This window comes from Schistosoma haematobium, chromosome 3 (assembly GCF_000699445.3).
Source record: "Schistosoma haematobium chromosome 3, whole genome shotgun sequence".
Lineage (NCBI taxonomy): Eukaryota > Metazoa > Platyhelminthes > Trematoda > Strigeidida > Schistosomatidae > Schistosoma > Schistosoma haematobium.
The window spans coordinates 46,137,627-46,209,715 of NC_067198.1; the positions used below are offsets into that span (position 1 = coordinate 46,137,627).

A 72,089-nucleotide genomic window follows, 5' to 3' on the forward strand; every position below is an offset into this window, starting at 1 on the left:
AGTTATATGGATAATGAAGAGAAGAAGGTGTCTGTCGGGAGCTCTCAGTCTACAGTGCTGACGGATAAAGATAGTACTGATGTGCATATGACTTGTGTTTCTGAAATGGAAGGAGGATATTCTGTTACATCGTCTACCACCACTTCTTCTTCTACTAATACTGCTGCTAGTACTACCACTCATACTCCTACTCCTACTACTACTACTACTACTACCACTACTGACAATGATAACAGCAACAAAATGGAAGTGGATGGGAAACCAGAGATGTGTGGAACTGCTGTGTCAGTTGTGACATTGAATATGGATGGATCGAATGATGTGAATGTCGTGTCATCAGTCTCCGAAGTAGGAGTGACGACGGTGGTAACAACAACAGTAGGTGTAGCAGGAATAGCAACATCAACTCCATCATCATCGTCATTAGCGGAACAGATAGGTGGATGCTATAGTGAAGCAGATTGTGATATGAGTTATTTATTTTGTCCCTCTGCTCCTGGAGATGAAGATCGTAAAGATGTTGAGTTGTTGAAATTTCAAAATCCATATGACAAAGCTGCTGAACTGAACAAGAATGTAAGTGGTTTCAGTCAGTTAGTATTATTGATAATGAATGTTGACTAGTTGGTTGGTTGTTGAATGGGGATACATTGAAGTATTATTGTATTATTATTAGTAGTATTTGTAATAGTCTAATGTTTGCTGGGGAAGTGTTAACAGAAATATTGTAATGATTGCTTTGTTTTGAGTGAAATATATTTGGATAAATTTAACTCCTTATGTATGACTTAGCTGTACTAATGAGATTTGTAAATTCTTTGCATGGCTTGTTTTGATGCAATCAACTACACTACTACAACAGTTGCGTGAACTTGTCAATAATCTGGTGAAGGTCCATCCGAAAGCACCTTGTGGTTATCAAGATTACCTGTTGGTTACTCGTAATTACCTATTGGCTAATCAACTCTCATTTGCTACATATGTGAAACGTGTAAGTTTTTTAGTTATTTTCTGCATTGTTTTTTAGTAATGAGTGAATGTTGTGTAGTGATAGTGGCAGTATTGGTTGTATTTAAACGATAATTATTGGCTTTGTAGTAGTTGTAAATACTATTTTGTTTGATGAAGGTGATTTATAATGTTAATTCGTTGAATATGGTGTGATATTTGGCGACTTGAGTTTCTCATTGTCATTCGTAAGTGTTTATTGTCCTATCTAATTTGTTTTTCTACCTGAAGTGTGTATGTTTGTGTTTTTTAAAACTGGTTCATAATAAAGACGGACTACCTGAATTCACCACATCCATGTGTATTTACCAGTTCAACTACTTCTGTGAAACCAGTTATGTAGGGTGTACAATTCGGCAAGTCCGTTATCGTATTGCAGAGGACGGTACGTGTTGGTTGAGCAAAGGACAGATAAGAATAGTTAAGTGTTCTGTTCCCGCTGACTTTGTGGACACAGGTCGTCAAGTTAACTTGAATAAAACTTTTAAGGTTATCTACTATATTCCATCAAATTTACCACATGGTTTACGAGTTCGTCTGTTGCATATCACTGAAGCCATCGGAATCCATGTTTATAAACTAAACCTTTACATCCGAATGAGATTTGTACAACCATTCTCACCACTTTGTCTATCGGTATAGGAGTGAATTTGTAGCTGAACTTTTTTGTAACCCTTTCCTTCAAAAATATTTGAACTATTTTCCAATTTCTTCCACTTTTGTATTTTTACATATTCTCAACAATCGTCTCTAGATTCTTACATAACTACAATGATACTGACCTTTCATCAAAATATTCTGTTAGTCCCCTCTTTTTGTATATTGTGCATTGCAGTAACTGTTCAAATTTTCGATTGGTTACTTTGATTACTATGATCTCCTTCCTTTCAATTACTCAATATTATTTTATAATTAATGTGTCATTATACAATTATTATGTAACATAACTACTCAACGAGTACTATTTCATTATTGTAAGTGATATATATTAGTGTAGAGCCATGATGAGAATCTAATTAAAAAGAAATTTCTTCGTTCGATCAATTGATTTTTTTTGATCCGATGTTTTGAATCACGCCAGTTGCTGTGTATTGTGATGTGTGTGAGGTGTTTGATGACAGCTTTGATCGATAGAGGTTTGTGAGGTTTGTGGTCCCAACTACGTTGATGATATGTGACTAATTGATCATTCCAGTGAGCTGTATGACCTGTTGTGTGATTGCACTCACTCATGGATGAGTGTCTACACTATTAACTATTAGGGTGACCTTGATTGTCAAGTTATGTACTAGAATGAGTAAGTGAAGACTGAAACATTGTGATGTTTTACGATTTAGTGGTTATTCCAGCCATGAATGAGATGTGTAAACATTGAGGCAGTTTATTCTATGAGTCATTTAGGACGTTGTTTGTTTTTTTGTGAGTTGTTTATTAATCGATTTGTTTGTCTTATTTGTTTATCATGTAGTCAGCACCGAGTCATTTGGAAGCGACGTTTGTGGAATTATTCAATGAACAAGAAGAAGAACGCTATGCTCAGGCATTGAAACACCAATCAGAACGAGTAAGTGTTGGTATTTACTGTGTTGGATGCGTATTTTGTGTGTGGGCATGATTAGAAATAGAGTGATTGAAAGTGAATTATTTTGTCAATACTTAGTAGTAGTGATCTAAGCATTGTGTTGTGTGTGTGGATTTGAATGACGACAGAGTTGTTAAAGTAAAATATATGACATATAGTAAGTGTGACTTGGAGATCGTTGACGAGAGCAGTAAGGAATAAACTGTCCACGAAACACGCGTCCTAGATTCCACTGCTAGCCACTGTCCATCATTGCTTACAAAAAGCTTGTGAATTAAAGCAATATCGAGGCATACGCACGGTATGCGCATATGCCAATAACAGGCTGATCAGTTGCAGTCTCAAACCTCAATAGGAAGATATAAGCCAAACAATACCAAGTGAATTTAAACTGTTCACTGTTGTAAAAATGGTTTTGATGAATGTGAAATGTTTTATTTTGTTGTATGGACAAGAGAATAGACTGTATTTGTATGTCAATGATGGGTAAATTGGTACGGAATTAACGTAATGTTGATATTTGTGGATTATTTTGCCAACGTTTTTTCATTTGAATTGTAATTTTCATAATCGTTAGTTGATTTCAGATCTGTATGCTTATGGTAATGACAAATGTTTGTATGAAATACACTGAATGTTTATTTCAGCTGACTTTTTCTAGCCTTTTATTATTGATTGAAGGAACACTTACAACTGGGCGCAGAACAAGCTGTTTTACGTGCTCAAACACGTGGTGCTTTAGCAGTGGCCAATCAATCGAAACCATATTCGTTTTGTTCAATATTATCCTATAATGATTTGACGTATATTCCACCAGTTGGGAAATTAGAGAATCGAGTGAGTAATAGTAGTATATTTGTTTTCTCTTTTTTTTATTTGTTTATGTTTATGTAATTCGAGTTTATGAAACGAATCAGTGATGTGTTGTCATATTAGTCGGAAATGTGAATATGAATATTGGAAGGTGATGAGATGTTGTCAATCCTTTATATTTATCATCTGTTCGTGATATGGTTTATGTTAGTTTTGTATGTATGCAGTGTGTGTGTGTGTGTTGTGAAGCCAAGATTTATGTGTTGGTGCTGGGAGTTTGTAAAGAATGTTTTCAAAGTGATCGACTTGTGTTGAGTAGGTTTGTTTAGTTTTCCGTGTATTGTTTTGTAAAGCTGAGTTCGTATGTCACTTGGTTTTTGGAGTTTTCTGTATGTTTCTTAACTTCGTTGTTATCGTTACTACTGTTGACATAATGTATTGTGAGATTGTGGTCTTTTAATGAGATAAAGATCCTTATTCCACTGCAAAACGGAGAACGATTTTGTTGAAATGCTGCTCTCCACTGTTTAAAATATGTGTAGGCGCATATGTTGTGTTTGTCGACTCATATGTACATTTGTGGTGTATGTTACTTATGTCGACAGACGTAATTAGTGTGTTGTAACAACAGTCAGATATGAAATGTCTGATAGCAGAAGGTAGGGAAGATTGAACTGAAGAAAAGAGAAAGAGAAATATGAAGGAATTGGGAAGTGGAACAATCATGAAGGATGTAGAGGCTGATTGATGAGGTATTCGCAAATGAACTATTTGATATGGTGGAGAAATGTATGGTTTTCACATTTCACGAAAGAACTCTGTAATTTTACATTAGACAATAAATTAGTCTTCCCCAATGCGTAGATGGCTCTCGGTGAACTCAAGGAAGCCGAAGACATTCCATCTAATCATCTTTTGGAAGAACATTCTAGGATGTCGACGTGTGGCTTCCCGACTGAACAAATGCTAAAAACCACTGCATGCGGATTGGATGATTTTAGTGATTATTTTCTTTTTTACTAAGAACTATGAATACCCGAGTGTTTCGTACCATATTTGATTGGTTGTAAGAAACTGTTCATGTGGAAGATATTGCATCATATATTTTTCTAACTATTATATTGTAATAATGATTATTAGCACCACAGAAGGAATAGCTAAGCACAATAGTGCGCCATAAATTGGGCTACATAAAGCGTATTAAACATTTTTATGAAGCATTCGAGGAGGAAAAATTTGATACCATGATGATGCTGATCGATAATTGAAAACCATCATGGTGTATTTTTTGAGCAGTACATTCGGATTCGTTTATCCGGTTGAATTTTCTGTTTACTAATCTTGTTTCTTGTGAAATTGTGTAATTGTTAATGAGTAGTAGTCGTATTAATAGTTACAAAGTATGCTTCAATGTGAACAACCGCGAATAGTGTTGTCTTTGTGACTTCTACTTGTTGCTGTGAGTGGTTGTTTTGTTTTGAATTTTATCGTCAACTGTGTGTTGTGTTGTTGTGTATGACTGTTGTTGATGTTCTTTGGCTATGTAGTTAGTTGAATTGAGTAATTTTCACAACTGGATTTTGTTGTGTATTATGGTTTTCTAAACGTAATTTTGTTTTGCTGCTGTCCGAGCAAGTTAATTGTTCACTGTATTCGATTGTACATGTTGTGAATGAGAAGAAGAATACTGATGGTTTGTTGAACGTTGTTTTGTTGAGATTAAATCTTTTGGATTGTTGAGATGGGGATCAGCTCACTCAGTGTAGTAGTTCAGTATGAGACATCTGATGGTAGAGAGTATTACCTACCTACTGTACGAGCTAATTCTCCTACGTATTATGAACAACGGTTTGGCTGAAGACAGCGTGCATGAGTGTGCATACTTAGTTGGTGATTTACAGTGTTATTGTAGTTGTATGTTTGTAGTGGTGGTGGTGTGGATGTTGCATAAAAGCAACATTGTTTATTTGTTTGAAATTTTCTTGTCGATTGTTTGAACTGTGGGCTTTATCAGTTGTGTGCAATTGAAGCAGATGAAATAGTATTTATGATTGTAAGTTGCTATTCATCATAGGTACCTTTTTACATTGTTGTATTATCTGTTTATATATGTACATATTCTCTAATTTTGTGTGTATGTTTTGGTGTGTTTACAGGAAGAAGAGAATATACGCGATCGTTTCACCCCTCGTACATTTATCGGTTGGCTTCAAGACATTATCGATACATTTCAGAATGAAAAGGTGAGCTGAAGCATCATTTGATAGTCATTTATTTGGGGGTTGTGAAGTTACCTGATAATTCTGAACGTTTTGAAGTCAAACTGATGGTTGATTGATTAATATGATTGAAGTTGTTTTGCGGTGAAATAAGAACATGAAGGAATTTGTCAGGTGCGATGGATGAATAGAAATATTGGTACAGACGACAAAGTCAAGCATCTTGACAATGAAATGAGACTATGTAAATGAGCATTTACCATATAAACAGTGTTAACCTATAAGTAAATAAGGTGTTTTCTTGTAATGATGGACAGTGTCGGAAATCTGATTTTGATACACGACGTGGTACATACTAACTCTCGACCTGCCTACTTAAGCGAAAAAACATGATTGAACGGGAAAGTATTTTGCCCTTACTTACTTACTAACGCCTGTTACTCCTCGTGAAGGGGCATAGGCCGCTCACCAGCATTCTCCATCCAACCCTGTCCTGTGCAATCCTTTCCAGCTCCTTCCAGTTGTTATTCATCCTTTCCATATCTGCTTTTATTTCCCGACGTAATGCGTTCTTTGGCCTTCCTCTTTTCCGCCTCCCTTCAGGATTCCAAGTTAGGGCTTACTTAAGCGAAAATACATGATTGGACGGGAAAGTACTTTGTCCTACCGAATGATATGCACAAATACTCACTTTTATATATCCCGTAGAAAATCAATCCATTTCTTAACGAGTGATATATACTAGTCCTCCATATTAGTTCTGAATATGATTGAATGAGCTTTTGGGTTGGCCACTTCTGATTGGCTCACTATGTCACTTGGCAGATGAAAGGTTAATTCAGTCAGTAAGAATACCCTGTGGATGAAATCTCTACACTCTGTTAACTGAGTCTAGGGGTAGAATTTTACGACTCTGTGACTGGGGTGTTACAGATGTCGGATGAAGCTTGGTTGTGTATGTGAAGACGTTGCGGATCGATCGGTGCGTGTGTACTGTAGAGAGTGTAACAACAACACTAAGTGCGTTATTTTATATCTGTTCATGGTGTCCTCCGCTCATTCTCATCTGTGTTTTTGTTTGTACATTTTTGTATTTAGAAGAAATTACTCTGTCGACAACTTCATGAGGCTGAGTCACTAATGATGGTGCAGAAACTTGATTGGGAAATGAAAACGCGTGAAACATTGGCGTCGAATATCGATTGTATTGGTGTTGTGGATGTATTCAAAGACATTCCAGCTAATTATGTTCCACTAATCCCAGTGCCTAATGATTTTCCACTATTCGCTCATGATCCGGTACATCGAACGACAACGACTACTACAACAACAGCTGCACCGGTGGCGGCGGCGACGACAATGTCAACCACACCGAGTACTTCGATCCCCATCACCCCTACTACCAACACCAACACACACACCGCTGTCAATAATAGCCCAACGGTATCAGCAACGACAACTACGCTGACTAACAACTCATGATTGATATGATGAAGGGGACTTGTTGTTTTCATTTTCTTAGTGATGACATTTATGCATTTTGTCATACTTCTCCTTTCTTAGCTTTGATTTGATTTTGCCTTCTCATCTCAACAAAAACAGCCGGCAAACTACTGACATTCTACTTCTTCATCCTCCTCATCACATTGACTTTGTGTTTGTGTGTGACTGTTTGTTTGTGTACATACTTTGTGTGTTGATGGATTGACTAATTTTTTAATGATTTTCTGTTGTCATTATCTTTGTCCTCGTCAGTATTTGTGGGATATTAATATGTATACTGAATGTGTATCTGGTAGATTGATGATGATGAACAATTCGTGTATATGTGTGTATGTTGGAGTTTTATTTCTGTGTTGTGGTGAAACTGTCTTTATGATGTAATTTGCCAGTGTCAGTATGACTGGTAACAATAATCTTTGTTAATTTTACTATGATTTGTATAGCTTCTTTATTTATGTATTCAGCCACTTATTTGCGTAATTAATTAAATGCATATGTTTATGTACCTGAATTATGTAAGTAAATATATTTATTTTTTCTTTGGAATAGTGGGGTTTTCCCCTCATCTAAATGATACAGTATGGTGTCCAAGTTTGAAAATGTAGCGGATTTGAAATCCTACGATTTTCTCTCAAATTGTTTTAATATCGCTGTTTATTTGGGTGTTTGTCATCGTTAGACAAAACTGTTGGTACTAAGCCGTGGGAAATGTTTGAGGGTATGCTTGTACGTGACTGTAGTGTCCAGTATCGGTATACACATTTGATTAAGACGTTTGTGCAAGCGTCTGGGATTTTCTAGATGTCCACAAACCAAACTTCTAGACAATAATATTTGGTGTGTTGTTGTGTTTCAGATTGGTGTTTCTCCTTGTTGATGTTGTTGTTAAGATGGAATTTATTTTAGGGGGAATGATTTTTCAGTTGACGAGTATAGGAAGAGTGACTTAGAAACGTGCATGTTTTAATAACTAATCATTAAAAATAATATTAAAGACTTTAGAAGGATGTAATAAAATGAAATAGCCGTTCGTTACAATAAAGTGTTAGCTGCATGAAAGAATGATGGATTTCGTGTTTCTCCTTTGCCCACAGATTTCACTTTCGAGAAGATGGATTGCTTGTGCTTCTGCAGTGTTTATGTTAATAATTAACGCTGATATCGAGCCAAATCTTTTGGCAGTTCAGATAATTTGAAAGAACATACCAAGTAAGGCGATGTGACTGAAGTTCACAGATTGTTTTAATATTGAAGTGTTGATTGTTTTACGTTAACCTTCCGTAAGCTACTCAGGATTATGTTTGGAGATAGGTGTGGGGAGCGCTTGCTTTGTGTGGCCGATGTAACCTGTTTCATAAGAGCAGGTGAATTTCTAAACGGATTGACGTGACCCAATATGAGGATTTATCCTTGACACATCGACGGATGATGGGACGGTTGGAAAAGACAATTCGAAGCTTGGTGGTATGGAAAGCTTTCCCGGAGATTTCTGTAGGTGATTCATCAAAATTTCCACAGTAATGTTTCCCTTGAACTTGATTTTCATGGAGAGAGTTTTCCCAGGAACGGTGTGTGACCTTGTAGATTGTAATCTAGGTCTGATGTACCGGTCAACAAAGCTGAATGGATAGCCGTTCTTAAGAAATATTTGTCGAGTTTGGCTAGTTTATCGTCTATCATATTATCCGAGCATTTTCACTTAACCGTTGATGATAAAGATTGAATTAGTTTTCTCTTTCTATTTAAAGGGATCCAGCCGTAACTATTGGTATATAATCCATTCCAAGTTGGTTTTCGTTATATCGACCTTCCGTAATGTACCATCTTGTCTTCTATTTAATGAAACATCGAGGAAATGAAATTTTGATTCGAATGTAAATTTGATGTATTTAGGGCAACTACTGAATGTTATTTTATTTATTTATTTTAACACATAGATATTGTACAATGACGCACCAAATACATATGCGCCACACAAATCTCATTCGATATGTGTGAGGGCTGTGACACTGCCCGGGTGCCCAAACGGAACCAGGTGGTTTTCTTAGGGGGCCGCTCCCCGAGCCTTCGACCTAAAAGTCTGATCCACAAGACAGTGGAGCATCGTAAGGAGATGCAGTCTTATGATAGCCGGTGACCAACGGTTGGTTCATACACCATTTGTTCCGTCGGGATACTGGAGCCCATGTGCACCGTTGGTTTGGGAGCCGGTTAAAGCGCCGGACATTCTCTCTTCTTCCTCTCATTTTCGTAAACTACACCCCCGCTACGAGAAGGCAGTGAGTAGGACTTCCCTGGCAGAGGTTGTGTGCGTGTGTTCATGTGAGAGCATGTCGAGATGGAGGGATCACCCCACTCTTGGCCATACCAGGTCATTTGGGGGCCTTATCTAGGGATTCTCATCAGCCCTACTGGTCTGGTGTGTGACGAAATCTCAGCATGGATACAGAAGGCTCAACTATTGAATGAGAGAGAAAGAGAGTCCTGTTTGCATTACATATAATTGTCATGTTGTACGTGATATTGTCTAGTCATATGTGTCCGTATTTATTTGCACTGTGAAGTTGCTTTTTTCATAGATCATAATTTCTTGTTAGAAATTGGGTGTATGATTATTAAAGTAATAGATATGTAGCTAATCTAGTTCTACATGTTTTAATGTATTAAAAGTTTTCATAATGTATCTGTATTACCGTACTGCAAGCATCTATAAAAGCTGTCTGTGTTTGTGTGTAAACTAAGTAATGATGTCGGTAATATGTTTATTGGAGTGAGTGTCCGAATTATAGTCTTCATAACAGATTGACCACCGGATATTTATAGATCATCGAATTGTTGTAGCGCTTTAGTTTTCACACTAATTTGCAGTCAACCAGAACATTCAAACCATGCAATAAGCAGTATGTGTCTACTCAAGTAATCGGAAATCCGTAATTCAATTTTTAAAACTACAAACAATCTATTTACAATACGTCTTTACTGAAAACCAATGGTTTGAACTTACTTTGCAATTCACTCTTACTCAATTAGCTATAAAGAATGCAAAAACAAATAGTCATGCGTTTATACAAGGAACACTAGAATAATTCAAACAAAAGCGCATAGTTGTTAACCTGGACCAGGTGAATAATTTACTCATTTCAAGTCCATGTACGTCTTATCATTGATTCTCAAGATCAAATATGATTTGTCTAGTCCTACAACAACATATTATTTGTCTGGTACTATCCTTTCTATGAATATAGTTGTTATTTCTTAACGGGTACCAGTCTTAATATTCAATGAAAATGAATCAAATTATCATTTGTTAAAGATAAAATATAAATACATTAAAACAAAAGTCAATTTACAGAAAGATCTCTTCAATTTCACCTAATCTAATAGCTAAATTGAATGGTTTAACTTAAGAAAGTTTGAGAACTGTTTTAGTATGACTTCTCCTCATGAAAGAGCATAGGCTGCTCACTGGCATTCTCCATCCAACCCTGTCCTGGGCAATCCTTTCTAGCTTTTTCCAGTTGTTATTCATCCTTTTCATATCTGCTTCTATTTCCCAACATAATGTGTTCTTTGGCCTTCCTCTTTTCCCTTTCTTTTCAGGACTCCAGGTCAGGGCTTGCCTCGTGATGCAGTTTGATGATTTGCGTAATGTATGTCCTGTAATAATAATTACCTTGATATTATATGATTATTGGCATTCTTATAGAAAAAACCCAAACTTCCGGCTACATAACTGTGATTTATACTTGTTTTTAACAAGCTTATAACTATCTAAAGTCTTTAGAAAGTACAATAATATTTGAAGTAGCGGATACTAGGTTCAATACTAGGTGTACATATCAATCATACAGAATACAGATAGATCCAGAAGATGAATCTTAAATTAAATTAACTGCACATTCTAAATTTCATTACAATCCACAACTTAACTATAACATAATAGATTTAGCTTAAGTTCGAAATTGTTTACTGTATCCTCCATGATAACTCCACCTGGAACCCCTCTGCTGGTCCAAAGCCCAGATAAAGGAGGAGGATTGGGCATGAGGTTACCGATCCCATTCTCATTTGTAATCCTCATGGCCTAAAGAGAAGAGGAAGACCAAAGAACACATTATGCTGAGAAATGGATACAGATATGAAAAGAATGAACAATAATTGGACAGAACTAGAAAAGAAGGCCCAGGACAGAGTGGGTTGGAGAATGTTGGTCGGTGGCCTATGCTCCATTGGGAATAACAGTCGTAATTAAGTAAGTAAGCAAGTAATCTTCCATGATAAATAAATATACAATAACAAATCCTTCTATAGGAATGATATTTATACAAGAAATGTAAAAGTATCAATGAATTAGATTCTTTTCACTTTTTCATATTTATCTGATATGAAACAAAGGTTGTAGAAGTGTAAAAAATAAATAGTGATATCATGAGCAATTATGAATAAGTTAATAGTTGAATTTATGAGTCAATTAAAGGTAGACCACCATGAAAACTTGGGAACACTGAACGGTTGTTTCGTCGTAGTATGGGGCTTCTCAACAGTGCTCATCCACGATCCCGGGTCTGTTGTGAGATAGTAACTCACTGAAGACAATGGTGGCTCAATTTTGTGTTTTGGTTGAAGTTAGACGTCAGCAGCGTTGGATGCCGGCTCAATGGTCTGGAGCTTCAGCGTTCGCACACGAGTCCGGCAGGTCGTGGGTTCGAGTCCCGTGGGCGGGATCGTGGATGCTCATTGTTTAGGAGTCCCATACTAGGGTGAAATGGTTGTCCAGTGCTTCCAGGTCCCTCAGGAGGTCTAGCTTGGATCAACTCATGAATTCAACTATTAAATTACTATAATATCCACAAAACCCTTTTCTAATTATGAATAAAATAATGAGAATATTAGACATAGGTAATTGGAGAAATGCAATAATAATAATAATAATTAGAGTCTAGGTAACTGTAACGATCTTGGTTATTCCCTGTATTCATTCCCTCACAATTTAGCGAGCAAATGGACAATTGGATGTACACGAACGCGAATTTACAGAATATCCCACTAAAATCTGAAAACCATACAGCAAATACTTCATTTGCAAAATAACAATCTATTGTCTCATACTTGATTGTTCCTTTAACAAATCTTAGTCCATTGTTTCAAATTTCACTGTTCGTGCATTTTAATACCAATTGCTTTCCGTTCCCCTTGTTTTCTTCTCGATCTTCTACTGAAATACATTCTATTTTTGACTATCGTTATATACTACTTGTGTGGATATAAGTAGCTCTCACCACAACAGAACTAGTACATTAACAATATATATATATATATTAAATTATCCCATCTCTATTACAAAGATCAATAATGCGGTAAAAGCATTTCCAACTTATGAGTTCTAAACAATATGATAAATGATTCCTAAACTTCACAGTTAATATTCCGTTTTACTGTAAATTGCATACACAGAATTATTTTTTTATTGTTAGCGTTTTTTTAGCGAGCTAGTTTCCTACAGGATGGGATCGCTAACCTTATACCCAATCCTCCTCCTTTACCCAGGCTTGGGACCGGCAGTAGCCCAAGAGGGGCTCCAGGGGGAGTTAACAGAAATGAAAAGAATGAACAACAACTGGATAGAATTAGAAAGGAAGGCCCAGGACAGAAGAGTAGGTTAGAGAATGCTATTCAGCAGCCTATTCTCCATTGGGAGTAACAGGCGTCAGTAAGTAAGCATACACATAATGAGACAATTTTATTCTAAAATAAAAATTCAACTGAATTAAATTCATGATCATAATCAGAGTCTTTGTTTTATCTTATCTATACTGAAAAATGGCATCATGTTTTTATTTTTATTTATTTCAACACATAGATATTGGTACAAATAGGCCACACAAATTTCATTTGATATGTGTGAGGGCTGTGATACTGTCCGGGTGCCCAAATCGAACCAGGTGGTTTTATTAGGGGACCACACCCGGGGCCTTCGACCTGAAGGTCTGATCCACAAGACAGTGGAGCATCGTAAGGAGATGCAGTCTTGTGGTAGCCGGTGACCAACAATTGGTTCATACACCATTTGTTCCCGCAGGATACTGGAGCCCATGCGCACCGTTGGTTTGAAATCAGGGTTTTACAACTCCCCCAGGTGGACTCTCCATGTCCACCAACCTGGTTAAAGCGCCGGACATTCTCTTTTTGTCCTCTCAATCTCGTAAACAACACCCCCGCCACGAGGAGGCAATGAGTAGGACATCCCCGGAAGAGGCTATATAAGCGTGGCCATGTGAGAGCATTTCGAGAAGGAGAGCGGACTCTTCCCACTCTCGGCTGTACCAGGGCAGTCGGGGGCAAAAATCATTCAAATTTATGCTTCATATCTCTATTAAGTTTTATTACCCTTAAAACAAATGAACCACAATCATAATGGCAATACTATTATTACTATGATTACTGTTAATAATAAAATCAATTCTTAGAGTTGCTTAGTCATAATGATTTAATTACAAATAGTTTGTATGATGGTATCATGAGTAAGTTCTTTTCCTTACCTACTTTCAGTGGATAATTTCCCATACCATTGTATAATTCCACTTGGTGTTGTTTACTTGTAACTTCCCATGGTTATTTACGGTTGTAATTGATCAGTCCCTTATTGGCATATGTTCATCCTGTGCAGACTGCATCGATATTACCTTAAGTCAAAAGCTTTATAAGCAAAGATGGATAGTGGCTAGCAGTGTTATACAGAATGAGCGTTTCGTCTTATATGGAACTCGTCAGATGGATGTACCTGCATCTCAGAGTTGATGCCCACTCCAGCACTCGAACCCAGTACTGTTCGCTTCAAACGCCATCATATTATCCATTTGGCTATTGAACTCTGGAGTGAATATCAACTCTGTGATGCAGGTACATCCAGCTGATGAGTCACACATAAGATAAAACGAGGGTCCTGAATTCCACTGCTAGTCATCATCCATCATTGTATAATTTATCTCATAAATTTAACATATCAAATCATTGATTAAATGAAAGTAATACCATTTAATATTAAGCAAAGTCTGTATAGTTACCTTTTTTTTCTTTAAAGTGCAATTTACCAATGTCAAATGACCTTCAAACCATTCAACATTGATAAAAGTATCTTTTTTTCTTTTCTTACTATTTTTATTACTTTGTTACTATGCTCTAAAGAAGGTGACTCATTCTCAGATAAAATTAGATAATGAATAACAGATATATAATCAATATTTAATAGAAGGTCATGTTTATCATTGATATACCGTTTTTTTTTGGATTGTCTTCAAGACGGTTCTGTTAGTGATTAAATATAAAAGGAGGTTGATATCTATGTTTTTGTATGTTTATAAGTTTCTTTCTCTATACAAGTACTAGTGAGGGGGGGTCAAGTTGAATACATTTTGTTTTAATTGATGTGATGATAAGTTCTAGACCAAAAATGGATATATTGTATCTTGCGCCCCCAAATGCCCTAGTACGGCCGAGAGTGGGGTGAGCCCTCCCTCTCGATATGCTCTCACATGAACACACGCACACAACCTCTGCCAGGTAAGTCCTACTCACTGCCCTCTCGTAGCGGGCGCGTTGTTTACGAAAATGAGAGGACGAAAAGCGAATGTCCGGCGCTTTAACCGGATTCCAAACCAATGATGCATATGGGCTCCAGTATTCTGAAGGAACAAATGGCGTATGAACCAATTGTTGGTCACCGGCTACTTTAAGACTGCATCTCCTTACGATGCTCCACTGCCTTGTGGATCAGACCTTCAGGTCAAAGGCTCCGGGTGTGGTCCCCCAAGGAAAACCACCTGGTTCCGTTTGGGCACCCGGGCAGTGTCACAGCCCTCACACATATCGAATGAGATTTGTGTGGCGTATATGTATTTGGTGCCTCATTGTACAATATCTATGTGTTAAAATAAATAAATAAACAAGTATTGTGTCTTGCACTGACATCGGATACCATGCAATCAGTGCAAAAGCGTGATTATAACTGTTGGGCTTATTTTAGGGAATCATTGTACTTTTTTATATTGACCGAAACATTAAAAAAAAAAGCGTTTGAAACTAGACTCAACCTACTGTTTGAACAACTACGCTAATTTTCTACCATCATGTAGATAAACAATTTTGTCGGTATTTGTTCAGAAATCAAACCTTCAGATTTTAATTCTGAAGAAGGAATTTCTACTAGGATTTCAGACCTTTTCAATTCAAGATTAATTCTATGATTGTTTCATTTATCCTTTAATATTAAGTGAACCCATCAAGAACTTCAGACGGAACAAATACACATGACAGTTGACAGAATCCCGCGTAAACATTTCAACTATGCAATACTGACTGAATTCTTTCTTAGATTAATTTAAATTTATGAATAAATGCTTCTATTTATGTACTTATTATGTTATAGACAAAACTGTTGTACTATATGTTTGGTATTTTTGGAGATACTAAAACACTCATGAACCACCTTGTTTTCATTCTCTTATTCGATTCTGAATTATTAACATTGAAACATTGTTCATGTATCGTTTGATTAATCTAATTTGCTTAGATTCCATCTCTTAATAGAAAAATATCTTAATCTTTATCAAATCAAAACAATTTGTTACACCCATTATTGACTTTGTATAGTTAACCGTAAATCGTTAATATTACAACACATAAACATTTAATTCATTTGATAATGTTTGCTTTTATCTTCTCATTGTTGTTTAGGACTGCAAGTAATCAGTCTGTTATTGGCATATGTGCATCCTATGCGGACTGCAACAATATTACCTTAAGTCACAAGCTTTATAAGCAAAGATGGATAGTGGCTAGCAGTGGAATCCAGTTTGATAAGCGTTTCGTCCTATTTATGACTCCTCAGATGGATGTACCTGCATCTGTGTTGATGTTCACTCCGGGACTCGAAACCATAGTCCCAAATAAGACGAAACTCACATCCTGGATTCCACTACTAGCCGCTATCCATCTTTGCAAATAAACATTTAAGATGGATTATATTAGGTGTAAATTTTTCCTCATGAATACTATGATACAATATGGTTTCTAAGGTAGGCTTATGTTAAGTTTAGAAATAAATTTTTCAAAAAAAACGTAACTGAATTATTCCGGCACTTAAAATGATTAATGAAATCAATCCGTAGAACTCCATAGACAGAAACTGATCAGAAAGACTTTGATCTTCCATCTTTGAAACTTCAATCTAGAATAGGAGTTATATCTGATACTGTTCGTCATAATTTTGTTAATTGCTGTCTTCTTGTTCTTCATTTCTTTGATCCTGTCCAGTGTTTCGATAGAGATCCATTCCTTATGATGATGCTTCTTTAGGCCTAAAACCTCTTGACACGTTAAAGTTAGTGCTTCTTTGATACCTTTCCAGTTGTCCTCCATAGTAGTTTCTTTTTCCTTCAGTAGATCCTGTAAGGTTTGAACCTGTTGTTTAGAGCTATCTTGAATGCGTTGAGTTTGTCAGTATCTCGAAGGAAGGCTGTATTGAACCTTTGTAGTGTTGTTTGTCCAGTTGCCCAGTTCTTCTTTAGCTGAAACTTGGAGAACTACAACAACAACCATCAAGAAGGTACAAGTATTTATAAATGGTTGTCTATGCAAGATACTCAACATCCATTGGCCGGATACCATCAGCAACAGCCTTCTCTGGGAGAGAGCAAACCAGCATCCAGCTGAGGAGGGAATTAGGAAAAGACGTTGAATGTGGATAGGACATACATTACAGAAAACATTAAACTACATCACAAGGCAAGCCCCAACTTTGAATCCTGAAGGGAAACGGAAAAGAGGAAGGCCAAAGAACACATTACGTTGGGAAACAGAAGCAGATATGAGAAGGATGAATAACAACTGGAAGGAGCTAGAAAGGATTGCCCAGGACAGGGTTGGATGGAGAATGTTGGTGAGCAGCCTATGCTCCTTCACGAGGAGTAACAGGCGTAATTAAGTAAGTTCAAACTTATTAAAATAAACTACATTACAATGTTTTTCTTTAGTAATAATAAATGTATCACATTGTTGAATCGATCGTCTCTAATCTGATTCAAATTTTGATATAAATTAGAGCTTTTTCAAATTAAATCAAGTTTCATTTCAATCGTTAAGTTAATAACTCAAAAGAAAGTGATAGTGGAAAGTGGTCTCATAAATAAATTAGATAAGTGTCAGACTACTCCTATAAGACCAAGCAAACTTGTCTTCTCATATCTCAGTAAAAAATGATTTGAATTCTCACTCGATAGGAACGTTAAATACTTGCACATAAATTCACAAATTCTACGCGATGCGGCGAGACTCTAATTTATGGACGAGCCAATCAGAAGAGCTTTAGAGATTTCAAGGTTACGAAGCCAAATTCAGTGCTTAATGCTAACGTATGATCGGTCCATAGGGAATTTTGTCGAAAACGTGATAATTGAGCGGCTATAACAAATAAAACGGCGGGACCATAATTTGTCGACAGATCAGTTAGGTATAAGATAACAGATCTCGGATTTTAACACGAAAGCCTTTCATCCATTTGGCTAAATAAATTTCTGGCATTATAGCTGATGTCAGTTCGTGATGAAAAACCTATATATAATTCCTAACTAAGGCAAATTATGACAATTATTGCGAACTGGATAATAAAAGCAGCCAGGTACTACAATATATACGGATGATTGGAGAGCGTACAGACTACTACATAGGCTTGGTTATGTACATCGTCTCATTATCCACAAGTGGCATTTTGTGCGCTCAACAACCGGAGTGCACATAAACAATATTGAAGCTATGTGGTGGAGACTGAAATAGTTTTTGAGACTTTATCATCGATCCAGATGCCGACTATTCTGTAGCCGTATGGATGATCTCCTCTACTGCATGCATTACGATTTTAGAATGTCTGAACCTCTTTCTAATCTTGAGAGGTTTTTGAATCACGTATAAGAAATGTATCCACTTTATCTCTATGGTTTTGTATAGTATATTTTTACTCTATACTTCCTGTTTGCTGATTGACTAATATTTCTCAAGGTCACTTAAGATTCGTTCAAATGTCGTCCATAAATTAGAGTCTCGCCTATGGTCCAATCTTCAAATTTATGATATTGTTACAACCTTTTTTTTACAGAAGAAGAATCCATTTTTCTTGCAAACAGTATTGAGACATAAAAATGAAACAGTTTATGGGGATAAGGAACAAATCACACGAGAATCAGCATTTATAAATCAGATTTTTTTTACCATCTATTTACGGAAAATCGAAGTGTTATTTGATCAAGATCTATTTCAGGTCACATTAAAGTAATGATACTACAGAGGTTTACGTTGGTGATTCTTATGACAGTCTCCACAGAACTGGTCACTGAGAGGTTAGTATTTAGATCAGTCCTTACTTCTTCTCCTTACAACTATGAACAATCTAAAATACTGTATCAATTGATGCAAGCATAATCCTATTGCTAGACAATTTTAAGAGATCTTTATGCAAGATATCACACATATATACACAGACTATCTTCCTCTAATTTTAATATGGGATAAACAATTCACTATTATACTTTTCCGTATTGCTTTCTTTTTCCTGTTTATATAAATCTCTAGACTATACATTTTATTATTTTTGATTCACTTTTTTTCTTATATTCACAAAATAACTCAGTCATTGACTACTTATCAGTATAGGCTTTTGGCCATGACCAGTGGAGCTAATCCGTGTCGGATAGAGACAGCTATCTACCTCAGTACAATGGAAGATGATCGTGCAATTTCGTGGAGTGTTTGAAGTTAGACATTAACACTGTTCGATGCCGGCCAACTCAGTGGTCTAATAGGTTGGGCGTCCGCGTGCCAGACCGAATAGGCCTTAGGTTCAAATCTCGCGAGGCGGGATCGTGGATGCTCACCGCTGAGGAGTCCCACGGCTGTCCAGTGCTTCCAGGCTTTCAATGGTTGTGTAACATCAATCGGTTCATAATCTCAATCATTGACTACTTATCAAATTTGTAATAATAAATGATTAGATTCATTGCACTAGATATATTCAATGATATACAATCTCTTTAACTTAGTAACAAGATATATAAAGCAAATCCAGTTAATTATCGATTTGTAGTTAGGTAGATGATTGAATGTTGAAAGCAGTAACCTTGAGTAGCTAATTGTGTTGATATAATAATAAATATCTATCTGATATGAATGTTCTTTGAAGTTTTATTTTTTTTTAAAAGGGCGCCCTATTTTAACAAAGTCACTATGTTTATTATTCCGTTGTTTATATGTACGTTTATGTGTATCTATGTATGTATGGATATGTGTACATTTGTGTAGTTGAACATTGTTGTTTCATAGTAAATGACATAAACATATGATAACACGTTATTTCATACACATAATTAGTGATAAAACTGAGAAAAAAAAAGATATTTATATCAGAAGGGGTTTTGTGGAGATTTTAGTAATTTCACTGGTTGAAAGTATGAGTCAATTGAAGCTAGACCACCGTGAAAAACCTGGAAGCACTGGACGGCCGTTTCGTCCTATTGTGGGGCTCCTCAGCAATGTTCGTTTACGATCCCGACCCCGCAAGTTTCGAACCCAGGACCTATCAGTCGCGCGCGAGTGCTTAACCATTAGGCCACTGAGCTGGCCGGCATCCAGCGGTGTTAATGTCTAACTTCAAATAATCCACGAAGTTGCGCCACCGTACACCATTGTCTTCAGTGAGTTGATGTCTCACAACCGACCTGATTGAACTCCACGGGTAACGGCTTCTCACTAGAACTCCAGGAGTATCTCTTGAAGTCAGTCACTGGTGAGCAGCAACTTCATGGATTGGTTGAAGTTAGACATTAACACCGTTGGATACTGGATCAGTGGTCTAGTGGTTAAGTGCTCGCGCGCGAAAACAGTAGGTCCTGGATTCAAGTCTCGCCGGGGGCGAGGTCGTGGATGCGCACTGCTGAGGAGTCCCACGATGGGACGAAACGGCCTTTCAGTACTCCCAGGTTTTCCATGGTGGTCTAGCTTCAATTGACTCATGATTTCAACCAGTGAGATATTTATATATCATTTTTATATGCTATTTTAAAGATTTTCTTTGCTTTATAAGGGGCGAGGGGAAGGAGGATTCTCCTGACGAATTGAAAAGTAGGAAGTGTTAGACATTAAAAGTTTTTGTAATGGGAGTAGGTTAAAAGAAATTTAGGAGTGACCAATTTAAGATATAACATTTACTGTTGGATCTAGTTTTGATGGTAGATGCGAATTACCAGCTTGAGATCCACGTGGTCATCGTAACTGATTGTTAGAGATAAGTGGTGGTATGGGTCGTAATCAGTTGTAATAGTGAATTCAGATGAATTCATCCCTTAGATCTCTTAGATTTTCAGTATTTTTATTTTATGAATTCATTCTTTCTACTCAAAGTGTATTTTCAATTACCATTGATACTAGAACTATGTCTACTACTCTGAGATTTCTATTGATATGATGTGGCAACTTGGTTCGATGAATATATGTCCCAGGTTCTACGTTGCTTGTGAATGACTGGTTGACTTACTGACTGACTGAGATCTTCGACTAATACCATCAGAAATTTATTGTATCATTCCTATGTTTCTACTGAACTTCACAAGTCCAAACTACTTACTACAAGAATTTCAGGTCAACGCTGGTTACTAGTAAGAATGCATTGGTAAAGATAATCAAACTGAAAGAGGATAGCTTTCCAATGGTCTCTAGTTTTTAAATGCTTCACCCAATGTCTATGATCTGTAATCAAAAAATTTGTCTAATTCGAACTAATCTTTTCACAATTCCTAGTTAACTACTAAATGAAAATAGATAAATTATTTAGTCATAAACATAATGATATATTCATAAAATCCCAATAAACAGCCCCCGTATGCTCTCACATGGCTATCTGCATACAACGACTACCAGGGAAGTCTTACTCAATGGCTTCTCGCGGCATTACTGTTGTTTACGAAATTGAGAGGATGAAAAGCGAACGTTCGACGCTTTAACCGGGTTGAAGAACACAGAGAGTCAACCTAGGAGAGTTAGGAAACCCTCATTCCAAACCAGTGGTGCACATGGGATACCATGGGGCTGCATCTTCTGACATTCCTCCACAGTGTTGTGGTCCCCTATGACAGCCATGTGGTTCTGTTTGGGAACCCGGACAATATCCCAGTCCTCACACAAATAGAATGATTTATCTGGTGCATATACATTTGGTGCCTTCTTGTACTAATGTTTGTGTATTTAAATAAATAAATAAGCAGAGAACTAATTTTCTGACGTTTCGTAACTCGTTGTCAGCCAATTCTTCAGAGTATAAAAATAAATGTACTGAAATGGGACAAATCACTACTAAATAATAGCTCGAATCAAATATCATAGGTTGTTACCATAGTTCTATTTTACCGTCATGATAAAACAAAACTCTAAAGAATCTTAAAGCATACTATGAAAGAATTAACACCCTTGAAAATGCTTTCGTTCGTATTAACGATAATATTCTCTTGATGTCAACACAGAAATGTTTCTGCAAATTAGGCTGCGTCGATTATGATGCTTATATTGAAGACTTATCTCATGAAACCTTGACTCGATCTAAAGAACATCAAAGGTACACAAAAATATCATCTAATTATCCTGTAGTGATAAATATTATGACTTTTGTCCTCGTCAACCATCATTTAACAATATCTTCTATCAGAATATCGATTTCTAGAACTTTATCCATGAGCTAAATGCATGACACGTCAGCCAGCACTAGTAGCTTTGAGTCAACACTGAATCCTTACTGGTCATGAATATAGTAGCTTGTCGCCTAGCCCTACCCGTTTAATCTAGAACACAATCTCAGCCTTTAATGTCTGAATAATATATTTCAGATGTACATAGTTTATATAAAATCAGACCAGACCACATCACACCACAAAATGAAAAATAAAAATTATGCAAGATCAAGCCAAAAGTGGCTTTGAGTGTGAGAGACTGTAACTAATAGATTAGCAATAAATTAAGAATAATAAATTGTATGATGGTAGCCAATAGGTCGCACAAAAGCTTACGATAAAAGGTAAACAATACTAAATGGATTTAAACTTCACTCCACTGCACAAGTATGTGGCTGTCAAGACTCAGTAGCTAAGTGAATAACGCGATAGCGTTTGAAGCTAACGGTAATGAGTTCATGTTCCAGAGTGAACATCAACTCTGAGATGCAGCTACATCCATCTGACGAGTTCCAAATAAGACGAAATGCTCATCCTGTATAGCACTGCTAGCCACTATCCATCTTTGCTTATAATACATACAATATAGTTACTTAATAGTTGTACAATGAGGATATATGTATAATAACAGTTTATAAATAATTCCTTCAAGTTACCAATAATTTAATCTTCTTATGATACAATAATAAATATATTTTTATGATATCCCAATGAGTAGAAAATTGTATTTCTGACGTTTCGTGACTTGATTTCAACCACTTCTTCAGGGTATATAGATAACCGTAACAAAATTAAATAGTACAAAGGAAACAAAGTAGAATACATTCAATACAGTTACAATCATAATAAATCTGAATATATCCTGCTTTGGTCAAGGTGGTTCTGTATGACATATCACTATATCTATTTACGTGTATGATGGTGGGTATGAAAAACGTATGATTTATAATATAAAATTCTGTGTGGAAAATGAAGAGTCAGATGTGATTGTTTGGATAAACAGTTTAGCTATAAGCATACGTGAGTAGCTGAAACATTTTGTTTATTGCTAGATTCTATTACCTTCAATAGAAAAGAATATTTACCATTCATCCAAATTGGATCATTTATCAAAGGTAACATCTTTAATTCTATTCACATTGTACACCATTATCACAAATGCAAATTCCATTCTAACTTGTACACTATTACATTTTTTCTTTAATACTAATTAAAATGAACACAGATACACAATCGTCTGTCACAAAAGTAACCTTGACCGAAGCGATATGACAGTGAGTTGATCGGAGATATTTTGCTGTTATTATTAAATATTTCTGTTTCATTCATTTGTACTTCATAAACTTGTGTTAATTAAATTTATTTATTTATTTTTATTCTCTGAAGAAGCAACTTATACAGAATCACGAAACATCAGAAATTTAAATGTTTATTCATTAAGATATAGTAAATATCTCACTATTTTATTGTTAACATTCTTTAACTTTTACTTACTTACGCCTGTTACTCCTAATGGAGCATAGGCCGACGACCAGTATTGTACAACCCACTCTGTCCTGGGACTTCTTTTCTAATTCCATCCAATTCTTGTTCATTTTTCTCATGTCTATTTCCATTTCCCGGCGTAATGTGTTCTTTGGTCTTCCTCTTTTCCTTTGCTTAGCATTGAGGATTCCATGTGAGGGCTTGTCTTGTGACGCAGTTGGGTACTTTCCTCAATGTGTGTCCTATCCACTTCCAGCACTTCTTCTTGATTTCTTCCTCCGCTGGGATCTGGTTTGTACTTTCCCACAGTAGGTTGTTGCTAATAGTGTCTGGCCAACGGATCTGAAGTAGTTTGCGTGAACGACTGTTAATAAACACCTTTATTTTCCGGATGATGGCTTTCGTAGTTCTCCAGGTTTCTGCCCCATACAGTAGGGCTGTCTTGGCATTTGTATTGAAAATTCTGACCTTGGTGTTGGTTGACAGTTGTTTTGATTTCCAAATGTTCTTCAGTTGTAAATATGCTGCTCTTGTTTTACCGATCCTCGCTTTCACATCTGCATCAAACCTACCATGTTCATCAGTTATGCTGCCCAAATATGTAAAGGTTTTTATATCTTCCAAATCTTCTCCGTCAATTGTGACTGGATTGTGTTAACAATCTATGCAATGCTTAATTTATTTGAAATGATCAAGCAAGATGTTGATACTTACTTAAATTATTTGTTTTGATCTCTGAAAGATCTTACGAAAGAATCAAGAGAATTCGCCAATACCATCTACTATTTATGTAATAACTGTTTGTCTATTATCCTATTCATTTCTTAATTATTTTCTGAATTACTTATTTATGCCTGTTAACTTTCGTGGAGTATTAGGCACCAACTAGGATTCCCAAACCGACTCCGTCCTCAGGTCTCTTTTATATTTGTTGGCAAGTGCTATTTGTTCTTTTTGATGTTTACCTCCAATTGCCGGTGGGATATATTCTTTGGTCTGTCTCTTTTCCTTTCACCTTGAGGATTCCTAGTTATGGCAAGCCTTGATTTGAAGTTTGATGATTTCCGAAATGTGTCTCCTATCCACATACAGAGTCTTTGCTCCATTTCCTCTTCAGCTGGAAGCTGGTTTATTTTCTGATACAATAAGCCGTTGGTGTCTGGTTATATGTAGTTCGTTTATGTTCTCTGTCCTTATCCTCTTCTTATTAATCCGTTATTTTTTGCATTTTTGTACTACCTATCAGTATTCAGTAAACAGTAATACTCTTGACAGTTTCTGCGCATATGTTATAACGCAAGTTTATTTTTCGCATAATATTCTAAATTATGTATATACATTTATAAAGTTTCTATGTTTGACATTTTAACTATTTGCCTTCAAACTCTATAACAGTTATTCTCAATTATAGATGGTTCCTGAATCTTGGTTTAAACTCAACGGCTTCCATATTTTTCAGCTTTTAGTTCCATTTTGCTTGTTGATTAACTGTTGTCAACGTTGGACACAGCTATCAGCCACCATTTTCACTATTGTTCACCGTAATTAATCTTTATATTATTACTAAAGGAATCCTTTTTCCTTTGAAATCTTTATACTCACTAAGCTCCACAGACACCTCATGAGTTAGGGTGTGTAAACAAGTTATTTTTATTCCTCAATAAAGAATTGTTCTATAGATAAGTGATTATTGGATGATATTTGGCTTCGTGTAATCAAACGCTTCAAATCAATTAAAAATTTATATATATCAGAAGGGGTTTTGTGGATATTATAGTAATTTTTAATGGTTGAGATCATGAGTCAATTGAAGCTAGACCACCATGGATAAACTGGAAGCAGTGAACGGCCGTTTCGTCCTATTGTGGGACTCCTCAGCAGTGCGTGTCCACGACCCCACCTCACGAGACTCGAACCCAGGACCTATCAGTCCAGTGTGGCATTCAGGACTGATTGACCTAATTTGTGATACAAATAAGAACTATGAAGTATTGGACAACTACCTTGTTCTACTATGGAATTTGTTAGTTCTACACAATATCTATCACTTTACGAATCAAACCCAGCATTTTCTAGTTCGTTAATATACTTTTAAACATCAAATTACTTAGTTGACATCGAATAGCACAAATTTCTAACTACAATCATTTCTCAGTGTAAAGAGACGATCAACCAATACCATTGGTAATAAATTACGCCTGTTTTTCCTCGTGGAGGATCATAGGCCGACCACAAGCTTTCTCCATCCAACCCTGTCTTGTGCAATCCTTCCAGTTCCTTCCAGTTATTACTCATCTTTTCCATGTCCGCTTCCAATTCCCAACGTAGTATTTTCTTTGGCCTTCCACTTTTTCGCTTACCTACAGGATTCAAAGTTAGGGCTTGCCTCGTAATGCAGTTTGATGATTTCCGTAATGCATGTCCTATCCATTCCCATCATCTTTTCCTAATTCCCTCTTCAGATGGAAACTGGTTTGTTCTGTCCCACAGAAGGCTGTTGCTGATGGTATCCGGCCAATGGATGTTGAGTACCTTTCATAGACAACTATTTATAAATACTTGAACCTTGCTTCAGTTTTCAACTGAAGCATCCATATACTAAACAATACTGAAAGATGTAACTGTAGTGAATAAAACTCAGGTAGGATTAACCAATTTGTTGGTTATCCGCAATATCAAACAGTAAAGAGGAAGAATGTTTGACTCTGGTCCTTACTTGGAATGCATCTGTCAGCTGGCCTCCATGTACGACTTTGCACTGTAGTCCATCGTATGAGTTCCAGATAATGTTAACAATCTTCTCAGGAACTCCATAGTATCGAAGAAGTTTCCATAATATTCTCCTATCTACACTGTCAAATGCTTTTTCATAATCAATGAAGTTGATGTATAGTGACAAGTTCCACTCAACTGATCGGTGTAATAATTATCAATCATAAATTCCTACTAGAACTTCAGGCAAGTTATCTTGAAATAAATCATCAGTGAGTACATCTAAAACATAAATTAATCATCACAACACCCCTTTCACCTTGAACGACCTTGATCAGTTATAACTACTTAATTTTTTTATTTATTTATCAGATGACCTTGTGTTGCGTGTCTGTTTTCCTATATAAGTGTTTGTATGTCTATCAGGAAATGTATATATAATATGAGTCATTGTTTAAATTTGAAATAATATTTAATTACATCCTTATTCTTGTATCCAAGTTGAATTATGCAAGTAAGATAATCTATTATGTCATTGAATAAACATAAAAATAAGGTTTCACTAGTTGAAATCATGAGTCAGTTAAAGCTAGACCACCATGACAAACCTGGAAGCACTGGACGACCGTTTCGTCTTAGTATGGGACTCCTCAACAGTGCGCATCCACGACCCCGCCCCGCGCGCGATTCGAACCCAGGATTTATCAGTCCCACGCGAGGCGCTTAACTAAGTAGACCACTGAGCCGATATTCAACGGTGTTAATGTCTAACTTCAACCAATAAAGAGAATTAAGAGCGAGAAAGTTTGTCCCTTCTCGACGAAATGACTTACTTAAGCTGTACATTGATATTTATAGTTATGTGGTAAATAGATAGAAAAGATTGTATTATAAGTATGTTAAGGATAAACTTCCGTTTTGGGTCACATCATTATGCATCTATAAATGTATTTGTTCATATGGGGCAGGCTATATTGTGGGCACAAAGAGATCACTTTCTGAACGCATCTCAGAACACTATCCGGCATAGCTTTTATAAGGAGTATGTAAAACAATTACTAGTTCAATACAGGAGCATTTAATCAACTATGAACATATTGCTCCAAAGGAGTCTTCTTTTAAAATAATCAGAGATCGAATCAAAATCTTATGCATTGCTGAGGTATTCGTAATCCATCAACTTAAGCCTGAACTTAATGTGAGAAAACGATACGTCCAACCTCTCATCCGCTCTTGGCCCTAATCCCTTTTTATAGTATGTTCCTTTTTTTCATTTTTATTATTATTATTGATTCTTCTAAATTAGTGTTTTGTAATTTTAAACTGTAATCAGCTATTATTATTGCCCTTAAACAAGTTTTCTTGATTATTATTTCAGTTTTTGTTGTTATGACCTTTATGTTTTGCGTGTTTCTTCTTCTTCTTCTTCATATCTGTTAAGCGAATAAATTCAGTCTCGTAAATTATTTCCATCCTTATCTTCTTTTCTTACTCCTTGATTATTGATAATAAGAGTCTCCAATCAATCTATGGTGTATCATTCTCTATCTTTCTATAGACACATATATTTCCCATGTAACTATAAATACGAATGTACAGCTTAAGTAAATGATTTTGATGAGAAGAGAAAACTTTCTTCTCTTTAGTTATTTCTTTTCTGGTTAGCGTTTTCTCTGGCGAGTTAGTTTTCCACAGGATGGGGTCGGTCACCCCATGCCCAATCCTCCTCCTTTATCCGGGCTTGGGACCGGCAATAGCCCTAGAGGGGTTTCGGGTGGAGTTGAATTCTCTTTAAGATATACATATTTGTTTCTCTGAAAAAAGGGATCTTATTTCATATTTCTTAGATATAAATGTTCAATAATTGTTTAACATCTTTGTTACATGGGTACGTTCCAATGTTTATAGGTATATCTGTATATCTGTGTATGTGCGTGCTTTTTCTTCTAAGTAATAGCATTCAGATGGAATGAGACTAAACTGACTAATTTTACTGTCGAATGTAATGTATAGGATTTAAAGAGAATCTATGCAAAAATTGAAAGTTCTCCAAGAACATAAATTCAAGCTATCGATTGAATGAACTCTGAACTTTATATACAAATGAAATATAAGTGAGATGATAGTATACTTAACAAATCATCTACATTTTGAGATAACACCTTTTGGATATTTGGCGGTAAATTCATTCATTCATAAGGCTAAATAAAAATCTGGTATTATAGTTGATGCTAGTTCATGATAACAAGTTCTAATGCCTAATTCCAGTTCTGAATCCTAATTCCTTACAGTAAATGATGACCATATTTTGAACTTAATAATTAGTTGAAATTTCTTTAGATTATTTTAGTATCACTTAAAAGTAATTCTGAAATTATAGTCTCATTGAAATATGTCTTGTCATTGTCTTAAACTTAATCATAATCTACCCCCATATGCCCTGGGACGGCCGAGAGTAGAGAGAGTCAGCTCTCTCTCTCTCTCTCTCTCTCCAAATGCTTTCACACCTATACAGCCGCTGACAGAGAAGTCCTACTGAATGCTGTTTACGAAATTGAGAGGATGAAAAGCGAATGTTCGAAGCTTTAACCGGGCTGAAGAACACAGAGAGTCCACCTAGGAGAGTTGGAAAACCCTCATTCCAAACCAATGGTGCACATGAGATCCAGTATCCTAAGGAAACAAATAACCTATGAACCAATTGTTAGTCACCGGCTATCATAGGACTGCATCTCCTGACGCTGTTCTACTGCCTTGTGGATCAGACCTTTAGGTCGAAGGCTCCGGGTGTGGTCCCCTAATAGAACCACCCGTTTCGGTTTGCGCATCCGGGGAGTATTTCAGCTCTCATATAAATCGAATGATTTATGTGGCGCATACCTATTTGGTGCTTCATAGTACCAATGTTTATGTGTTTACATAAATAAATAAATTCACTACACTGTCTTCCCTTAAACCATGAGATTAAAATTACTTTATACGTTTCTTTTTAATTCTTTCTTCCTGTACTATATCCTTATACACAATCTCTCTTTTATTGATGGTTACCATTGAAGTGACTACTTCTATGAATCCGGTGTTTATCTTGTTGTGCTAATGAGGTGTGGCAACTTGGATCGATGCATATATGTGCCTGGTCCTACGTTATAGATGACTGACTGACTGACTTACATAATATTTAAAAACAATTTTGAATTACTTATTTGGTTTCAATTAAATACGTGATACTAAACGTTTAGAGTTCAAGGTTAATCGGCTCATAATCTATGGAATAAGAAGACGAAGATGATCAGAAGTATGAATATAGTACTTTGGTTCATGAAATAAGATCATCAGAATATTATGTTATTAGAGATCGTGGAAATTGTTGAATTTTGCAAATTTCCATCATTAACTGACTTTAGTTAGATAACTTATAAAAATTAAGAAACATTAGGAATCTAATTTGTCCAAGTATGAGATTCTAGATTAATTGGGTTTCAATGTCAGTAAATAGTGTAAAATTACAAAAATTACAACAGTCTATGTTATAAATTATCAAATGGTTACTGATAGCTAATTTCGAGGAGCAGTTTTCATAAGAATAATTTTATCAGGTGTCAAATAGTATTGTCAACGGTAATGTGTGCGAACTCCTCCTGTAGCTCCTCTAGGGTTATTTCCAGTCTCAAGACCGAGTGAAGTAAGAGGGTTGGGCGTGAGGTCAGCAACCCCATCCCGTATAAAACAACCTTGCTATGAAAAAAAACGCTAACCAGGATAAAAGAAAGTAAGTGATATGTGATACTTTTACAATATCGTCAATCAATTGAAGTAGTGTGTAACATCAGTTGCCAACCCAGTGTTTAACTACAAGATCCCTTTTGAATTTCTGACGAGGTCGTTGGTATGAACTGTTGGAGAGTGCCACATTGAACTGAAACGAATATTTGTTTTTCAAAAAAATATTCCAGACGAGATCTATCCATGACGAATAAAAGATAGATTTGTCGCTAATAAATATTTGGGTGAGACTATAATTGACGGACGACCTTTGAGCGATGCTAGACTAACCTTGAGAGTGTCCATCTAATAACTAGGACCAAATGGGGGTTGTAAACCAATTTGAGAAATTAGAATTATGATTTACAGTTGATGGTTAAGGTTAGGAATTAGATTTAGGGTTTTCTTCACGAACTGAAATCAGCTACAATATCAAAACTCTATTCAGCCAAATGGGTGAATGAATTTCACGCCAAAATCCGAGACCTGTTATCTTATACCTGATTGGTTCGTTCATAAATTATAGTCTTGCCATAATAATAATAATAATAATAATAATAATAATAATAATATGAAGTGTCGACGATAACAATCACTTAAGCTCAGTACAGTAAATCAATCAAATTAACACCTATTTCATCATACTGATATAAAACCAATAAAATAATCACATACAACTTGAAACGCAGTCACAATAATAAGTGAAATGAACTCGAAACACCACCACTAGCACCACCACAAATAAAAACAATCAACCACAGTTACAATCAACACAACACATTATTTACATTAGCCGGTAAAGGAAATCCTATCATCAAATATTAGATAAATCAGTAAACCAAGACAACAACAATATCACAGATTGAAATCAAGAGTCATTTGAAGCTAGACCACCATGGAAAACCTGGAAGCACTGGACGGCCGTTTCGTTCTATTGTGGGACTCCTTAGGAAATACTCCTGGAGTTCTAGTGAGAAGTCATTACAAGTGGAGTTCAGCCAGGTCTGTTGTGAGATAGGAACTCAATGAAAACAATGGTGTACGGTGGCAGATTGGTTGAAGTTAGACAATAATACCATTGGATGCCGAATCAGTGGTCTAGAGGTTAAACGTCCACACGCGAGACTGATAGGTCCTGGGTTTGAATCCCGCGGGGGCGGGTCGTGGATGCGCACTGTTGAGGAGTCCCATACTAGGACGGAACGGCCATCTAGTGCTTCCAGGTTTTCCATGGTGGTCTAGCTTCAACTGACTCATGATTTCAATCTGTGAAATTTCTAAAATCTCCACAAACCCCTTCTGATAACAACAATATCAACTACATAAACCAACATCATGTGAAAATATTATTTGTTTCATAGACATAGTTCCCTTTATTATCTTAAAGAGAGCAAGAACAAAGAACTCATGAGTTCTAATCACTATTTGAATGTTCCGGAACTTTCCCTCTCAAACTTTATTTATTCGAGACAAACTTTTATGACCTCATTAACTCTATCGGAATCTTCGCTACATTATAATACACATGTATTCACCGATTAATCACCTTCTTATGTATAAATATGTCAATATCTGTAATAACGCTGACTTTCAAATCTTTTAGGTTGTAAGTAGCTGAAATAAAATGAATCCATTTATTATTCTGAATCAATCTTTGTTCTTGCTCTCTTTATTATTTGTTTGTTTGTTTGTTTATTTGTTGTTTTTAACTTCTTCATTATGTACAAAGTGTCAATATACACATCGACTAATTTAACGATTTATCTTAAAAGTACATTTTCATTAAATGTACACTGTTACTATTTCATTGAGAAATAAATGATGCTTACTTTCATTAATATACAGTAACAACAAAGTTGTTTCATATTCAATCGGTTCATTGTAACACAATTTCACACATTGATAATGCTATATCGATTCAGAATAAGATGGGTATTATTTTTAAAAAAAAACATGAAACAAATGAAATGTCAAGCATTCAGTCACTACTAACCATATCAAATTGATTGAACAACAAACATTCAATACTGAATCAACCATCATTCACTTCTATTCACTTCAAACTGCAGGAATTTGGAAGACTCTCCTAGTCTCCTACATTGTACGAGCATTCCATGGACCTAAATAAATGGTTTCTCTGATTGTCAGAAGGAGCATCGGCCTCGTGACTTCCGAAGGAACTCGGTTTTCATCATGAGGCGTCATAACTCTTCTAAATGAAGATCTGACTTTCAGGGTGGAGTTTAAATGGCTTAAATAATTTTGTCTGGTTAGCGTTTTTTTAGTGAGTTAGTTTTCTACGGGATGGTGTCGCTAACCCCATGCCCAATCCTCCTCCTATATCCGGGCTTGGGACCGGCAGTAGCCCCTGGAGGGACTCCAGGTGAGGTTATTCACTTCACACTACATTGTTCTATATACATTCCCTAGTTTATTCTATCTTTCTCTTTCTTTCCCTTTCATATGAAATACAATGAATATGAAAATTACTTCATTAAATTCATTTTGTTACCATTGAATACTTGAATATTGTTTATGTTAATATAGTTGTGCAATTCATGTGACAAATGGTTTAAATTTGTACTTTCTCCTATTACTTATTGAAATAATCATCATATATGAAAGATTCATTGATCATATGATTGAGTAACTGACATACTCAGATAAATACTGTTTCAAGTATAAGTACAAATTAATAAAACAGCTAAGAGTTAGGCGAGTTTATTACTAAAATATACTTTTAAAAGTAAACTGTTCTAAACTATAAACATACATGATGATAGGATTGTTGTTGTTCAATAAGTTTAACTATTTATATCAATTCAAGATAATAACTAAGCGCCCAAACCAAAACGTGGCATCATTCCTTGAAGCCACTAACTTCTAGTCTGAGCCATGTTGGTAGGTGCAAACTACTTGGTTGGGGTCCGCGTGACTATCATAACCAATGGTTGGAGACTCTTGGTGACATGGCTCAGAATCTATCACAATGGCGTCGGTGTATACACTCTCTATCTTCCCTTAAACTAAGAGATTAAAGTCGCTTCATATCTTTCTTCCTACGAACTAATTCTTTCTTCCTGTACTATATCCTTATTGCAATCTTTCTTTTATATATTACCACTTCTGAATTAACTACTATTATGAATCCGGTGTCCATCTTGTTGTGTTAATGAGGTATGGCAACTTGGACCGATGCATATATGTGCCTAGTCCTACGTTGTAGCTGACTGACTGACTGATATTCATCTTCAGTTGATACTATATAGATAATTGATTTAATGTCAAATGTCACAATTAAAGATGTTTCTTACTAGTATGAAATTTGTAATCAATTAATAGCTATAATCCTAAGAAATAATAGACCTTGGATCACTGGGAGTTGCGGTTAATCTTTAGACCACTAAATTAGAACCTTACGGTCAATATTTTAACCTTAACTAACTCATGATATGAATTGATGGACATCAAATACCATCAAAGACGGTTTTCTCACTCGGCACATGGGATAAGTCCATCAATTACAACTTATCATTTAAAGTGAAGGAAACCCTCTCGTGTTAATTCACTAACGAAACAAATATTATATCTTGATTAGTATAGGGTTTGTGGAGATTGTTGAGTTACAGGTGAGATCATGAACCGATCAATGTTAAATCATTGTTGAAGATCTGGATGCACTGGATGGCAGTTTGATCCTAGTATCAAACTCCTTGACGGTGCGCACCCACGGTCCCTTATGAGCGACCTGAACCCATCTTTACATTTTGATTGTTTTGTAGTACCTTAAGTGATGTGAAAATCACGACGAAAATCATCTTTGAATTAAAATGATTACTCCAACAATTATCAAGTAAAATGTGGGGAGTTTTAAAATTTGTATGGTGTTAATTAGGTGGTCACAATCAACACAACACATATCAGTATGATGTAACTGGTGTTAATTTAATTGATTTTTTTGTGCTTACTGTCACTGTTTGCATAGTTTTTTGTTGTTAATGTTCCATATAATTATGATTGATAATTAAATTGTATTAGCTGACTCAAATAAAAAACATTTTTTTGTGGAATTGTTGGTACTTCCACTAACTTTCATTTCAGTGAACATGCTATTTGTTTACTTGGATGAAGGTTCTTCATAGTATTGGTTACATATCGAACATTAGCTGAGAATGTCTTAAACACATAATATAAACGAATGTAAGTGTTACTTACTTACTTACTTACGCCTGTTACTCCTTTCTTCGGTATTTTGATCAGAAGTCCTTCTTTCCAGTCTGTTGGTACTCCGTCTGGAGTCTCTTTGGGAGCTACTGCCTGTCCCAAGCCCGGATAAAGGATGAGGGTTGGGCATGGGGTTAGCGTCCCCATCCCGTAGAAAACTAACTCGCTAAAAAAACGCTAACCAGAAAAATGTAAATGTAAAATGAAGGTAATATTATTTCTTTCTCAGTTACCAGAAGAAATATTTTTCATAATTGCTCATTGTTAATATTTCATGAAACTCTTTTCTTTTAAATAGATATTTCAGGTTTATCCTATTCACAGTGTTCATTTTTAAGAGAAGGTGCTCTGTCTCATTAAGGGCTTCATCCATGTTCAAAACTCCTTCATGTATATTTACATCTGCTAATGGGGTATGGAAAATTGAACCGATGTACATACATACAGATTCTTAGTTGTGAGTTTCTAACTGATTGACTGACATGTAAATATATATATATATGGATATAGATACAGATATTTATCCCTACATGCTCAAATAGTCAAGAGGGAGGCTGTCACAAACATACATTATACCGATTGTTTTATAACTTCAGCTCTTCCGTATGAAATCAACAAGATTATGTGTAAATATACCGAAGTTATGTTAGCATTATTTTTTCCGAGAATGATCAAATATTAGGGATTATTTTACAGATGGAAGGATCAAATTTGTAGAATAAAATGTAGTAAGTAAAATGGTAGCTCAAAACTACAAAAGGTAAATAGCGCCTATCTACATCACTGAGGAAATTGTTAAATATAACTCAAACTACTTAATTGTAGTAAGTAAAATATTCCGTTAACGAAAAAAAACAGGAGACACGAAGAACTAAGTGAAAAACAGTTAATTCATTCAGTCAATTTTTGTGACATGGTACAGAATTGAAATCAACTATGATACTGATCAAGTCCGTTACAGGCAGCCAATCGATCATGATTATACAAACACTAACCTGAAGAGACACTTGCATATAACAAACAGGAAAGTAGTTACATCAGTGACTAGTAAGAAACCTCTTCCTGTAGCTGCAATTTAACGGAGCTATATCTTGTATGTGCTACAGGATAGACTGACTAGAGCAGTGGAGAGGAAGTCTCATGCAGATAACCTCTTTCTAGCTTTTTCGGCCTGATCTATAGCGATTTTTCAACTAAAGGATAAGTTGCCTGGTACTTCCACATAGATGAATATCTACTAATTCAACCACTCCTGTGGAGAAAACTAGATTGGGCGCACTGCCAGACAGCTGAGCTAACAAGTTAGTGGACACCTCCCTTCATGGTTAGGAAAGGGTACCGTCAAGACAATACGCAGATCTGTCCTATCACGCCTGATCGATAGCGGTCATGTATTAGACAGAAATAGTTCATTTAAAGTAACTTATTGTATTTCTACTAGTTTACCACATGCGGTTCGACCTCGCATCTTACACATTGCAGAAGCTATAGGAATTCAAGCCAACAATCCAAGTCTTCGTATTCATAAGAGATTTTCAACAAATTTATCTCTTCCTTGACCTTAATAAATGATTTTTTAAATTATTATTTTCCATACTCTGTTTTCTTTACCCCCTCCCATCTATTTTTCCCAAATATGTGCTTCATTGTCCAATTATCTGAACGCTTCTTATTACACAATCTTATAGTTTTATGAAGGTTATTTCAGCATTTATGTTTTTTCAAACCACCAAACTAATCCCCATTATGAAACATGGATCCGAGCCTTTATTATTCCCATAAAAAATTATTCCTTTGTCAAGTTTTTCATTCCTTTGTCATCACATAATCAATTTGTAGCTTCTACTTATTATGTTTATTTATATGATCTATTTCACTGTTATCAGTAACTCATAAACTGCCTGTTATATCTAGGGCTTAGATACTCGATATACCGCGTACAACTTGAGAACTCGAACATTAGAACACTCCACGTCACAAAAAAGAAGAGAGAAGACGAGTGAGAAGGAATGCTATTCCAAAACCCAAACAGTATTAAGTATGGTATAAAACTCTCAGGTATTTATGGTTTTTAGTAAAAGCGAAATCATCATTATAGTCATAAAATCCACATACAGTGGTTTTTAGAATTTGTTCAATAGGGAAGCTACACGTACCTGGGAAGCTTAGTCGATGAACAAGGAGGATCGGATGCAGACGTAAAGACGAAGATTGGCAAGGAAACGACAACATTCCTACAATTGAAAAACATATGGAACTCAAAACAAATGTCTGTCAACCAATATCAAAGTCACAGTCTTCAGTAAGAACGTCAAGACATTTCTACTATACAGAGCTGGAACTTCGTGAACTACTACAACCATCATCAAAACAGTACAAGTATTTATAAATAGTTGTCCATGCAAGATAATCTACATCCATTGACCGGATATCATCAGCAACAGCCTTGTGTGTGAGAGAAAAACCAGCTCCCAGCTGAAGAGGAAATTAGGAAAAGATGTTGGAAGTGAATAGGATATCGTCAAACTGCACAACGAGGCAAGCCCTAACTTTAAGTCCTGAAGGAAAGCGGAAAAGTGGAAGGCCAAACAACACATAACGTCGGGAAATGGAAGCGGACATAGAAAGGATGTATAGCAACTGGAAACAACTGGAAAAGATTGCTCAGGACAGTGTTGGATGAAGAATGCTTGTGTTCGGCCTATGCTCCTCCACGAGTAGTAACAGGCGTAAGTAAGTAATCATAACTTTATCTCTCTATGATATGGTAAGTACTTTACTACGAAACTAAAGGATTGAATTTAACCATAAAGTATAGTCCCAACAGTTGAGATCACGAGTCAATTGAGGCTAGACAACCGTGGGAAACCTTGAACCACTGGACGGAAACCCCTACCCTGCCACGGGACCCCCCAGCAGCTAGCATCCTTGACCCCACCTCGCGGGATTCAAATCCAGGACCTATCAGCCTCATGCTACGTGCTTAGCCAAGTAGACCACTGAGCCGTCGTCCGACTGTGTTAATGTCTAACTTCAACTAATCCACGAAATTGAGCGACACATTCACCATTGTCATCAGTAAGTTACTGCCTCACAACTGACCCGCTTGAGCTCCACTGGTCACTACTTCTCACTAGAACTCCAGGATATATCTCCTGAAGCCAATCACTAGTGAGCATATGTTGATTAATATCAGAAGGGGTTTTGCGGGGATTGTAGTAATTTCAACCGATAGGTCGCGGGTTCGAGTTCCGTGAGGCGTGGTCATGGATGCGCACGGCTCAGGAGTCCCATAATAGGTCGATTTCCAACATTTCCACATATTAAATATTAGTAGATTATCCATATTCATTTTCATAATTTAGAAAGAATATTCATCAAATGTTTCTCATCAACCCAGTACAATGAACAACTCTATCAAAGTATCACAAAAGTCTTATGATTCTCTTCAATCATCATTATCATCATTATCAAATAAGCCAAAATTATCCCAAAAAGAAATTAATAAAATTATTGAACGTTTAACGAAATATGATAAAACAATTGGACCGCCTGAATCAAATAATGCAAAAATCTATTTAGGTTATGGAAGATATGAATATCCACATAGAAAAAATATAAATAAAGTATTTAAACATTTAACTAGAACAGAGGTAAGCTCATTGGGAATATTATTTTCTTTTTCTGTAATGCAGAAATAATACTAAAACAAAATTGCTAGGGGAGGAGAAGAAATTTTTAGGGTGGTTCATAATTTTGAGCTCGGGGAAGGGGGTTATCTAATCAAAGAATTTGAACTAGAACCATATTGTTGATCAGATGTTAGATTTAGTTAATGTAGATGGTTGCCTTATGGTTATTATTTAGAATCTTCTCAATTAACATTAGGTTTTCTTTTCTCCATACAAATAAACCTAAGACTCTGTAATGCTGTCTGATTGGATCGTTTACTTACTTATTTACTTACGCCCGTTACTCCCAATGGAGCATAGGCCGCCGACCAGTATTGTACAACCCACTCTGTCCTGGGACTTCTTTTCTAATTCCATTCAATTCTTGTTCATTTTTCTCATGTCTATTTCCATTTCCCGGCGTAATGTGTTCTTTGGCCTTCCTCTTCTCCTTTGGCCTTGAGGATTCCATGTGAGGGCTTGTCTTGTGACGCAGTTGGGTACTTTCCTCAATGTGTGTCCTATCCACTTCCAGCACTTCTTCTTGATTTCTTCCTCCGCTGGGATCTGGTTTGTACTTTCCCACAGTAGGTTGTTGCTAATAGTGTCCGGCCAACGGATCCGAAGTATTTTGTGTAGACAACTGTTATTAAACACCTGTATTTTCTGGATGATTAATTTCGTAGTTCTTCAGGTTTCTGCCCCATACAGAAGAACTGTCTTGACATTTGTATTGAAAATTCTGACTTTGGTGTTGATTGACAAATAGTTATTTTGATTTCCAGATATTCTTCAATTGTAAATATGCTGCTCTTGCTTTGACGATCCGCGCCTTCACATCTGCATCAGATCCACCGTGTTCATCAATGACGCTGCCCAAATATGTGAACGCTTTTACATCTTCCAAATCTTCTCCGTCAATTGTGATTGGATTGGTGCATTCTGTGTTGTATCGGAGAATCTTGTTTTTCTCTTTGTGTATGTTGAGACCTACTGCTGCTGAGACTGCTGCTACATTGGTCGTCTTCTCCTGTATTTGTTGTTGCGTTTGCGATAGAAGAACCTGATGATCTGCGAAGTCTAGATCGTCCAGCTGTATTCTAGATGTCCACTGTATCCCGTGTTTCCCTTCATATGTTGACGTCTTCATGATCCAGTCGATCATTAGGAGAAAGAGAAAGGGTGAGAGTAAGTAATCTTGTCTGACACCGGTCCTTATCTCGAACGAGTCTGTCAACTGTCCTCGATGCACAATTTTGCAGTTTAATCCATCATAGGAATTCCGTATGATATTGTTTATCTTCTGAGGGACGCCGTAGTATCGAATATATGTATAGTATTAGTCCATAAATGGATCCTTACAGTTACCATTCAATATTCTCGTCGAGATATAACAACCTAAACTCTCTTTCGAAATCGGTTAATATTTTCATTGAATTTGAACAATGTTCTAACAATGTCTAATCTTTCTGATTATCATTGATATTAGTATTAGTTCGATAAACTTACTATTGATTTTACGAATTTCAGCTAATAACATTGTTTTAGTAATATGGTATCTTAGATTGACATAGAATTACACTTATTAATTTGTAATGAAATAATCGACTTTAAACAAGGTCAACAACAACCAATCAACATTGAGGTGTACAGGACAAATTGTGAACTACATGTGGAGAAATTCGAACACTTCACTTCTATCTGAAGTTTGTGCTGATGATTTCGTTCAGAAGAATGATGAAAGCTTCACGATCAAACCATCCAGTTTAGAGAACAAAACTCCATCAAAATCATCCACCTGAGCTATAAATCTTCTCCACCATGTTATGGGTTTTTTTAAATCATGAACTGATATAAGCTAAAATGCTAAAACTTTATTTAGACAAATAAGTGAATGAAGTTCGCTTCAAATTCCAATACTTGGTATTCTAAATCTGATTGGTTTATTCACAAATTATAGTTTCGCACTGGAATCATTTAGACAAATAGTAATCAATGTTATCGGTATAGGGGTATTGGGGACGTTAGATCCCCAGAACTCACTTGGGACAAGACCTAATTTTGTAATTTTATTTAGAAAATTTGAATTTCTTTGTTTTTGCGCCAAAGACGCTCTTGTCACCTTCATGTCGTATTTCCCACTGAGAAATATCCTAAATGCTACTGGCCCGTTGCGTCTTTTAGTATGTTATTTGGTAACTCTTCCTAAGGACGGTTTTTTACTGTATATATATACGTTTTGAATTGTGTTTGTTGTAATCGCTCGTTTCTGGCTGTTTGCAGAATATACTTCCCCATTTTAAGCTTGGACTTCTCCATCTATTTAGCGAGGCTGAGACGCATCAATAACTAGCTTACTGGTCTGTGGTCACCGAGTCTTGTTTTCTCGTTCGCAGATTAAGTAAACTCGTGATAGCTTCAACTCTAGCAAAAGGTTATGGAGATAATTAAGTTTTTGATTGAGATCATAAACCGATTAATGTTAGACCCCCCCCCTCCGATTGATATGTTGGTATTTTTCATCTCTTTATAAATATCTATCTACCAGTCTATTCTTTTGTTTATTAGATAGATAATTTAATTGAAAGATTAACTAATGAAAAATTACCAAACCTGCCAAGTACTAACTCCTTTACAAATTCTATTTCATATATGAAATGTAACGCCAATAAATTACAAGAAATCATTGAACATTTAACAAGTGATAATCTATCTAAACTTCCTATAGAATCAACATTAGCTAGAAAATATCTTGATTTTAATCGTTATGATTATGGTTGTTCATTAAAAAGTCAAATTAGACCAATAATGAAAAAATTAACTAAAAAAGAAATTCATCATGTAATTGAACGTTTAACCCAATATGATATTAATAAATATCCACCAGAATCTAATGGACATATGATTAAGAAATGATGAAGGCGAAGATTATTTATTTAGTTACTAACTTAGTTATATTCTACTCAATTGTAATACAAAATCATTCTATCACTGTCTGTTTTATTCATGAATAAAAATGGTATTGTTATGACTTTTGTGTTCGGCTAATTATCACATGATTTATCTATCAATCAAAATACAACTTATACAATCTTGGCACTATGCCAAACCAATGACGTTTGACCGGTATGAGCAGCCTAGCGTCATATTTGGTCTTATATCTGCTTAATCCGTCCACTTGAGTCCAGAACACTAATACCAGCTTCCAATATGCGAATCGAATCGAATCATTTATTTCAAACATACTGGGTTTATAGATCAAACAAACAGACCGCAACGCACCATAAAATAGGAAATAACATTCGTACGCAATAAAGCCAAAAAATGGCTGTGAACGTGAGAGGCAGTAGTCAATAAACTGAACATAACTTAAGAACATTAAATCATATCATAATAGTTTATAGGTCAAAATAAAGCTTACAGTAAGGGGAATATAAATAAACATAACCTAATTATTAAATAGTTATACCATAAGAATGTATAGATGATATTAGTCCATTAATAGGTCTCAGAAGTTACTCGTGATTTAATCTTCGCTCGGATATAACAGGTATATTATAATTATTATTGTAGTATTGCTATATTTCATAGTTAGATATCGTTTCCTCTAAATGTCCTGGTACGGTTGAGAGTGGGAAGAGTCTGCTTTTCCTTTCCGAATGCTCTCAAATGATCACATGTATATAGTTACTGACAAGGAAATCCTATTCATTGCTTTCTCGTGATGGGGCTAATGTTTAAGAAATTGAGAAAATGAAAAGTGAATATCCGACAGTTTAATTGGATTGGTGAATATTCAGGATCCATATAGGGGAGTCGGAAAAACCTGATTTCAAACCAAATAGTACACATGGGCTCCAGAAACCTGGGGGAAAAATGTCGTATGAACCTCTTGTTGATCATCCGCTACCATAGGACTGCATCTCTTTACGTTGTTCAACCGCCTTGTGGATCAGACCTTTAGGTCGAAGACTTTGGGTGTGACCTCCTATGAAAATCGCTTGCTTCGGTCTGGGCATCCGGGCAGTATCACAGCCTACACACAAATTAAGCTATTTATGTGGTGCATAGGTATTCGGTGCCCCTTTGTACGAATATTTGTGTTCAAATAAACAAATAAATAAATATGGTTGCGTAATCATAGTTTCTCATTGACTAATCAAGTATATTGCATAGTAAACATTATTATCTAGGGTAGGCCACATCATGTTGCTATGGATGCTAGAGTTTAATCATTTCATCAAAAACTAAATATCAGTAGTCACATATGTAATGGTATAAAAATAAACTTCACTTCCAAAATGAGTATTTTACACTATTAATCATTGATAGTGAGTAGTTGACATTTACAGTTTGTTCTTTAAAGAAATAAACGACGTGAAATGGTTTCATAAGGAACTGATGTTAATTTACTGACTATTAGTATATTGTCAGTTTCGTTTGATGAATATAAAAAGTGGAATACTTGAGTTAGTACTAGATGATGGGATCATAGAGTTTATACAAACTTCTCTTGAATACGTCATCAGAAGGAGTTATCTAATGACAGTGATATATAATTTGATAAGTCGATGAAGAGGTCAGCAATCAGTCGTTGGTTTGCAACTTGTGAATTTCTTTTTTATGCCTATTTTAATTAGTTGTTCTGGAAAGGCAAGATAATTGAGGGTATATCAGATACAAAATCATTCATGGTTATCTTGAAGCTTAATGTGTACATCACTCCGGTTTGTATTATATATGTAGGACGAAACTTGTGTCCAGGATTCTACTCCTAGCTACCATCTATCTTTGCTTATAATCCTTGTGACTTGAGGTAATACCTAGTCATTTCTCACATAATGCACATATCCCAATAACAGACTGATCACTTGCAGTCTCAAACAGCAATCGGAAGATTCAAACAAACAATATAAAATAAATCCATATAATTCTTTAGCCAGTCAGTCAGTCAGTAACAACCTAGAACTTCGTACGTACGTACATCAGTTCGAGTTGCCACACCACATTAGCACAGAGATGCAGTGGCCGATTCAAATCCCGTATTGATAGAGGTAATAAGAGTATAAGCAGTAATCAGGAAGATTAGTGTTTGGGGATGTTACTTAAAGAGTATAATTTAGTGAAATAAATTTGGAAAAAGAAAAAGACAAGGAGGAATCAGGAGATTAGAATTTGGGAGAACATGAAGAGTGGATGCATCTGCGCCATTGCAAACGATTTTGAGCCATGTCATTCAGGGTCTCTAACCATCGGTTGCTATCATCTCGCGGTCCCCAACCAGGTAGTCTACACCTACCAACATGACTCAGTTCACTTCTCAGTGACTTCATGGACTTGTGCCATGTTTTGGTCTGGCCGCCCCTATCTTTCTTCCAACCTACTTCTAAAGCGTAAAACATCGCACATTGAGGTAGTCGGTCGTTGGGCATACGTAACACGTGTCCCAGCCATCTCAACTGATGAAGTTTCACTACTTCATCAATTGATTTGCCATCCTTACCTAGTACCCCTTTCCTAACAACTGTGTTACTTACTCGATGGTCCCAGGATATACGAGGAATATTTCGAAGACACCTATGATCAAATACTAGTAACCTACAAATATCCTCTACTCTTACCGGCCATGTTTCACTGCCATACATATATAATTCTTAGTTATATCATATGATAAATGCATAGAATCGTCACATTGTTTATTCAACCAATGTCTTTTTTAACTGTACCCTGTGATATTTTGCCACTAGTATTTAAGAAGAATGAGTGAAATAGTTTATTTCTATACATAGAGGAAGTTAACGATGATACTTTACTTATTAGCCATGTTCCATAAGTACCAATTAAGAAGCATTGCAAATTTTTAAGGAGATGGCTATTTAAGAGCGGGAGAATGTGTTAGTTGCATATTATTTAGTTCATTATATCTGAAACTTTGAAGGAAAGTCAATAATAAAACAAAGATTTGGATATTAGATATTATTAAAGGAATATTACATAACATAGTGAAGGTATAGTAATAGGAAGATGTGCATGTGTTTGCTATTTCATTATTTTTAACACAGTGGAAGTTAGATCGGCGAGACTCTAATTTATGGACGACCTTCGAACGAATCTTAAGTGACCTTCGGAAATATTAGTCAATCAGTAAACAGTCAGTATTGAGTGAAAATATATAATACAAAACCAAAGAAATAAAATGGATACACTTCTTATACGTGGTTCAGAAACTTATCAAGATTAGAAAGAGGTTCAGAGGTTGTAAAATCGTAATGCATACGGTAGAGGAAATCATCCATACGGCTACAGAATAGTCGACCTCTGGAGCCATGATAAAGTCTCAAAAACTCTTTCAACCTCGACTACATAGATCCAATGTTGTTTGTATGTACTTCGGCTGTTGAATACACAAAATGATACTTGTGGCTAACGACACGATGCACATAACCAAGTCTATGTAGGAGTCTGTACGCTCTCCAAACATCCGTATATATTGTAGTACCCGGCTGTAGCCAGTGTTACTGGTGCTTTTATTATCCAGTTCACAATCATTGTCATAATTTACCTTAGTTGGAAATTATATATGCGGTTTTCATCACGAACTGACATCAGCTATAATGTCAAGAGTTTATTTAACCAAAAGGATGAAAGGTTTTCGCATTAAAATCCGAGATCTATTATCTTATACCTGATTGATTCGTCCACAAATTATAGTCTCGCTGTTTCATTTATTATAGCCGCTCAATTATCACGTTTTGTACAAAATTCCCTGTGGACCAATCGTACGTTAGTCTTAGGCACTGAAGTTGGCTCCGTAACCTTTAAATCTCTAAAACTCTTGTGATTGGCTCTTCCATAAATTAGAGTCTTGCCGTTAGATCTAGTTATTCAAGTAGAACACGAGACATGACTCATTATTGATTTTGTAGGCATGCAAATGTTATCACAGAAATCAAATGGCATACCATTTAAGTCTCATAATTTAAGATCTTTTACTGAATAGTTATTTTAGTAATCATGAGACTATATTTTAGGCAAGGAGTTATCTTAACCACTTCTTTTGTTTGTAAAATAGGCCAGTAACATTTTGATCTGTAACAAAAATCAAAGAATAACTGTTAAGAAGCATATTGAAGCAATTTGGAAAATATCTTGGTGATGAGCTCAACATCAACGATAGTGTTCTGTTTCATCGTCACTACAGAATGTTCGGTAATAATTATACTACTTACAAATGTTTAGTAGCTCAAAGTAATAAATTAAATTTCTGAATAGTGAGAACAAAGATTAATTTTAAGACTTTGTTAACTGACTGAAATGGGATATATGTGCAAGATTAGAAACAACGTTTTGATCAACTTTAGTTAATGACACCTTATTCTCAAGTGATATCTAGTACATTTTTGAATTTACCAGCAGTGATCTAGGTTTTCAATGGTGGTCTAGCTTAAATCGACTCAGGAATTCAACTATTAATATTACTACAATCTCCACAAATCTCCATTCTATTAATATAGTAAGAAGCCATGACCAGTGAAGTTCAACCGTGTCTGTTGTGAGGCCGTTACTCACTGAAGACAATGATGGACGGTGGCGCAAAAACGTGGATTGTTTGGAGTTAGACATTAAAACCGACTCAGTGGTTTAGAGGTGAAGCGTTCACGTGTGAGACCGAAGGTCCTGAGTTCGAATCTCATATACGGTATCGTGGATGCTCATTTATGGGGAATCCCACACTAAGACAAGACACCCATTGAATGCTCCCAAGTTTTCAATGGTGATCTGGCTTAGACCGACTCATGAATTCAACTACTAGAATTAATACAATCTTCACAAACCTCTACTCTGATGAGATGAATTTTGTCGGACAGTTTTTATCAGCGTTTATTTTCAGTGAACTAAAACAATTCAACTGAAAAGATAATTTCAGAAGGATGGAATTACTACCCATTACTTCTATATGTTAAAAAGTTCTGAAGTTGAGAGAAGCTTAGAAATTGTGATTGTCGTTGAGTATTTTGTAAACAAAAACAGTTTTCTTTTAGTCATATCATAAATCTGACGATTCCAAGGCGATTTTTTGGTGACATAGAAACTAGACTATAACCACAATGTTATATCCATTTGAAGGTGAATATAAAAATGTTATCTACTTCGAAACACTGGGATTATAAGAATATCTTCATGTTTGTTGACAGGAATCATTACTTAACTACACCTGTTACTCCTCGTAGAGGAGCATAGGCACCCACCAGTACTCTCCATTCAACCCTGTCCTAGGCAATCGGTTCCAGTTCTTTTCAGTCGTTATTCATCCTTTTCATATCATAAATCCACTTAAAATTTTTATTTTAAACATCAAAGCAGAAAAATTGGTCGAAAAAACGGTTCATCGTAATTTAAGAGTTTAATATGTTTAGTCATTGAGAAAGGAATGGATATATAAAAGTTAAGAATATGCTGATCAGGAAACGAAATTTTACTATGCAGATTAATTCTTGTCTCCTTCATGAATAAAAACAAACAGTTTCGTTCCTAATGGAGAAGGTCGACTCCTTAATAATGTTGTTGTAGGGCCAGTGAAATGTCGCTGAGCCCTAGATAAGTCATCCGGCAGTTGGATCACTGAATATCGGACAGATCATCCATCCCTATCATAGTCAAGGATAACCAACACGCATCAGTTAATCATACGCCATGACCTGGCCCGTGCGGTGGTGATCGCACTTTCGCTTATTCTCATTTTTACTAATACGTTTCCGTAATAACTTTCTTTTTATTCCACGGTTTTCAAAATAGCCATAGTTCTTTGATACGTCGAAGAGGTAATCCACGTTAGATACTGACCGAGAGGTATGAGTTCGAAATTAGCTGCTGGTCACACCATCCCCGTCTAATTCGAGTAGGCCCCCAGTCATTTAATGTAGATGATCTACGTTAGTGATCTATATTTCTATTAATTACCGCGGATGAATGAAGTGAATCTAGGTAAATATTGAGACATTAAGTCGAAAGTTTTACTATTTGTAGTGGTCAACATTTCCTGATTTCTGATATGTGAGATCGACCTCAAACACTGCCCTGATGAGTCACTAATAGTGTAGTAAATTATTAGACACGAAATTACAAAGCGTCTCACTGAAATCTGAGAAGCATGTAGTAAATTGTTAATTTGCAAAATATCAATCCATCAACTCAAACTTGACTACAAATATCAGTCCATTGTCTCAGATTTCATTCTTCCTGCATTTTCATATGAACTGCGTTCCGTTTCCGTTCTTTCCTTATCGATCTTCTGCTAGAATACATTCTATGCCTGACCATCGTTATATACTACTTATATGGATATGAGTAACCCACAACACAATAGAACTGAACACTTAACTTACTTAAAAGCCTGTTACTCCTAATGGAACATAGGTCGCAGACCAGCATTGTACAACCCACTCTGTCCTCAGCCTTCCGTTCTAGTCCCATCCAATTCTTGCTCATTCTTCTTATGTCTGTCTGTCTCAATTTCTCGACGTAATGTCTCCTTCGATCTTCCACTCCTCCTCATCCGGCCTTGAGGATTCCAAGTGAGGGCTTACCTTGTGACACAGTTGGGTACATTCCTCGATCTGTTTCCTATCCACTTCCAGCACTTCTTCCTGATTTCGTTCTCCACTGGGGTCTGGTTTGTTCTCTCCCACAGTTGGTTGTTGCTAATAGTGTCCGGCCTACGGATCCGAAGTATTTTGCGTAGTCAGCTGTTAATAAACACTTGTGTTTTTTGGATGATTAATTTCGTAGTTCTAAAAGTTTCCATCCTATGCAGTAGGGCTGTTTTGACATTTGTATTGAAAATTCTGACCTTGGTTTTGATTGACAAATAGTTGTTTTGATTTCCAGATATACATCAATTGTGAATATGCTTCTCTTAATTTTCTGATTCTCGCCTTCACATCTGCATAAGATTAACCATGTTCATCAATGATGCTGCCCAAATATGTAAAGGTTTTAACATCTTCCAAGTCTTGTCCGTCAAGTGTGATTGGATTGGTGCATGCTGTGTTGTATCGGAGAATCTTGCATTTCCCTTTGTGTATATTGAAACCTACTGCTTCTGAGACTTCTGCTACACTGGTCGTCTTCTCCTGTATTTGTTGTTGCGTGTGCGGTGGGAGAGCCGGAACATCTGCGAAGTCTAGATCGTCCAACTGCATCTTAGATGTCCACTGTATCCCACGCTTCCCTTCAGATGTTGACGTCTTCATGATATGGTCGATCACCAGGAGAACGAGGGTGAGAGTGAGCAACGTTGCCTGACGCCGGTCTTTACTGCGAACAGGTTTTTCAACTGTTCCCCATGCACGATTTTACAGTTTAATCCATCACAGGAATTCTGTATGATATTGACTATCTTCTGAGGCACGCTGTAGTGTCGAAGGAGCTTCGATAGTGTTGTTCTGTCTACGCTATCAAATGCTCCGCTTGGAGTCACTCCAGGGGCTACTGCTGGTCTCAAGCCCAGATAAAGGAGGAGGGTTGGGCATGGGGTTAATCGAACTGAACAACTATGTTGAATTCCTCTACTAGATACTGTTGAAGAATATAATAAAAATTTGTAAATATATTCAATAATTAAGTATCCGACGAAGAAGTACATGTATACAATGATTGAGATGATGAAAATGGGTCTTTAATATCAATGACAGTAAAACATGAACTCTTATAAATAATAATATAAACAAGTTATTAAATGTAATGACTGAATTTTGAGAACAAAAATAGGTAACGAGTTTGAATCTCAGTGTTAAAATAAACACCAGATGACAAGAACATCCAAGTGACAAATTCCAAGTATGATATACCATGTCTTATGAATTCCTCTGCTTGTCACTATTTATTTATTTAAACACATAAATATTGGCACAAAAAGGCGCCAAATACACATTTACCACATAAATCATTCGATTTATGTGAAGGTTGAGATACTTCATGGATGTCCAAACCGAAACTGGTGGTTTTCTTATCGAGTCACATCCGGAGCGCGAGCGGAAAACAAAGAAGGTTGAAGAACATACTACATCGGAAATTGGAAGCAGACATGAAAATGATAAATGACAATTGGAAACAACTGGGAAAAAGATTGCTTAGGACAGTGTTAGATAGAGAATACTTGTGATTGGCCTATTCTCTTTCACTTGTAGTAACAGGCATAAGTAGTAAGTCCCTAAATTAAATTCATCTTCAAATTCTTCCATTTCTATTGAGAGAAAAACATGTACATTATGAAGTCAGATTAATTGATGGATTGTTATTCAATTTGATTAGTTAAATTTATGAAATATTCATTACTTTGATTACATTTCATAAAAGGTTGTAATGGTATGGTTCAATCAACAAGTTACTCATTTGTATAAAATGAAATTGTTTCTAAAATAGAAAACAGGACGAGACTCTAATTTATGGACGACCTTCGAACGAATCTTAAGTGACCTTGAGAAATATTAGTCAATCAGCAAACAGGAAGTATAGAGTAAAAAGGTGTTATACAAAACCAAAGAAATAAAATGGATACACTTCTTATACGTGATTAGAAAGAGGTTCAGAAGTTGTAAAATCGTAATGCATACGGTAGAGGAAATCATCCATACGGCTACAGAATAGTCGACCTCTGGAGTCATGATAAAGTCTCAAAAACTCTTTCAACCACGGCTACATAGATCCAATGTTGTTTGTATGTACTTCGGCTGTTGAATACACAAAATGATACTTGTGGCTAACGATACGATGTACATAACCAAGCCTATGTAGCAGTCTGTACACTCTCCAAACATCCGAATATATTGTAGTACCTGGATGCTTTTATTATCCAGTTCGCCTTAATTGTCGTAATTTGCCTTAGTTAGGAATTATATATGGGGTTTTCATCATGAACTGACATCAGCTATAATTCCAGGGATTTATTTCGCCAAATAGATGAAACGCTTTCGCACCCAAATCCGAGATCTATTATCTTATACCTGATTGATTCGTCCACAAATTATAGTCTCGCTGTTTCAGTTGTTATAGCCACTCAATTATCACGTTTTGTACAAAATTGCCTGTGAACCGATCGTACGTTAGCCTTAGGCATTGAAGTTGGCGCTGTGACCCTGAAATCTCTAAAACTCTTGTGATTGGCTCTTCCATAAATTAGAGTCTCGCCGATTTAAAAATAAAAACCTAAATTTTAACTGATGACCTAATCGAAAACATGTCACTTTATAAGAGGTATGTGGACGATATCTTAGTTGTTTGTGAGAGAAAAGAGGATATGTACAGTTTATTAAATAAACTTAACACTCTCCAAAACCATATTAGTCTCTCATGTGAGGAGGAGAAAAACGATCAGCTTCCCTTCCTAGATATACTTCTGAGTAGACGAGAAGATGGTTCAGTCAAGCGATCTATTTTTATAAAACCAACGTGGACAGGTCAATGTCTTAGTTATTATAGTTATTGCCCTGTGCAATACAAACGTGGTTTGATAAGATGTCTTTTCAACAGACTCGACCGTATTTGTACCAATGACGCCATTGATGATGATGTTAAGTTGTTAAATAAAACGTTAATAGAAAATGGCTATCCTCTGAAATTCATAAATAGATGGAAAGTCCATGGTACAGCGAGACCTACTGCAGCCTCGGTAGAGAAAAAGCCTGTCTACATCACCTTACCGTTCAGAGGTGATTCAAATAGCCTTTTATTGAAACAACGACTTAAATCAGTAATCAATAAAACGTATTGCGCAGCAAAGGTCATCATCAAAGAAAGAACAAGGTGCATGCTTCATTCAAAACCTAAAGTACATGGAAACGACTGTGTCACATCCCACTGAGTTTACCAATTTAAATGTGTGTGTGGTCACACATAGATAGGGAGGAGTAATTGTGATCTCAATATTAGGATGAGTGAACATGTACCCAAATGGCTTCAGAAACAAATACAATCAAGTGACCCAATAAGAGCAGAGGATAAACATCCATCATCCTCTATTGCTAAACATATAATTGAAACAGATGATAAGATCGATCTAAATTCAGCTTTTGTAGTGCTGTATAAAAGTGTAAAAGGGCGTATACTAAGGTTTATTGAAGCCTTAGCCATACGAAAATTCAAACCCCCTTTATGTGTTCAAAAACAGTTTGTTCTTACCTTAAACCTACCCTGGTAATATGGACTTATTAGCCAGAGTGATTAGGTTTCGCTTTGTGTTCACATTATTACTCTTATCATTATCCTTATCTCCTCTTACCCCATTTCCAGTCTAGTTGACCTTTTATTTTTATATATAAATGCTCTTAACAAGTATGTAATGTGTGATCAGATTGTTCGAAATGTATTGCGCTAATATATCACATAGTCTTGATAATCTTCGTCTTCTAATTACATTATCGAAATCTAAATTTTAACAATCAAATGGATATATAAGTAGTATCCTATAATAAGTCTTTATCTCTTTTTAGTGAACATTCTTTCAAATCATTGTCAAAGAATTCACTTGGTGTTGTTTGCTTATATCTCCCTATTATTGTTTAGGACTGTAAGTGATTATCAGAACTCAGTAGCTAAGTGAATAATGTGATGGCGTTTGAAATGAACGATACTGCGTTCGAGTGAATATCAACTTTGGGATGCAGGTACAGCTTCAAAGAAGTTTACGTATCATAACAAATTTAGAAGTTCACTGAAATAGCCAGTTTACTTGAATTACATACAATCCAGTGATCAAATATATTCCATAGATGATATTTATACAACCAATGGTTATAATAACATTAAAATAGTCAATACAAGGTCTTCTTTTACGTCTTTGGAAAGTATTCTGAACATGTTTATACTAATAATATTGAGTTAAACAAGGAGGATCCGATGCAGGCGTAAAATCACCGATTGACAAAGTAAAGTCAACATTCCGACAATTGAAGAATATATGGAACTCAAAACAACTATCTATCAACCAATATCAAAGTCACAATCTTCAATACGAGTGTCAACACAGTTCTACTGTATGAATCTGAAACCTGAAAGATTGCCTCAGGTATCATTAAAAATGTACAAGTATTTATAAACAATTGTCTATGCAAGATACACAGTATCCGTTGATCGGATACCATCAACGACAGTCTACTGTGGAAGAGAACAAGTCAGGTTCCAAATAAGGAGGAAATTAGGAAAGCACATTGAAAGTAGACAGGACGGACATTTAAAAAAAATCATCGAACTGCATCACAAGGCAAACGCTAACTTGGAGTCCTCAAGGCTAAATGAAAAGAGGAAGACCAAGTATCAGATTTTGTCGCAAATTGGAATCAGACATGAAAAAAGATGAATCTCAACTGGAAATAACTGTAAAGGATTGTTTAGGACAGGGTTGGATGGAGGACGCTGGTGGTTGGCCTATGCTCCTCCATGAAGGGTAACAGGCGTAAGTAAGTAAGATCATTGATAGATAATACTGGAGAGCTCTAAACTATCACGGTATAGCTGAGTTAATTACTCACTAACCTTATCACTTTGAAATGTGAAGAAACACATTGGTATATATTGTTTTAGTATAGAAGTCGAAGATAAGACATGTATTTTATCATATTCTAAGCTATTCTGTTAGATTATGTTTCATTAGTGATAATCTCTTTGTTATGACCCAAAATTAGATCCTTTCACTCTAAACATTATACAAACTTAGTTGCAGTCAGACTAACCTAGTAATGGCATGTTAGACTATGACTCTGGATGATGCGGGAATTCAATTCATACTATCAGCTTCGGTCACATAATCAATTTGAAGGCTCGTCGGTACCAATTAGAAGTACTTAAGATTTGATTTCTTTGTTCTACTATGCTCTATAATATAATTTTATGACAGAATGCATAGATTTGATTATGGCCAACTTTTGCTGGACGTCTATCCTAATAGCTGATTAAATATTCTATAATATTGATATTGACCGAGTGTTCGGATTCTTTCTATTTCTTAAACCGATAGAAAGAAGATGAGAAGAAGAAGAAGGTAGCGGTACAAACCTTCATGGTTGAAGATTCGACTAATACGTAGATATGTAAAGCACAGCGTATAGTGATTTAGAAAATACAAGGTGTAGCAAAATTTAGGCACTTTTAGCAAAAATTGGATTGCTAGGCTCATATCTAAACCAGAATAACTTAGGAATCGAATACTATATAACAACAGTTCATAAATCAGACGAAAATTTGATAGTAAGAGAATAAGATAAACAGCGCACTACTGAGGAGTCCTACAATAGGACGAAATGAACATCCCGTGCTTCTAGGTTTTCCATGGTGGTCTAGCACCAATTGACTTATGATCTCAACCATTAAAATTACTATAATATCCACAAAATTCCTTCTGAAACTGTGAATTGTTACACATTAAAATGTAAAGGTTATAATGTGCTGAAAAGTAGGTTATACAATTTATTTTTCTTCATTATCCTCGTTTTAACAAGTTGGTTCAGAATTCCATGTATCATACTTTGTTGACAAGTACCAACTATGGAAAACCTGGAAGCACTGGACGGCCGTTTCGTCCTGGTATGGGACTCCTCAGCAATGCGTATCCACGATCCCGCACCCCGCGAGATTCGAACCCAGGACCTATCAGTCCCGCGCCAGTTGGTCTAGCTTCAATTGACTCATGATTTCAATCAATGAAATTTGTAAAATCTTCACAAAACCCCTTCTGATAAGTACCAACTGGTTTGAAACATAGTTCCAACTCCTCTTACTAAGTGCTTACAGTCAACTAACAAGAGATTGAACAAAGCTATTTGATGATGACAGCTTTCGCTTCTCAAAACCAAAATATTTTAGCAACTAGTTAGATGTAAAAGAACTTAATGAAGTATAGATTTATGAATATTATCTAGTTTATAACAGTTAAAAAGCAATTCAATTTCATAATTAATTACTTATATAAATATTATGTGATTAAATGAATTCATGAATCGATGTAACCTAGACTACCGTTGAAAACCTGAAAGCACTGAATGGCCTTTTCATCTTAGTATGGGACTCTTCAGAAGTGCGCATCCGCGATCCCATACATGAAATTCGAACCCAGGACCTTTGGTCTCGTGCTTGAACACCTAACCTCTAGATCTGTGAGCCGGTATCCAACGGTGTTAGAGTCTAACTTCCATCGACTCATGAATTCAACTATTAAGATTACTACAATCTCCTCAAATCTCATTCTGATCATAAATGAATTTTAACTGACAATGTTAAGAATTATTATCATCAACATGGATTGTCTAGCGAAATTCTCAGATAGAATTGAGATTAATGAAAGTTTCCTCATTTTCATTATAATTTGTTATATATTTGTATCTACGAAAAGCTACACTTGGAAATCATTAGATTCGTACGATCGATTGTTTTGTCAGATTGCGCTTATACATGTTTGTTTGTGTACTTTCGTGTTTGTATTTATTTACTTATTTAAACACATAAACATTAGTACAAGGAGACACCACTTGATTTGTGTTTGGGCTATGATATAGCCTGGGTGCCCAGACCAAAAACAGGTGGTTTTCTTAGGGGGCTACACCCAGAGCCTTCGATATAAAGGTCTAATCCATAAGGCAGTGGACCGACATCAGGAGATGCAGTCACATGGTATCCAGTGGCTCATGATTGTTTCATAAGCCATTTATTTTCTCAGGATCCTGGAGCCCATGTGCACTATTGGTTTGAAATCAATGTTTTCCAATTCCCCTAGGTGAATCCTCCGTATCTACCAACCCGGTTAAAGTGCCGGATATTTGATTTCGTGAACAGGACCTCGTTAGCAGTGGCCACTTGAGACTATTTCGAGAGGGTGAACTAACTCTCCCCACTCTCTGCCGTACCAGGACATTTGAAGGTATAATAAGTATGTGAAAATGATTTCTTTCATCAAGTTTAACTAACTAACCAACTAATCATAGTTTGAATGTTTTCAATAATCACACTTAAATGTTTATTTGCTCGTTTTTTTAACATTGGCCAAGTCCATCAGCACATACAATGGATACATTCACGAGAAGAAAACCTCTCCCATTTTCATTTTGTTCACATACACACAAGCACACTCTGTATATAGATAAACATATTACCTTTGAATAAACCCTGTATATAGATAGACATATGTTGTTCATTTCACACATGGGTTTTTATTTTCTCACTTCATATTGCACATAGATACACACACACACACACACTCTATTCAATGCCTATCTATGTATCCAAGTGAATCGTTAATACGACATGGGATGTACTTGTAATTTTTGTATTTTATATATATATATGAATGCGAAATTCTTGTGTATCTATTCCGTCTGAATTGTATTCATAGATGGATAGATCTATCATAGAATTTTATATAGAAATTTCATTATATTCCTGTAAGTCTGTTTGTAGTCAACAACAGCTTTCTTCTTCTTCTCTCTTTTTTCTTTCTCTTTGACTTCACTGATTATGATAGTGTAAAGAAAGAAAATTGATGTGAATATTCTTATGATAAAGTTGTACAACATTCTTGATAAACATGGAAAATGTTCTTCATCATCATCATAATAATAATAATAAGAGTAATGATAATAGTGGCAGCATCATAGATGAGCACGGGGAAACTGATACAAATGTGAAGGTGAGGATCGGAAAAGCAAGAGCAGGATATTTACAATTGAAGATTATCTGGAAATCAAAACAACTATTTTTCAATCAACACCAAGGTCAGAATTTTCAGTACAAATGTGAAGACAGTTCTACTGTATAGGATGGAAACTTTTATAACTATGATCTCCATCATCCAGAAAATACAAGTGTTTATCAACAGTTGTCTACGCGAAATACTTCGGATCCGTTGGCCAGTCACTATCAATAATAACCTACTATGGGAGAGAACAAATCAGATTCCACCGGAGAAAGAAATCAGGAAGAAGTGCTGGAAGTGGATGGGACACACATTGAGGAAAGCACCAAACTGCGTCACAAGGTAAGCCCTCACTTGGAATCCTCAAGGCCGGATGAGGAGAAGTGGAATATCGAAGGAGACATTAAGTCGAGAAATAGAGACAGAAAGACGTGAGAAGAATGAACAAGAATTGGATGGAACTAGAACGGAAGGCTGAGGACAGAGTGTGTTGTAGAGTGCTGGTCTGCGACCTATGTTCCATTGGGAGTAACAGGTGTAAGTAAGTAAGTAATAGTAATAGTTTCCACTCCATGCAGTAGAACTGTCTTCACATTTCTATTGAAAATTCTGACCTTGGTGTTGGTTGACAGTCAGTTGTTTTGATTTCCAGATGTTCTTCAATTATAGATACACTGCTCTTGCTTTGCCGATCCGCGCCTTCACATCTGCATCAGATCCACCGTGTTCATCAATGATGCTGCCCAAATATGTAAAGGTTTTTACATCTTCCAAGTCTTGTCCGTCAAGTATGATTGGATTGGTGCATATTGTGTTGTATCGGAGAATCTTGCACTTCCCTTTGTGTATATTGAAACCTACTGCTGCTGAGGCTACTGTTACATTGGTCGTCTTCTCCTGCATTTGTTGTTGCGTATAAAACATGGCTCGGAATATAAGTGTCATGATGTGTCAGGAATCCTGTTGACTATAAGAAATCCTTTGTGGTCATCTTTTTAACTTGATGACTTGTAGACTTATATTTCTACATCAAATGGAAGCAGATATGAAAAGGATGAATAAGAACTGGAAAGAGCCGGAAAGGATTGCCCAGGACAGCGTTGGATGGAGAGTGCTGTTGGGCGGCCTATGCTCTTTCACGAGGAGAAACAGGCGTAAGTAAGTTAGTTAGTAAGTAACCATTTACTCTGATTGATAATTACATAAATTTCTGTAGAGGTTCGTACTGTTTCGAAAGTAAATAATAACCAGTAATGTGAAACAATAATCAAGCAACAAATATTTATTCAAAGGCATGATAAACGAAATTACTACATCAGTTTACGGGTTTCACGAGAAAGTTAGATCGTATATATATAAGTAACTTCACTGACAGTATATTCAGGTGAGTACTAGAAAGATTTATGGTGTAAAACAGTGTAATCTTTCATCAAGCTTACAAAAGATCCGACGCGTTGAGTGTCCTTCACTTGTATTACGTTCTTCCCCAAAAACTTAAAACAACTTGTAATTATTACATATAGGTTCTGGGTCCGAATTCAGCAGGCGGGATCATGAATGCGCACTGCTGAGGAGTCTCATCCCAGGACGAAATGGCTGTCTAATGCTGCCAGGTTTTCCATGGTGGTCTAGTTTTGATCGACTGATGAATTCAACGGTTATATATCTATGTATAAATAATCCATCAGATGAATAAATCTGCACATGGTCAGTAATTAACACGTTTATCGTTAACTTGTACATTATTCATATAATTTTTCATATCCATTAATCCATTATGTTGTTCATTGGTCTAGACTTGAATATTAGAAAGGTTTTAGCATTGTAATTAGTCAATAGAAATCATAAACTGAATATCATAAAACTTATGGATAACATTCCAGCTTAATCAATGCAACTTTGTAAAAGAAAGAAGGCGAAAACAAACCAATCATGAAACAAACAGTTAAACTTCATGATGTGAATCAAATTCAATACTTAATTAGAATAACATATAACAGAATAAAGTTGTAAATGTCTTACTTGTTGTCAGTCAGTTAGTCAGATACAACGTAAGACCAGGCACATATATGCATCGGTCCAAGTTGCCATACCTCATTAACACAACAACATGAATATCAAATTCATAGAAATAGTCACTTCAATGATGGTTATGTATAAAAGAAAGACTACATATAAGAATATAATACAAGAAGAAAGAATTACTTCGTAGAAAGAAAGATATGAAGCGATTTTAATCTCTTAGTTTAAGGGAAGACAGAGAGTGTATACACCGACGCCATTGTGATCGATTCTGAGTTATGTCACCAAGAGTCTCCAACCATTGGTTATGATAGTCACGCGGCTTACATGTTGTAAACAATCCCCATTCACTCTTCAACTGTCCTAAGATTGTATCTAGCCGTTTTGTGTTTGCAAATAAATTGTATACACAAAGTAAACTGATTCAGAAACTTCAAGTATTACTATGGAACTTGGAAAAAATCCAGTTATGACATTCATAGTACTGACATTAGTTCAGAGTTTATATTACTTACTTACTTGCATTACTTGCTTACACCTGTTACTCTCAATGGAACATAGATTGCTGATCAGCATTCGCCAACACACTCTTTCCTCCTCCTTCCTTTCTAGTTCTATCCAATTTTCGTTCATTCTTCTCATGTCTGTCTGTCTCCGTTTCTCGGCGTAATGTGTTCCTTGGTTTTCCGCGTCTGGTTTGGCCTTGAGGATTCCATGTAATGGCTTGTCTTATGACGCAGTTGGGTACATTCCTCAATCTGTTTCCTATCCATTTCCAGCACTTCTTCCTGATTTCTTCCTTCACTGGAATCTGGTTTGTTCTTTCCCACAGTGAGTTGTTCATACAATACATAAGTAATAAATTATTGAAAAGCACAATTTAAATAATAACCCCGCCTGGAGTCCCTCCGGGGACGACTGCCGTTCCCAAGCCCGGATATAAGAGGAGGGTTGGGCATGGGGTTAGCGACCCCATCCCGTAGAAAACTAACTCGCTAAAAACGCCAGCCAGAAAAAAATTATTCAAATCTTTTAAACTCTGCCCTGGGAGTAAGAAGGTCTTCATTTAGAAGAACTATGACACCTCATGATGAAGGCCGAATTCCTTCGGAATTCACGAGGCCGATGCCTCTCCTGACAACCAGAGCGACCATTTATTTAGGTACATGGAATGTTCGTACAATGTGGGACACCGGGAGAGCCTTCCAAATTGCTGCAGAAATAAGGAGATACAACCTGGAGGTGCTTGGGATCAGTGAAACACAATGGACGCAAGTTGGACAACGACGACTAACTTCAGGAGAGCTTCTGTTATACTTCGGCCATGAAAAAGAAAATGCTCCACATACACAAGGAGTTGCATTGATGCTGTCCAAACAAGCACAAAATGCACTTATAGGATGGGAATCTCATGGACCAAGGATCATCAAATCTCCCTTCAAAACAAAGAAAGAGGGTATTTCGATTAACATCATCCAATGCTATGCGCCTACCAACGACTACAATGAAGAAGCTAAAGATCAATTCTACAACAGGCTGCAGTCAATCGTAGAGAAGTGCCAAAAAAAGGACCTGACTATTGTGATGGGAGATTTCAACGCCAAGGTTGGAACGGACAACACTGGATATGAAGACATCATGTGACGACAAGGACTGGGAGAAAGAAACGAAAATGGTGAGAGATTTGCAAATCTATGTGCCTTCAATAAACTGGTCATAGGCGGCACCATATTCCCACATAAACGCATTCACAAAACCATATGGACTTTACCGGATCACACTACGCAAAGCCAAATCGACCATATCTGCATCAAAAAAAAGTTCAGGAGGACGATGGAGGACGTGCGAACCAAGAGAGAAGCTGATATAGCATCAGATCATTATTTGCTGGTCGCCAAGATGAAGTTGAAGCTCAAGAAGCACTGGACAATATCACAAATGATCAATAGGTCTTTCTTCAGGATACTAAGAAACTCAACAAATTCAAGATAGTCCTCAGCAACAAGTTCCAGGCCTTTCATGTTCTACTCAATGGAGAAGGAACTACTGTGGAGAGCAACTGGAAGGGGATCAAAGAGGCAATCACTTCAACATATCATGAGGTCCTGGGTCACAAGAAGCACCATCACAAGGAATGGATCACTGTTGATACACTGGATAAGATTCAAGAAAGGAGAAACAAGAAGGCAGCAATCAATACCAGCCAGACAAGAGCAGAAAAAGCCAAGGCACAAGCTGAATACACAGAAGTAAACAAGCAGGTGAAGAGTAGCATCAGAACAAACAAACGTAAATATGTGGAAGATTAATCAATGACGGCGGAAAAGGCTGCAAGAGGAAAAAACATGAAACAATTGTGTGACACGACAAAGAAACTCTCTGGAAATCGTTGCAAACCAGAACGACCAGTGAAAAGTAAGGAAGGCGAGGTAATCACTAACATTGAAGAGCAACGAAACAGGTGGGTAGAACACTTCAAAGAACTCTTGATTCGTCCAGCCCCATTGAACCCACCCAATATCGAAGCAGCACTCACGGACCTCCCGGTCGATGTTGGCCCGCAAACAATTGAAGAAATCAATACCCGGAAAAGTCTTCAACAGGGTATTGTTAAGCATGATGAAGGACTGCGTAGACGCCTAACTTCGTGACCAACAGGCAGGATTCCGTAAGGATAGATCGTGTACAGACCAAATCGCAACTCTACGGATCATTGTGGAACAATCAATTGAATGGAATTCATCACTCTACATCAACTTCATTGACCACGAGAAAGCATTTGACAGCGTGGACAGAACAACACTATGGAAGCTTCTTCGACACTACAGCGTGCCTAAAGGTCTAATGCACAACGTAGTAGAGTAATTTTAGGAAATGCAGTCCAATGGTGTCCTGTGAATAATAATAGGTTCATACATCATTTGTTCCCTCAGGATCCAGGAGCCCATGTGAACCATTGGATTGGAATCAGAGTCTTCCAACGCCCGTAAATGAATCCTCTATATTCACCAACCCAGTTAAAGTGCCTGATATTCGTTTTTATCCTTTCAATTTCATAATCAACAGTAATACTACGAGTAAGCAATAAGTAAGACCTCCCTAATAGATGCTGTATACGCATGGCCATGTGAGTGCATTTAGAGAGAGTGAGCTGATTCTCTCCATCCTCGATTGTATCAAGGCATTTAGATTGTTTTGTTTACTTCCAAACACTTTATATTTCATAAGTGAAATGTTTATTACCATGATTATGAATATGTTAAATTGTTTATGTTTCATTATTTTATAATTAAATTACATTTTTCCATTAACATTTATATAAACAACATAGGCAATTGTTGTTCCATTTATCCACCTGTTATTCATAGTGGATTTACATATACAAAAGTAAATATAATATTCATTATAAGAAATAATAATACAGATTACATTTACATGGTATTGTTTACTTGAATCTTCTTTCCATTGATGTTTAAGATTGTAACTGATCAGTCTGTTATTGGCATATGTGTATACTGTGTGTATTGAATGGATATCGCTTTCATTCACAAGAATCGTATACAAAGATGGATAATAGCTAGCAGTTTCGTCTTATTTGGAACTCATCAGATGGATGTACCTGCATCTCAGAGTTGATATTCACCCTGGGACTCGAACCCAGTACCGTTTGCTTCAAATGCCATCGTTTTATCTATTCACCAACTGAGTCCTCATAGACACTTGCTTGTGTATTGAGTTCAAGTTTGAATTGTTTATTTGAATGTCCCTATTGATGTTTAGGATTTTAAGTGATCAGTCTCTTATTGACATATATGGATAGTGTGAGTATGGCCTCAATATTGCCTTAATTCACAAGTATTATAAGCACATACTAGTTGCTATCTGGACTCATTAACGAAGTTATTAACATGATAGCGTTTCAAGCGAAGGGTACTGGGTTTGAGTTTGGAATGAATATCAACTCTGGAATGTAGGTAAATCCGATTCGCAAGTGCGAAATAGGACAATAGCCTCATCCTAGATTCCACTGCTAGCCACTATCCATCAGAGAAGAGTTTTGTAGAGATTGTAGTAATTTAATAATTGAATTCATGAGTCGATTAAAGCTAGACCACCATGGAAGACATGAAAGCACTGGAAGGCCATTTCATCCTAGTATGGGACTTCTCAGCAGTGTACATCCAAGATCCTACCTCGCGAGATTCAAATTTTAGATTTCATTTGATGAGTAGTCAAAATTATAGAGATTGTTATAGATGATAATTATGTTCATGAAAATAAGTTCATAACCCGATATAATATATGAATTAGGTTGAACAACCATGTTTAATTAGGTAGTTAAAGCTAGAGAAGGAGAAAGAGAGAGAGATTAACAGGGAGAACGAGAGATTCATCATTGGTGTGTTTTACTCTTACTCTTTCTCTTTGTCACTCTCCCTCTGAAACGTGTTGGAATGGAATATTGTCTAATTTAAATATACATCATTTTATGGAATCTAGTGAATACTTAGATGTAGGTATAAATGAGATGACAAGAACTATTTACCTCAATCAAAGAGAGGTGAGTTAATAAGTTGAAGTGATTAACTGAATTTTGAATAAAAAAATAATATTTTGTTTGTATTGATTAGATTGAATATATATATATGGACGGCCCTCAGGGTGAACTCAAGGAAGCTCTAAGAAGGTTTGAAAGAACCGATGGCATTCTACCCAATCACCCTTTGGAAGAACATTCCAGAATCTCGACGTGTAGCTTCCCTAATACTTACTTACGCCTGTTACTCCTTGTGAAGGAGCATAGGCCGCTCACCTGCATTCTCCATCCAACCCTGTCCTGGCCAATCCTTTCCAGCTCCTTCAGGATGTTACTCATCCTTTTCATATCTGCTTCCATTTCCCAACGTAATGTGTTCTTTCGCCTCCCTCTTTTACGCTTCCCTTCACGATTCCAAGTTAGGGCTTGTCTCGTGATGTAGTTTGAAGATTTGCGCAATGTATTTCATATCCATTTCCATCGTCTTTTCCAAACTTACTCTTCAGCTGGAAGCTGGTTTGTTCTCTCCCACAAAAGACTGTTGCTGATGGTATCCGGCCAATGGATGTTGAGTATCTTGCGTAGACAGCTATTTATAAATACTTGTACTTTCTTGATTGTGGTTGTCGTAGTTCTCCATTTTTCATCTCCGTGCAGTAGAACTGCCTTGACGTTGTTATTGAAGATTCTGACTTTGATATTGGTTGAAAGTTGTTTTGAGTTCCTTATGTCCTTCAACTGTAGGAATGCTGTCCTTGCTTTGCTAATCCTCGCCTTTACGTCTGCATCTGAACCTCCTTGTTCATCGATGATGCTTCCTAGGTATGTGAAGGACTCTACATCTTCCAGAGTTTCGCCATCAAGAGTGATTGGATTGCTGTTTTCCGCTTTGAATTTGAGGACCTTGGTTTTCTCTTTGTGTATACTGAGGCCTACTGATACAGATACTGCTGCTACACTGGCTGTCTTTATCTGCATCTGTTCGTGTGTACGCGATAGTAGGGCTAGGTCATCTGCGAAGTCCAGATCGTCTAATTGTTTCTGAGCTGTCCATTGTATTCCGTGTTTTCCTTCAGATGTCGAGGTCTTCATAATCCAGTCGACCACCAGAAGAAAGAGGAAGGGAGAGAGTAAACAGCAGCTTCCCTATTGGATGAATTCTAAAAAATTACTGTATGTGAATTGTATGACTATAATGATAATTTCGCTTCTTCTAAAAACTATAAATATTTGAGAGTTTTGTACCATATTTGGAATTACATTCCTTCTTACATATCTTCTGTCTTCTCATTTGTGACGTGAAAGGGTTCTAGCGTTCAAATGCTTAAGTTGTACGCGGTATATCAAGAATCTAACCTCTAGATATAACCATATATGTATATGTATGTATAGGTCCTGGCTTCGAATCTCTCGAGGTGGGAACGTGGATGTACACTGCTGAGGAGTTTCACAATACAACGAAATGTTCGTCTAGTTCTTCTAGGTTCTCAATGATAGTCTAACATGAATCAGTTGAGGATTTCAATCAATCAATCAATCATAATAATAATAATCATCATCTATTATTCTTTACTATAAATGTCAATCATTTAAAAACATACAGTAATATACAAATAGAAATTAATGGACTTTCATAACTGATATTCATACGATTATTATTATTATAAGCCACTAAAGTAAATGAATGTGTTTTGTTTAGTCCTATTATTGTTTATATTTGATTGAATAATTAAGCTTTACAACTACTACAATGGACATCACTTTACGTTTTATCTAATATGCAATAATAAATTGATTATCAATAATGAGAGAGAAATGTTTTTCTCTTTTCTTTTTTTTTTTTGTTTTTTTTTGTAGACATGGGTTATTCCTTTGTTAATATGGTTATGAGAACCTAAATAGTTTATTTGTATTACTGGTGAGATAATGAAGTTAGACATGAATACTGTTGGTTATTGGCTTAATAGTCTAGAGGTTATATGTTTACACGAGAAACTTGAAGGTGTTTGAGTTCGAGTATTGTTTGGGATAATATGAATATGATTTTTTGTTTGAAAAGTTCTATACTAGAACAAAATTGCAATCGAGTATCTCCAGGTTTTCAATGTTGGTCTAACATTGATTAATTTAAAATCTCAATAAAAACTAAACAATTTCCTGGTGTTCTAATGAGAAGCCGTGAGCATTTGAGTATAATCCGTGTCGAGTGGAAACAGTTATCTGCTTCAGATAATACAGTAAGTATTGTGCAAGATCACGAATCGATTAAAGTTAGACATGAATGACATTACGTGCCCGTTCAGTGATCTAGAGGTTAAGTGTTCACGAACGAGACCGATAGTTACGGGTTCGAGTCCTGCATGCAGTATCATCGATGCACACTGTTGAGAAAATCCATATTAATACAAAATGACTATCCAGTACTTCCACGTTTTCAATGATGATCTACCTTAGATCAACTCGTGGATTCAACAATTAAAAATTACTACAATCTTCACAAATCTCCTATCTTCATCAACAAAAATTTCCACTTTATATTACTGACCAAATTGATATTTAAAGTTTAGAAAAATATTTTTACCTTTGAACACATTTGACAAAATCTTTGTCAATCAATCAAAGCAACAAACAAACAACTAAATTTTTCCGGTTATCACCATTAGTTACCAAGACAATTAAGTATTCAACTTCAATCATGTTAGTTCATTAATCATACTGTTTTCCAATTTCGCAACCTCATTTTTAGTTATTACACTACTACTACTACTACTACTACTACTACTACTACTACTACTACTACTACTACTACTACTACTACTACTACTACTACTACTACTACTACTACTACTACTACTACTACTACTACTACTACTACTACTACTACTACTACTACTACTACTACTACTACTACTACTACTACTACTACTACTACTACTACTACTACTACTACTACTACTACTACTACTACTACTACTACTACTACTACTACTACTACTACTACTACTACTACTACTACTACTACTACTACCAATAATAATAATAATAATAATAATAATAATACTAATAATAATAATAATAATAATAATAATAATGTAATTTCCCGTTCTATTCAATCAAAGTTTTTGGTCATTTTCTTTTTTAAAAGTTTATTAGCTAATTGTTCACCTTGAATTTAACTAACACCAGGAGTTTAGTACATTAAAAGATAATTGACTATCGGTAGATTGTACTACATAACTGATTGAAATCATGTTGGTTTTAAAGTAAATTTAAAAAAGAAAAAAAAGAGAAAAACAGAAAGAAGATTGTCATTATTCTAATGAAATTATGATTAAAATAGTTTCTAATCATTCCATATCATAAAATTATAGTGAACAAGAACACGAGTGGAGACAATAGAATTTATTTGACACGAAATTGAACCACCGTACACCATTTTTTTCAGTGGATTGGTTGAAGTTAGACATTAAAACCAGTGAATTCCAGCTCAGTGGTCTTGGGTTTCAATCTCGCAGGAGGTGGGATTGTGAATGAGCACTGTTGAGAAGTCCCATACTGGGATGAAACGGCCGTCCAGTCCTATCAGGTATTCCATGATGGTTTAGCTTCAATTGACTGGTGATTTCAACTATTGATATAGCAAATAGTTAATTTGCAAAATATCAATCCATCGTCTCAGATTTCATTGTTCATGTATTTTCATACCAATTACGTTCCGTTCCCGTTCTTTCCCTATCGATCTTCTGTTGAAATACATTCTATGCCTGACCATCGTTACTTACTACTTATATGGATATAAGCAACCCATACTACAGAATTTCTTTATTTGTATATATGTGTATAGTGACAATCAGGAAATACTGAATAGTTTTTTCGTTCCAATATGAAGTTACATCAGGGATTCGATCTAGGACCTCTTAACGAGTACTTAAGTTTTGAACCTACGATTTAATTTATGAACTGATATATGTGATTAAAGATGATTAGTTGATTTTAAAGTATCGTACGTAGACAATTTCTCTTAAAAATAAATATTTGTACCTTTCTGATGATGATTGTGGTAGTTCTCTACGTTTCATCTTCGTACAATACAATTAACTATCTTGATAATCGTATTGAATATTCTAACTTTGAGATGGTGGAGAAGATTTGTAGCTCAGGTGGGTGATTTTGGTGGAGTTTTGTTCTCTGAGCTGGATGGTTCGGTCGTGGAGCTTTCATCGTTCTTCTGAATGATGTATTATATCAATACACGTGGGCAACTGCGGACACTCATTCGATTGGAAAAATGTGGAAATCTTAGACAGAGGAAACTCCAAAAACACCAGAGAATTTTTAGAAGCCTGGCACTCAGGTCAATCAGCAATCAACAAGCATATTGAAATCAATCCAATTTATCAACCAATCAGAAAAATCATGCACAAACATAAGAACAAAAATCAAAACAATGGGAGACACAACCAAAACAAAGAAGTAAACAATGACGAATTTAGGGTCAATAAGAACCAATCAACGTCGAGGTGCACAGAACAAGCTTTAAGACACATATGGAGAAATTCAAACACTTCACTTCTATCTGAAGTTTGTGCTGATGATGTCATTCAGAAGAACAATGAAAGCTCCACGACCAAACCATCCAGCTCAGAGAACAAAACTCCACCAAAATATTCTGACTTTGATGTCGGCTTGCTGAAAATCGTTTTGAGTTCTTTTATATATATTCAATTATAGGAATGCTATCTTTGCTTTGTCAATAATCACCTTTACGTTCCCATCCAATCCCCCTTGTTTATCGATAATATTATTATCCAAGTACGTGAAAGTTTCTATACATTTATCAAATAAAGATTACCTACTGTTTCCCAAAGTGTTCCATTTTTTGACATTCCCTATAGTGTTCAAATGTATTTCAGTCACAAAAAAAAGAGAAGAAAAATCAACAACTTGAAAAACAATTAATGTAAAATATGAGGATCACAGTAACAAAACAAAAAAAAAAGAAAACAAACTAAAAACAGTTACGATCTTTGAAATAACCTAATTTTTCCACAAGAGATTTAAAATGAGATCATCATTAAACGTTGAAAATGGTGTTTGATTATGTGTAATATGAAAAAAGAAAAAAAAAGAAAATTCTTTTTTCTATTGAATAATCATTAAAAAGAAATAAATTAATCTCACCCTTACTGAATACAAAAAAAAATGGTACACCCTTGCACCCCCTAACAACTACCCTCACCCCCCCACCAAAACAACAATACACAGCAACAACAACCACCACCACAACAACAACAACATCTCATTAATGGACAATTTTAACTTTTTAATTTGTTTAAATTGAATTATAATTATATAATGATTAGTTTCTACGTCTATTTTAAACAATAAAACGTACTATTTTACCTATATAATCATTATGAAATTCATTGTTTATTATAATCTTCATTATGTTCATCATTTCATGGGAATACTTGAATTCAATTAACATATGGCAGTAATCATAATCATAATAATAACTATTATAGAATATAAAACAGTTCGAAATAACTAGAAAGTATATATGATGATGATTAAAATGATATAGAACCATACATTATTGTTTGAAATTTCATGCTGTGCTATAGTATCTATAAAGAAAATTAGTTTTTAAACAAAATGGGAAATGTTTAATCAATTAAGAAGAAACAAAAAAAAACGATGATCTTAATAGTATTATATGAACAATTTTACGTTGTTAAGGAAATGGAGATAAGTATAGGACTTTATTTCACCCCTAAATGCCCCTGGTACGGTTGAGAATAGGAGGAGTCAACTGTCCTTTTCAAAATGCTCTCACATGGCCACGTGCACATAACCACAAAGAAGGAAGTCCTGCTCGCTACCTTCTCGTACTAGTGGTGTTGTTTACGAAATTGAGAGAATACAAAACGAATATCCAACACTTTAACCGGCTTAGTGAATACGGAGGATCCATCTAGGGGAGTTGGAAAACCCTCATTCCAAACCAATGGAGCACATGGGCTCCAAGATTCTGAAGGAATAAATGGTGTATGAACCTATTGTTAGTCACCGGATATCATGAAACTACATCTCCTAACGCTGCTCCACTGCGTTGTGGATCAGACTTTTATATCGAAGGATCCGTGTTTGGCCCTCTAAGAAAACCACCTCTTTAGGTTTGGGCACCCGAACAGTATCCCAACCCTCACACAAATCGAATGACTTATGTGGCGTTTATCTGTTCGGTGCCTCCTTGTACCAATGTTTATGTGTTTAAATAAAATAAAATTGGATTTTGATTTAGATATGAACATTAATAAATGAAATAATGGTAATATCTAATCGATGGTTCGTAAAGAGCATGAAATGTAAGTTCTGAATTTCAACAAGGCATGTCAGTTCATATATGATTTAATATGCTTTTTGATGACTAATTTTGATTAACAAGAAGCCTAAATCAAACATAGGCTTCTATCAATTTCACTAAACCATCTACTATTGAAATATATATTACTTTGCTGAACTATTAGCTTGCAAGTTGTTTGATCTTAGTCTGTTTCGAATGGAGATATGGACAGATGTCTAACTTCATGAAAAAAATGACTAAATTTTAATTTTATACGAGAAGAATAGACATAATTTTCGACTGTTGGGTTAAAATCATATCATTTTAGTTGACATTATTCAGTAGCGTGCATGTTCAACCATGACAAAACTGTAGGATGGTGACGTGGAGAGGAATGTTCTGGCAGGGTGGTGTCTGCTGTGGCAGTTATTGTCAGAAGAGAGACGGAGTGATGAGTTCGGTTACTGAGCGGACATCGGGTATAGATGGCTCGGCGAGTCGCTGGGGGGCAGGCTTTGGAGTCCATGGGTATTGGGTGGACATCAAATTTAGATGACCCGGCTGGCCAACATTACTACGGAGGTCAGCATGCCAGCAGACACGACATTCCGACAGAGAGTGTGACACAGACTGTGGCAAAGTAGGAAGTGTCATGATAAATGGAAAAACCATAGGGGTAACATTCGTTTAAAGGGGAGACAATTGTGGCGTACGCTATTTATATTGACAGATATAAGTAGTATATAGCAATAATCACAAGTTGAATGAATAACTGTAGAAGATTCAGAAGATTCAATTGAAAGAAACAGGAAGTAATTGCAATAACAACAGAATTGAAAGAATTATGAATCATGTAAATGACAACTGATGGAAGATATGTAAATCATGTATTTAATGTGTGGTTTTTATATTTTGTGAAAGCACATTGTAATTTTGTATTAAACAATAAATTAGTTTCCCCCTACTGAGTGTTCGTCCACTACAAAACTTACATTGATGACATTTAGAAAGCCATATCTAAACACTTTGTTTAAAGTTATTACCAATTAAAATATTTAGGCTCAGATTAACCTTCAGTAGGATTTGATCAAATACAATAATCATTCAATAATTGATAATTAGTAATATATTATTATCTTTACTTAAAAAACTCCTTAATCAACCGTCCACTTCTAACATTAAGCTACGTTGAAGTATATTTTCCAATTTTTAAAATACTTCTATCTTTTCCCCTCTAAAATATCTCTTCATCTATGATAATAAATTTGTTCCATCGTTAATGCTGTTGTTGGAAACATTCCTGAAGGTTTTCAGACTTCAGTTTTTTTATATGGTTCGACAATTGCACTGCACTACAATCGGATTGAATAAGCTACGTTGAGTTCGTTCGTCAAAAGTATGGAATGCAAAAAAGTTCTTCATCGATCTAGTTTGCTGAATTAAATTCGTGGTAGAGCTCATCACTTTTAATGGCTCTGTATATGACTCCAGTTGGATTGTATGCTGATTGTCATCGAAACACACATATCGGTTATCCTTGTATATTTCATTGACTTGAATCACGTTAGTGAGTAACAGAATGAAATAAGTCGAATACGAAAATAGAGTTTGAATACGTATATTTCACACAATCGTTGATGGAAAAAGACAATCAGAGAAACACAGCGAAGGATGGGAAGAAAAGAGAGTGAAGCGAAATGGATCGGAGAAGGTAGGTGAGCCAAATAAATTTAATTAAGAGTTACTCAGTACTTAGAGCAGGAAATTTTGACGTCATGACTAATACAAAAATGTCATATAAAAACAGTCAGGGGTTGATAAGTAAATAATTAACAAGATCAAAACGTGATTCAAAAAGAATAGACAAATTAGCCTGTCCAGAAGCTAGAATAAGTTATATGGACTTAACATATTAACCGACACTATACTCGTCCTCGCAACCGTTACCAGATCATCTCAAACGGTGTATAAATTTCAGAAGATAATACAAAGCGTTGATTATAGTTTATTATTGTATAGAGCAGATCATTAAGCCTCAAGCACATAAAGTAAATTCAAGTAGAAATACAAATGCACACGAGAGAATACCAAGATGAATGAAAAAGCAAATTAAGGGGTCTAATGAATTGATAAAATATAATGTAGCGAACGAGTTATTGGGCGATTTAAACAACTAATACGTAAGCTGTAACACTTGATTATGTATACTTGTTCACACAGGCATGATAATGAAAATATAAAAATATAGACAAATTGTTACTGTTCCAATAGTACAATGTCAAATAACTCAATTGAAAGGCTTGACAACATTATGTATTTATTTATTTATTTAAACACACAAACATTGGTACAAGGAGGCACCAAACAGATAAACGCAAATCATTCGATTTGTGTGAGGGTTGGGATACTGTCCGGGTGCCTAAACCGAAACAGGTGGTTTTCTTAGAGGGCCACACACGGAGCCGTCCACTTAAAGATCTAATCCACAAGGCAGTGGAGCAACATTAGGAAATGTATTCCTATGGTATCCGTTGACCAACAATAGGTCCATACATCATTTGTTCCGTCAGGATCCTGGAGCCCATGTGCTCCATTGGTTTGTAATGAGGGTTTTCCAACTCCCGTAGATGTATCCTCAGTATCCACCGAGTCGGATAAAGTGTTGGATATTCGTTTTCTATTCTCTCAATTCGTAAACAATACCACTAGTGCGAGAAGGTAGTGAATAGGACTTCGCTGGTTGTGGTCGTATACATTTGTCCATATGACAGCATTTTGGAGAGGGTGAGCTGGTTCTCCTCACTCTCGGCCACTCCACGGCATTTGGGGGCGTATACAGACTTAAATTTATTTGAGATACTATAGCCTAATCATATAGTACCACGTTCCTTATTTAATTGTTAAACATGTCGTAATGTTTCTATTTTGTTCTTACTAGTATAAAGCAATGCTTTACTAGAGATTTAAATTAGTATTATATAATTCACCAGTCAATAATAATACGAATAGATTTCTTATAAATTTATGAGTGATCAATTCATAGAATTCAATTGTATCTTTACACAAGAATCAATGAGTTGAATAGCTATTTTTACGTTTGATCAGGAATGGATTCTATCTACATCCATCATCTCTGTGTAAACATGGAATTCCATACAGAGACAGAACTGATGTTCAATAGTTTATGATTTCTCAGTGGATTTTTCAGAGGGTTTTCCAGTTGGCATTAGTGATTAGTGAAAATACACAAATAAATGACATCAGTGATGAGACTCATCATAAGAGATTGTATAAATTGAGAATTTGTGACCTGTGCAGCCAGTCAATTCGATAGTGAATAAATCTGACTAAAATTGTTTTATTACTACTGCTACTACTGTAAAGCAAGTCAATAGACAAAAAGAATGTATATTTATTTACATAATACATATGCATAGCCGTCAATCGTCCATTAGGATCTTTTGGGCCCCCAAATGCCCTGGTACAGCCGAGAGTGGGGAGAGTCCGCTCTCCCTCTCGAAATGCTCTCACATGGCCACGCGTATATAGCCTCTGACAGGGAAGTCCTACTCACTGCCTTCTCGTAGCGGCCGTGTTGTTTACGAAAATGAGAGGACGAAAAGCGAATGTCCGGCGCTTTAACCGGATCCCAAACCAACGGTGCACATGGGCTCCAGTATCCTGCGGGAACAAATGGCGTATGAACCAATCGTTGGTCACCGGCTACCATGGGATTGCATCTCCTTACGATGCTCCACTG

At 36.0% G+C, this 72,089-nt stretch overlaps 2 protein-coding genes across 3 annotated transcripts in view; both read left to right on the forward strand.

The window, feature by feature from the left end:
• Positions 1 to 13,081, forward strand: part of ANKRD11 (Ankyrin repeat domain-containing protein 11) — a 23,638-nt gene extending 10,557 nt beyond the window's left edge. Inside the window, exons 4-8 of the mRNA XM_051208038.1 lie at positions 1 to 576; positions 863 to 991; positions 2,477 to 2,572; positions 3,272 to 5,646; positions 6,721 to 13,081. The exon at positions 1 to 576 is cut by the window's left edge and continues 263 nt beyond it. Of these exons, the coding sequence (XP_051070012.1) occupies positions 1 to 576; positions 863 to 991; positions 2,477 to 2,572; positions 3,272 to 3,484 (1,014 nt within the window). The 3' untranslated portion in view covers positions 3,485 to 5,646; positions 6,721 to 13,081. The remainder of the gene's footprint in view (positions 577 to 862; positions 992 to 2,476; positions 2,573 to 3,271; positions 5,647 to 6,720) is intronic.
• Positions 13,082 to 25,964: 12,883 nt separating this feature from the next.
• On the forward strand, positions 25,965 to 41,613 carry MS3_00005898 (uncharacterized protein). 2 transcript variants are annotated; one of them, XM_051213992.1, is made up of 3 exons: positions 25,965 to 26,601; positions 37,439 to 37,726; positions 40,313 to 41,613. In XM_051213992.1, the coding sequence occupies exons 1-3, from the start codon at positions 26,596 to 26,598 to the stop codon at positions 40,658 to 40,660; spliced, it is 642 nt and encodes a 213-aa protein (XP_051070013.1). In that variant the 5' UTR covers positions 25,965 to 26,595; the 3' UTR covers positions 40,661 to 41,613. The 2 variants fall into 2 exon arrangements, with proteins under 2 accessions (XP_051070013.1, XP_051070014.1); XM_051213993.1 differs by lacking the exon at positions 25,965 to 26,601 and adding an exon at positions 34,790 to 36,806.
• Positions 41,614 to 72,089: the final 30,476 nt, after the last annotated feature.

Bases quoted from the DNA above. Each gene is read 5' to 3' on its own strand.
- MS3_00005898 (XM_051213992.1), top strand. The intron at 37,727-40,312 runs GTAAGCTCATTG...TTTGTTTATTAG, and splicing joins AACATTTAACTAGAACAGAG to ATAGATAATTTAATTGAAAG.